At 38.8% G+C, this 64,004-nt stretch overlaps 10 protein-coding genes across 11 annotated transcripts; 5 read left to right on the top strand and 5 right to left on the bottom strand.

Annotated features, from left to right (window-relative positions):
- Positions 1-7,390: 7,390 nt before the first annotated feature.
- Positions 7,391-8,334, bottom strand: LOC108047404 (collagenase-like). Its single transcript, XM_017127559.1, has 3 exons — positions 8,145-8,334; positions 8,043-8,088; positions 7,391-7,989 (listed from the first exon to the last, which is right to left on the bottom strand). Exons 1-3 carry the CDS (start codon positions 8,323-8,325, stop codon positions 7,575-7,577), a joined length of 642 nt encoding a protein of 213 aa, XP_016983048.1. The 5' UTR covers positions 8,326-8,334; the 3' UTR covers positions 7,391-7,574.
- A 419-nt stretch (positions 8,335-8,753) lies between these two features.
- Positions 8,754-9,611, bottom strand: LOC108047410 (chymotrypsin-like). Of its 2 annotated transcripts, XM_017127565.1 has the most exons (4): positions 9,429-9,611; positions 9,324-9,369; positions 9,127-9,262; positions 8,754-9,072 (listed from the first exon to the last, which is right to left on the bottom strand). In XM_017127565.1, exons 1-4 carry the CDS (start codon positions 9,607-9,609, stop codon positions 8,800-8,802), a joined length of 636 nt encoding a protein of 211 aa, XP_016983054.1. In that variant the 5' UTR covers positions 9,610-9,611; the 3' UTR covers positions 8,754-8,799. The 2 variants fall into 2 exon arrangements, with proteins under 2 accessions (XP_016983054.1, XP_016983053.1); XM_017127564.1 differs by having other exon boundaries at positions 8,754-9,262.
- A 356-nt stretch (positions 9,612-9,967) lies between these two features.
- On the bottom strand, positions 9,968-10,955 carry LOC108047392 (phenoloxidase-activating enzyme 1-like). The gene is made up of 3 exons (XM_017127548.2): positions 10,778-10,955; positions 10,672-10,717; positions 9,968-10,616 (listed from the first exon to the last, which is right to left on the bottom strand). The coding sequence occupies exons 1-3, from the start codon at positions 10,953-10,955 to the stop codon at positions 10,091-10,093; spliced, it is 750 nt and encodes a 249-aa protein (XP_016983037.1). The 3' UTR covers positions 9,968-10,090.
- Positions 10,956-13,715: 2,760 nt separating this feature from the next.
- LOC108047391 (serine protease 42) lies at positions 13,716-14,628 on the bottom strand. Its single transcript, XM_017127546.2, has 3 exons — positions 14,439-14,628; positions 14,334-14,379; positions 13,716-14,277 (listed from the first exon to the last, which is right to left on the bottom strand). The coding sequence occupies exons 1-3, from the start codon at positions 14,626-14,628 to the stop codon at positions 13,776-13,778; spliced, it is 738 nt and encodes a 245-aa protein (XP_016983035.2). The 3' UTR covers positions 13,716-13,775.
- Positions 14,629-36,659: 22,031 nt separating this feature from the next.
- On the top strand, positions 36,660-37,496 carry LOC108047390 (kallikrein 1-related peptidase b5-like). The gene is made up of 3 exons (XM_017127545.1): positions 36,660-36,831; positions 36,891-36,936; positions 36,992-37,496. Exons 1-3 carry the CDS (start codon positions 36,660-36,662, stop codon positions 37,494-37,496), a joined length of 723 nt encoding a protein of 240 aa, XP_016983034.1.
- Positions 37,497-38,287: 791 nt separating this feature from the next.
- On the top strand, positions 38,288-39,261 carry LOC108047408 (CLIP domain-containing serine protease B9-like). Its single transcript, XM_017127562.2, has 3 exons — positions 38,288-38,474; positions 38,529-38,574; positions 38,635-39,261. The coding sequence occupies exons 1-3, from the start codon at positions 38,297-38,299 to the stop codon at positions 39,200-39,202; spliced, it is 792 nt and encodes a 263-aa protein (XP_016983051.2). The 5' UTR covers positions 38,288-38,296; the 3' UTR covers positions 39,203-39,261.
- An 8,235-nt stretch (positions 39,262-47,496) lies between these two features.
- On the top strand, positions 47,497-48,830 carry LOC108047399 (DBF4-type zinc finger-containing protein 2 homolog). The gene has a single exon (XM_017127554.2). It carries the CDS (start codon positions 47,621-47,623, stop codon positions 48,632-48,634), a length of 1,014 nt encoding a protein of 337 aa, XP_016983043.1. The 5' UTR covers positions 47,497-47,620; the 3' UTR covers positions 48,635-48,830.
- A 172-nt stretch (positions 48,831-49,002) lies between these two features.
- On the top strand, positions 49,003-50,033 carry LOC108047403 (DBF4-type zinc finger-containing protein 2 homolog). The gene has a single exon (XM_017127557.1). It carries the CDS (start codon positions 49,115-49,117, stop codon positions 49,889-49,891), a length of 777 nt encoding a protein of 258 aa, XP_016983046.1. The 5' UTR covers positions 49,003-49,114; the 3' UTR covers positions 49,892-50,033.
- Positions 50,034-52,024: 1,991 nt separating this feature from the next.
- On the top strand, positions 52,025-52,698 carry LOC108047409 (cytochrome b-c1 complex subunit 7). Its single transcript, XM_017127563.2, has 2 exons — positions 52,025-52,512; positions 52,577-52,698. The coding sequence occupies exon 1, from the start codon at positions 52,138-52,140 to the stop codon at positions 52,471-52,473; it is 336 nt and encodes a 111-aa protein (XP_016983052.1). The 5' UTR covers positions 52,025-52,137; the 3' UTR covers positions 52,474-52,512; positions 52,577-52,698.
- Positions 52,699-62,619: 9,921 nt separating this feature from the next.
- LOC108047405 lies at positions 62,620-63,780 on the bottom strand. Its single transcript, XM_017127560.2, has one exon. It carries the CDS (start codon positions 63,714-63,716, stop codon positions 62,814-62,816), a length of 903 nt encoding a protein of 300 aa, XP_016983049.1. The 5' UTR covers positions 63,717-63,780; the 3' UTR covers positions 62,620-62,813.
- Positions 63,781-64,004: the final 224 nt, after the last annotated feature.

Here is a 64,004-nt window from a genome sequence, read left to right as displayed (position 1 = left end):
TATATTTTCCGCAGTGTACCTTTGTTGTCATTGTTGTGGCTTTACTTTTGCTGTTTTCCATTTGGTAGCTGGAACAAGGACCCTAAAAGTACTCAGACAGGTGGATGGGGATATTACTGTGAAGGGCTTTATTTGGTTTTGCGGCACTTGCCTTTAATTTCTTCGCAGAAGTTTGTTTGATTGTATTAATTGTTTTGTTATTCTTGGCAGCCAGTTAACCGAAAATTGTAAATTAATTGCTTGGAAACCAAAGCCGCACACACAAAAGACAAAATTGATGTGTGCGAGTGTGGGATGTAATTATTATCTTTTCATTTGCATAAAACTGATTACAAGTTTGGCCAATTTAAAAATTTGTTCGAGTTTACTAACTGCCCGATGGATAATTGTCATTATCCGATTTCGCTTTATGGCCCAGTTATCGAACGGATAAAATTTATGACTGTAATTTACATAGTTTTTATTTAATTTGCAGTTTTCTATAAGCCAATTTCAAAGGACGATAACGAACAGTCGATTAAAGTCAACTTTTGTTATAAACAACAAGAAAATAATGTTATTTACATATATGCCAGCAACTAAAGGACATCAAAAATGCAGGCCACAAATTGCTCGGATAATTATATCAATAAATTTGATCAAACATAACGCATGTCAAGGCATTTAGGCCTTTGTTGGATTTCAATTTTCATTCGCATTTTCATTCGGCATTTACCAAATGCATACAGCTAACTGCACTTAAAATAACATTCATTTAATTTTCATTATATTTAAATAGCAAAGTTCTTTGTAATAGAATAAGGATAATTGAACACAATGGCGATAACTTATTGTGTATATAAATTTGAATTGTATTTAAAAATCTTTCTTCTGTGTCATTATTAATTGACTGTTAATAGCAAATTAGGCAAAATATTGAATGCTTTTTACTTTTTAATCTAATACATTTGTGAAAACGCACTTAAACCTTTTCAAAAATCTTTCAAGGATCAATTTGTACAAACCATAAAATAAACCTATAAAAGAATGAAAGATACTTCTAGTACCAATCAAAAATTGAATCGCATTTTTGGCTTACAAGCGCAACTCAAACTCGTAAAATATAGAAATATAATGCTGAATGATGCCAGCTGACGCTACTGTTTTTGTATGTGTGTGTTGTACTTTATTACACTAGCAGGAAAACGCCACTAATAACACCAATGCAGCAGCACAGACAAAAACAATAAATAAATAAAAAGATGGCATGGCTTTGTCATTGCCGTTGCCACTGTTTCGGCTTTTTCTCCTTCTATTTCTGATGCTGATGCTTGCAAAACCGCAAGAGCCCCTCTAAAATACACACACATACACACACTCACACACACAAGTGGCGCACAGCACACGTTGGAGTTATAAAACACACACACAAACTTAAAAAAAGAGGGTACAGTTTCCATCCTTTATTTGTTTTCACAACATTTGTACGTGTGTGAGTGAGAAAACGAGTGTTATATTTTCATTTTTCGTTGCTTTGAATTCGTCGCCCCAGCGAAAATTCCCAGAAATTTGTCTTCACACGCCTGTCAAACCGTTGCACCGCCGTCATCTATTCGCTAGGCTTAACCCTGGTCCGAAACTAACTCAGAGAAAGAAAACAATAGTATAATTTAACAATTTATCATAATGATTTAAAAACCCACTAAACATTATAAGAACGAAAAACAATTGAATATGGCAGAGATAATAATAATATTAATATAATATATTTTTATTACAATTTGTTTAAGTCAAAAGGAGTTAAATGAAAATAATATCACACCTTTTACTAAGTCTCCGATGTTATGCAAACTCGAATTGTATAGGAAGTTCCCGAATAATGTTCACTAGATTTATTGCTCTGTGCAAAAACGAATGAATTATTTTTTAGCTGTTTTTTTTCAGTGCACCGATCTGGAGTCCACTTAGTTGGCATGCGCGACCACAGACCAAAAAGCTCGTGTACGTGGACATAACAAATTTCTGGTTCTGAATTTTTACAAAGTTTGCACTTTTTTCGGACCGCAGAAAGGGTTAAGGCGGGCGGTGGAGGGTTAAGGGTGCCTAAGTGGCGGGTGTGGGTCATGTTTGTTCTGCCCGCTGGACATTTGGGCTGCCGTCCAGTGGAGCTTTTGTTTGCCGCTACCGCTGCACGATTAAAATGTGCTCGACAAAGGAATTATTTAATACACGTTTCACCTTTTTGCCCAAGATTTTTATTTGCACTGTGTCGCATCTGGGATCCGCATATACATATATCTGTTGTTTGTATCTGCGAGTTGGCCTCAAGCAAATAGCGTGTTGGTTACACATTTGGGTGCCCGTTTTTGGCTCTGCACAAATATTTGAGAGAACAGCGAGTCGCGTTTTGCAGCAGCTGAAAATATAACGTATACGCCACATTAGCATGCATACCTGTCTATTTGTGTAGATGGTGTCGGTGTGTGTGTGCATGTGCGTGTGTGTGTGAGTGTGTGTGGAACGCTTAATGCTTGACAGCGTGCATGACTTTGATATAGGCAAACTTTTGGCCCATTACAATAAATGCAAATGCTAAGCAAACAGGCAACTCTTACTGCAAGAGTTGCTAGCCAACCGACCATCCGACCAACCGACTGGCAAGCCATAAAAATACACACAGGCGCAGGCATAAAATTTATTTATTCAGCTTGCCAAAAACTCCACAGATAATAATTTCATTTACGCATTCCCACGAACCCAAGCCGAAACCGAGATGCCATAAAAATCAACAGAGTTGGCAAGAGCGATAAGTCTGCCATTATTCCATTGCCAGGTGAACAGGCGAACAAATCTCGGATGGCAAGATGAGTCGAGGTGCCATTAAATTAGGTACAGCAAGCCGAAATAAAATCACAACAGGCACACACACGCATCAATTCAACTTTACCTACATAAAAAGTAATGCCATAGCAATAGCTGTGCTTGCACATAGAAAAATAAATCATATATAAATTTTTGAAATTTAACTTTTAATTATATTATTTGAAATAGGTTTTTTTAGTTGGGTAAATATTAAACCATAATTTTTAAATAATAGAGAATTTAAAAATCTATTGTCATCTCTGAGATTTCTAATCCACACACTAACTTGCCAAAATAATCTTAAAGAATATGTATTTTTATTTTTTAAAGTACGGCTATTGAAAATAATCCAAACATAAATATATTCTAATCCTAATGTATATATTTAACGACGTTATTAAAATTATTCTCTCTGTGGCCGTAGCCTCCTATCTTTATAGACCTTTTTATCACTGCAGCTTCAGCCATTTTCAGATTTTCCACTTACAATTATGCATAATACAGCGCTTATCGACCACCCAATTGCCCGGAGAAGATGCGGAGCACTGTGGAGTGGGCTCTGTTCTACATATCCATATACAGTATCATAATCATCTATGGAGAGTGGGCTCTGTTCCATATACCCATGCACAGTATCATAATCATCTATTAGCAAGGCAAATCAGAGGATGGCCAACTCGATTCGCTCCACTCATGGAGCCACGCGGCAGGCAGGACATAAGTGCAGCATCATTTCCGTTACATATAAATACACTTTTCTGGTTCAATTGCGGCTGTTGGCCATGACTTGGCCGGCAACGGAATCGAGAATCGAGAATCGGTTGTGTGGATATGGCTATGACCATGGCTATATGGCATCGATATCGGCATCTTCCGCACGGCAGTCAACAGTCAACGAGCGCAATTTAAACTTGTTACGTGCCTTCAGCGTCGTCATGTTCGGCGTAATGAAATGTGGAGCACACAGATATATGTACATATACACACCGAATCTCCTTCAGATATCGGCAGCTAGTCAGACACGGCAGCATTTTTCTGCCTGATTTGAGGATGCCGTCGTCTCTGGGCATCGAAGCGTGCCCTTTTATTACTATCCCACATCCGAGGATATAGCCGAGTCATGCCTAGTCGCCCCATCGGAATCCTCATGTGTTTATCGCATGCTTGAAATTATGAATCCCCCTCTCATTGCCATGAAATTGGTTTGTATTTCGCTGTCATCGGAGATGATTAGCGTTGTTTTCAGTTACGACTTTTGCATTCCCCCTTGGAACTTTAAGATAAGAGATTTTATTCCTATGTAATGTTTAACGTGGGCAAACAAACAGAGCTTTTTACATTTAACGACTGAAACCTTTTGTGCAGATGCAGACATTGTTTCCACATTCCAATATGAATGCCAATAAATAACCAATTGAAAGCAAATAGTGCTGCAAAAACAGCAAACCATATAATGGAATTTTTAAACTCGATTCCAGTACAATGGGGAGCCCGCTCATGAGCATTCATTCATCAGGCCAATCAATCTGCCGGCGAATAGCTGGCAGAAGCAACCAATTTGAAATAAACTATGCACAGACACCTTGCTGCCACGTTGGAGGCCACGGCACTGGCTTGCCGTCCATAAGTTAGTCCAATAAATTCCATTCGCCTTTCGCTAGGCACCCTTTTGATGATAAATTAAACCGTGCGTCTGCCGCTCGAATTTATTATGCGCCAAAACGCCAAATGGCTGTCAGGAATCTCTCTCTTTCGCGGCCGCGAAACCTTTTAAACTTTAAATCCGCATCAATGCATCATCGGTGAAAGCCGTGCCAAAGTAACAAACTTTGCTTTGCACTGCTCTGCTCTGCCGCGATTCTTTACACTTTTTCCACCCCGCTGCCATAAATTGCGAAAGTGGCTTTCGCCAGGGGAACTAGGATCTCGGGCCTTTCTTCGCCTGCAATCCTTAGCGGCTTGTTTATGCGCTTCACACGCCTGTCTTTACCTGGCGAATCCTGCCTCCTGGCTTCTGTCCTCTGTCTTCTGCCTCCTGGCATATTGGTTATTAATGTTTATGGCCGCACTCCGTCGCCGTTTGATCTGTGCCAGTTACTTGGCCACTGCAATTTATAATTTTATTTGATGGCTATTACAATAACTCATAATGGGAGACAGGCAGGCCTAAAGTACAAAAAAAGTTAAATAGAACTAGCCCTTGGAAATCGTTCTCTAATGATTTTATATAAACGATATTTCATGAATTCTAGAAAAAATTAGTTTAGATTTTGGGAAGCTATTATTTCAATATCTTAAACTTTTTCGTTTAAGTTTTGTCTTAAATACATTTTTTATGTGCAATAATATGCTGCTGCTGCATTAATAAATCTACAACCATTTTAAAGAAGTGTGTTTTATATTTATATATAAATATAAATATATATATACAAACGCTTAACAAATAAATATTTATTATCATTTTATGTGTGAATGGAAGGTAAGTGTTTATATATATTAAGAAACGCATAACAAATAAATACTCATTATCTACTATTAAAAAAAGCGTTTTAATTGTACTTTAAACCTTACTTATGGTTGACAACTAAAACATTTTATTTAATATATTTTTTAAAATTTTAGTAAAATGTTGGTTAGTAGCTTAAGGATTTAATCGCTACAAAACTGCCATCTTATAATTGTCCAATACATTTTCCCCAGTGCATAGGTAACACTTTATTGGGACTCCAACAGCTTACTTTCGATTTGGGTAGATTTGATATTGCTCTATTTGCATGACGTGCTTTATTGCTTTTATATTGGCTCATATTTCGTGTTTTGTGGAATGGGATGGGCTACTGGAGAAGGGATACCGAGATGAGTCGGGAAGGACACAGGTTGTAAATTGCGACAAGTTGCCAACGGGGCCTTAAATTTCAATATGCCTGCGACGGGCTTTATGTCATCGAATAACCGACACGACCACGCCCCCACCCTCAAACCGCCCCCATGTGCGGGTGTGTAGAGCCGAAAATTTATGGCGTAATTGAAACCGGAAACTGCAACGTTTTGTGGTGAATTTTAATAAAGTTTCGCCTTTGTCCATAGTTATTTATTGACAAATAGCAGATAATTTGATTTTGTGCCAATATTTAAAAACAATGCGACACACACGAGGTCGCAAAGGTCCTCAAATGGGGTTACAGATTTGGTGCCAAAGGCAATTTATGTTCAGGTTTTAGCCCCCAATCACACATTTTTATACCCGTTACTCGTAGAGTAAAAGGGTATATTGTATTCGTGCAAAAGTATGTAACAGCTAGAAGGAAGCGTTTCCGACCCTATAAAGTATATATATTCTTGATCAGGGTCACTAGCCGAGTCGATATAGCCATGTCCGTCTGTCCGTCTGTCCGTCTGTCTGTCCGTCTGTCTGTCCGTCCGTATGAACGCTGAGATCTCGGAAACTATAAAAGCTAGAAGATTGGCATTTTGAATGTAGATTTTAGGAGTTCCTACGCAGCGCAAGTTTGTATCAAACTGGTGCCACGCCCCCTTTAACGCCCACAATCGCTTATATACGATTTTAAAAATTTAAATATTTCGGAAAAGTAAAAATGCAGTTTTATTGTGTTTATCAATACCTATCGAAATGTAGAAGAAATTTTTCAAATCGGACCATTCGTTAAAAAGTTATGCGTGATCAAAGTTTCTATCTCCATCTCCCTCGCACTACCTTTACCTGAGTAACGGGTATCTGATAGTCGGGGCACCCGACTATAGCGTTCTCTCTTGTTTTCTTTTTAAATTCAACGGGCGTTTTGCACAGGTATAATAGAACAATTATTTTTAGGGATGAAAATAGAGAAATGTTTAATCAAATTTAGATGCATTTTCAGCGGCACACTTTTCACACTTTCCACAATCATCTGCGGTTAACGATAAAGTGGAAATTTAATCAACGATGATTAAAATCTATCGATTTGTAATCCATATTATTAATAGTTACGTATTAAAAGTAATTTTAGGCAATTGACTGTAGGAAATTTAATAAGTTTCTGTTTTAATATAAATAAATATTCATTTATGTGGTACTCTGATGAATAACTTTAAAAAACAAATTAAATTAAGGGAAGCTCATACCTTTTTATTTTTACACATTATTCAACATTTATTGAACATTAATGTTACCCTAAGTAAAGCAACTTTATTTTAATAGACAAAAACTAATCAAAGTCAAAGGCAACAGAAAAGGGGCTCTTCTGGTAAGATATAAGCTTTAGTAACAATCTAAGTCCAAGCAACCATTCCCAGAGGAATGCAAAACTGTGAGGATTCAGTGATGAGTATGGTAGTGTTTTTACAGCCCGAAATTGTCAAGTGCAACACACAAACCACGTTCAAGCCAAAGTTCGATTACAGGTTTGACCAATAAAAGAAAAAGGCCTCGAGCAGATGTGATGCGTAGTGTGTCTTGTCTGGTCGCCTGATTAGCCTTCCTCTCACCATTAAAGCCCATTAAATAGCAGCTAGAAGCTGGAACATTCCAAGCCCAATAAATACTCAAACCTTACACGGAAATATCGAACCATTCTTTATTTTTTGAACTTGTTCATACTATACTATTTCAAAGTATTCAAACCATATTTGAAATAAAAGATTATTATATTTAGCAGGTTTTTCATGAATTCAATTCATGACATACATCAGTATGGAAACTATAACTCTTGGTGTGATATATATTGCTTTGATGGTCATGACAGGGGGTACTGTATGACATCAACTTCCAGCGCTGTTGGTAATATCCAGTCCTCGGCATATTCCCGAACCGCTGTAATGACATTATCACGGCTCAAAATTCCAGTTTGAAAATAAACTGTGTCGTTCACAATTTGCACTTTGGGGTAACCAACGCTTGTTTTCGGAAGCCATTCCCAATCCGAACGTTTGTGTCTACTAGATTTGTCAGTGTTGAGCTCAATGCATATAGGTTGTATATGATCCATATATACAACATCCTTTGGCAATCTGAGCAGACCAATATTATTCTGATCGCTGCCTGGTGAATATAACTTGTGCTTAATGGCCCTTAATACAAGCATCTCCACATATTTGTATTTGGCATATTTTGTATTATTATTTTCCACGATTTCTCCCAACCGAACTTTCCTGATAAAGAATTTTTATAATATTTGTTTGTTTTTGAAAATAATGTAACCTACAGTGAGCTTTGGTTGTGTATGCAACTGGCTGCTGTCAGGACAAATCCTAAAAAAAAACACATTTACAAAAATAAAAAAATTATCACTATATTGACAACAAACGTTCGTTAATAAGGGTGCCAACGCAGATGACTTCAGGTTTTTCACCAGCTCGAATAGAGACCAGCCAAGGAGTGTTAAGTATGATATTTTTAAAGCGTCCACAATTCTTTTCTAAGAGTACAGATGATCCATATTGAAACATCAGCAAAACACATAAAGCTATGCACGGTGCGGTACTCATTATTCCAAAGTGAAAGATACTACTGAACTTAAATGCTAAGCTGCGCTCCGATTTCATTCTGTTATAAAAAGCAGCTTATCAGCGGTTCTGAGAGTTCAAGAACTGTAGCTGGGTTTTTTTTTATTTTCCGTCATGAGTCATTGTTTAAGCTGAACATCAATTAAGATTAGTTCTGAGAGTACGAGATTATAGCTTATCAGCTCGTCTTCAAAATTTTTGAAATTGTGCAGATAAGACTATAAGCTACATATTTTGACAGATTGGGAATGTTTTAAGCTGACAGGCTATTTTACTGACCAAAAAATTTGCGTATAAGTAAGCATTACGATAAAACCCTCTGATTTTAAATGATTGGTATCAATCTTATTAGAAAATGTTACCCTTTTGTTTTAATGAGAGGCATAAGCATGATAAAAGAGGTTTTCTAATGGGTTTGTTCAATTGTGCGATATATTTTTCAGTATTATTTAAACTTTAAGCAGGCAAACTTACAATTATATCAATGTCGAGGGCCTTTTCTACTAGCCACTCGATGAATTCGAAAACATTTGTATAAACGTAAGCATTGGTCTTAGAGTCCTGAAAACTCAGGATTCCGTGTTGCACGGACCGATTAGATGCATCTGGTATGCTCAAGGGTTTCCCAATAGCCTTGCATGGTGGCTCAGAACAAATGGAGCTCTTATGTTTTGGCTTATATCGTATGCCGGACCATAAGCTGCCATTCATGTGTGAGTTAGACCATTTCTGTTGGGGGTCTATACGAATGCAGATAGGTTTTATATATGCATTGTACTCGACATTTGGTTGCAAGTTGATTAAGCCAATATCATTCTGATGGTTGGATGACGAATAAGACTCGTGAGGAATGCGATAGCGTGCGTTTTTGTAAAGAACATCATCTGAAAAGCTGTCGCACTTTCCCAGGCAAACGGTACTGTTCAAAGAAATATAGTTTATAATATTTATTATTTGTAAGATTTTTAAGGATGACTTACATTGCGGGACGATTCTGTAAGCAAGTCGCAGTCGTCAGGACGTAACCTAAGAAGAATTGTAAAATCTTTGAGATCTTATGAATAAACTTCATCTTGAATACTTACGTCTGTTTATTAGCGTTCCAGAGCAAATAAATTTATGTTCCACTTCTGTTAGAATATTAGCTAGCCAAGGAGTGCGACTTTTCGATGAATCAATGAGCCCACAGTTCTGGTCCAGAAATATTGATAAACCATTTTGAAACAACAACAGAGTGCAAAAAGCTATACAGCGTGGGGACGTCATACTTTCAAACGAAAAGACACTGTGCAACTAATTTAAATATAGGTCCCATTTTATTTTTATATAAAAATAAGCTTATCTGTGTTTCTAAAAGCACTTTGCGTATACATCACAGAATATATGTGCGTTTATTTGTTGAAAATCATACAGACCAACAAAAATTTGGCACAAATAATTTTGTCAGATGACAAAGATGACAGATTGATAATTTTTTGGGTGTGAGTTGTGTTTTTAAAGAAAAGTAAAGTCCTAATATTATCATTAAGTATTTATTTGTTAAACCTTATAAGCTTATAAATCATATACAAACTCAAATAAAGTAGTTAATTAATAATTTTATTAATTCCAAAAGCCAACAATATTTTAATGCAGAAAATATTTTATTAATAAAGACATAAATAGATGTAATTCAATATTAAAAACACATTTAAAAGATATATTGATGGTCGCAATACCATTATTTAAAATATTTCTATAGATTTATTCAATTCACTCCTCGGGAATTCGTCATTATTATATCGATTTCTAACACGTTCAGTATTATCCAGTCCGTATAGCCGATAACATTGGTATAAACATATGTTTCGGGATTACTGAAGCTCAGAATTCCATGTTGCACGTTGCGACTTACACCCCAATAGAAGATTGGTTTACTAAAGGGACTGCCAATGAGATCAGAGGATACGTATTCTTGCTTTTTAATGTCAGCACAAGAACTTCCAAATACCGATTTTATACTCTCCCAAAAGCCAATTTTAGCATTCTTTTTTAAAATTTTAAAAGTGAGCGACTTGTTTATATTATTAACGTTTTCTGTGATGCATAGCGGTTTTATATGTTGCTTATATTTGACTGCAGTTGGCAGCTTAAGCAAACCTATGTTATGTTCATGTGTGTCTGCCGAATAAGACTTGTGTACGTAGGCTTCTGAGACAGGGTATTCCTCGTAGGTGTTGTCGGAATAGCTATTGTCTGATAACGATCCGTTGAAATTTCCCAAGCGCACGACGCTGTTAAAAATAAGTTTATTTTTATTGTAATTAATTTTTGTTTGGCATAACTTACAGTTGAGTTTGGGATTCTATGCAGCTTGCAGCTGTCAAGACGTACCCTAAAAAAAAAGTACATATTGTCAAAGTCCCAAGAAATAAATTGTTTATTAAATACAAACGTTTATTAATAAGTGAACCAGCACAGATTAATTTAGATTTTGTTTGAATCTCAGCTAGCCAAGGAGTGCGAATAGACCCCTTATACTCAACAGTTGCACATTTGCTATCTAGGAATTGAGCAGTTCCCTTATAAATCAGCAAAAGTGTGCACAAAATAATCCATCGAACGGCACTCATCTTTCCCAGCGAATATTCAATAAAGAACTGATCTAAGTTCGGGAGCTGAGAGTGAATTTCATCTTTTTTTATAGAACCTAGCTTATCAGGGATCTTTCCGATCCTCTTTCCTTTAATCCAGGTGAACCACCGGCCAGATAGCATTGGCCATTATTTTAAAGTCAGTGACGGAACATAGACAACGGTTCAATACGAGCCACAAGAGATGAATCCATGGGAACCATTTACGATTGCCATCCTGTTGAAGATATTGAGTTCAACACAAAAGGAACTTACGGTCAACGCCAATTGTTAAATTCTATGTTTAATTTATAATTTCCAAAACAGCAAATGGCTTGTTAAAAAATGTTATAAATAGTACATAGAGTAAATGTAAATGACTTTATTATTTTGTCAATTGGAGTTTTTAGGAATTTTGTTTTTACTTTTTGAAATAATCTTTTTACTTGACAGAGGTTATCATAATAAGCGTAGATTGCTGATAATGACATATAAACATTTTTATACCCTTGCAGAGGGTATTATAATTTCAGTCAAAAGTTTGCAACGCAGTGAAGGAGACATTTCCGACCCTATAAAGTATATATATTCTTGATCAGCATCACCAGGAGAGTCGATCTAGCCATGTCCGTCTGTCCGTCTGTCCGTCCGTCTGTCCGTCTGTCAGTCTGTCCGTCTGTCCGTCCGTTTCTACGCAAACTAGTCCCTCAGTTTTAAAGCTATCTGCTCGAAACTTTCCCAAAAGTTGTCTTTCTATTGCAGGTAGTATATAAGTCGGAACGAGCCGGATCGGGCGACTATATCATATAGCTGCCATATAACTGAACGATCGGAAAAGCCATAACTTTGGTGTTTTTAAAGATAAGAAGTTGGGACTTTCTTTGGGTTTTATTTTTGGCCAATCAATCCGACATACCGAATTTCTTAAGGATCGGCCGACTATATCTTATAGCTGCCATATAACTGATTGATCGGAAGTGCCATAACTTTGGTGTTTTTAAAGTTAGGAAGTTGGGATTTTTTATGAGTATTAAAAATGCATCATATGAATAATTTTGGAGAATATAATTTACAGAGTATTCTGCAAGGGTATATCAACTTCGGCTCCGCCCGAAGTTAGCTTTCCTTTCTTGTTTTTTCTGCAAATGGGTGCTATTGAATGCGTACATAAAAAACTCTACAAAATATAAAATATAAGAATGCCAATAACCAATGCTTGAAACTGCAATTGACTCAAGCAAGAATTAATATAACATATATTATTATTTGAAAATTTAAACGTCTGAAGAAAAAAATATGACTGCTTCCTAAAATAAAATAAGGAGCTTACTTTTACATTTATCCATAATACTTTCTTAATAAATAGGACCTTCCTTAAAATAAATATTAAAATTAATTAGTTATTAGAAAATATGCCATAAATAATTTTATCAGATAACAACCATCTCCTTCAAATAACAAAAATGATTGCCAATAAACTTTGTTATTTATTTAAGGTGTGAGTAATTTTTTAAAAAAAAAAGTAAAATATTTCTATGAAAAAATGGGTTATTGATAAAGACATTAATAGGCAATATTAAAAACATATTTATTGGTATGAAAAATAAAACTTCTTACAAAAATATATATTGATGGTCGCAAACTAATAATATTGCATAGATTTCTCGGAATTATTCAAATCACCCATTGAAAATTCGGAATTTTTGAATCGATTTCTAAAGTGATTGATATTATCCAGCCCGTATAGGCAAAAACATTGGTATAAACGTCAGTATATGTTTTGGGATCACGGTAGCTCAGAATTCCATGTTGTACGTAGCGCTTTAAAAGTCCTTCACAGGATGATATGTTCAGGGGACTGCCAACGAGATTAGAGGCAACGTATTTTTGCTTTTTTTTGTCAGCACAAGAACTTCCAAGGAATGATCTTATACTGCACCAAAAGCCCATTTTAGGATTCTCGTTTGATATTTCAAAGGTGAGCGACTGGTTTTTAAATTTGGAATTTTCTGTGATGCATAGCGGTGTTATATGGCTCTTATACACGACCGCCGTTGGCAGCTTGAGCAAACCTATGTTATGTTCATGTGTGGCTGCCGAATATGACTTGTGCATGTAGGCTTTTGAGACATGGTATTCCTCCTTCTTTCCCAGGCGCACGACGCTGTTAAAAATAATTTTCTTCTTTTTGGAAACGTAATTTTTGTATGACATGACTTACAGTTGTGTTTGGGATTCTATGCAGCTCGCAGCTGTCAGGACATAATCTACAAAAAAAAATGCATATTGGCAAGATCCCAAGAATTAACTACTTTATTAAAGACAAACGTTCGTTGATAAGCGAGCCAGCGCAGATTAATTTAGATGTTGTTCGAATTTCAGCTAGCCAAGGAGTGCGACTAGACCCCTTAATCTCAATAAAGGGATTAACAGTTGCACAATTGTCATCCAGAAATTTAGCAGATCCATGATGAATCAGAAAAAGTGTGCACAAAAATATCCACCGAACAGCACTCATCTTTCTGAACGAATATTCACTAAAGAACTGATCTAAAGTCGGGAGCTGAGTGTGAATTCCATCTTTTTTATAGAACCAAGCTTATCAGGGATCTTTTCGGTCCAATTAAGTGACAAGATTTCTAAGTTGTTTCTTTTTTTTCACCCATCAAAAATTAAGAAAATGTTTGATTGATAAAGAGTCAATAGACAATATTGAAAACATATTTGTTGGTACAAAAAATAAAACTCTTAACAAAATGATATATTGATGGTCGCAGTACCATTATTAAATCTATATTGCTATAGATTTATTTCAATTATTCAATTCATTTCTTCTAACGCGATTGGTATTATCCAGTCCGTATAGGCAAAAACATTGGTATAAACGTCAGCATATGTTTCGGGATTGCGATAGCTCAGAATTCCATGTTGCACGTAGCGCTTTAAAACCACTTCAAAGATTGATATGTTCAAGGGACTGCCAACGAGATTAGAGGCCACGTATTCTTGCTTTTTTTTGTCAGCACAAGAATTTCCAAACAATGATCCTATACTGCACCAAAAGCCAATTTTAGGATCCTTGTTTGATATTTCAAAGGTGAGCGACTTGTTTCTACTGGCATTTTCTGTGATGCATAGCGGTGTTATATGGCTCTTATACACGACCGCCGTTGGCAGCTTAAGCAAACCTATGTTATGTTCATGTGTGGCTGACGCAAATGACCTGTGTACGTAGGCTTTTGAGACAGGGTATTCCTCATAGGTGTTGTCGGAATAGCTATTGTCTGAAACCGATCCGTCGAAATTTCCCAAGCGCACGACCCTGTTAAAAATAAGTTTCTTTTTATTGTAACGTAATTTTTGTTTGGCATGACTTACAGTTGGGTTTGGGAGTCTATGCAGCTCGCAGCCGTCAGGACATACTCTAAAAAATAGTCAATATTGTCAAAGTCCCAAGCAATACATTCTTTATTAAATACAAACGTTTATTAATAAGCGAGCCAGCGCAGATTAGTTTAGATTTTGATCGAATTTCAGCTAGCCAAGGAGTGCGACTAGACCCCTTAATCTCAATAAAGGGATTAACACTTGCACAATTGTCATCTAGAAATTGAGAAGATCCATGATGAATCAGCACAAGTGTGCACAAAAATATCCACCGAACAGCACTCATCTTTCTGAACGAATATTCACTAAAGAACTGATCTAAAGTCGGGAGCTGAGTGTCAATTCCATATTTTTTATAGAATCAAGCTTATCAGGGATCTTTCCGGTCCACTTAAGTGTAAAGATCGTGACTTTGTGGATTCTGATTCCTAAGAATTCCCAAGATTGATGGATTGTCATTTTTTTCACTGTTTAACATGGCAATTCTAGTATCAGAAACTGGACGAGTGGCAGCTTTAAGGCGAAGTCAACGCCCAGATTTCGGACCCGCAATGAATTATGACTTTAATTTCAATTTCAGTCTGGGGCCAGCATATGTGACGTCTCTTTCTCTCACTCTCTCCCTGTCTTTCTCCCTCTCAATCTCTTTCTCTTTCTCAGCCTGTCTCTGTTTCTTCGGCGAACCACCTGCCAGATATCAATGGCCATAATTTTAAAGTCAGTGACGGATCATAAATTCGAAACTTTTCTGAAAAACGGCAGCGGCCAAAACAATAACAACAGTTCAATAAGAGCCACAAGAGATGAATCCATGGAAACCATTGACGGTCAATGACGAAAGCATCAAATACAAAAACCGATTGCCATCATGTTGAAGATATTGAGTTCAACACCAAAGGAAGTTACGGTCAGCACCAATTGCTAAATGCTCTGTTTAAATTTATCATTTGGAAAACAGCAAATGGCTCGTTAAAAATGTAATCTAAAGTACTTAAAGTCAATGTAAATGATTTTTATTACTTTTTCAATAGCAGTTTTTTTCTTTATAATTCTTGAAATAATCTTTTTACTGGTCAGAGGTTATCATAATAAGCTTAAGCGTAAATTGCTGATAATAACATATAAACATTTGTTATTCGGCAACGAAATACAAAATATATGAATGCCAATAAAAAAAGCTGAAAATTTAAATGACTCACCAAGAATGAATATTTGAAATATTATTTCGAATTGTTGTGCATTACCAAATTTCAGAATTTGATACCAAGGTATGCTAAACTGTCTGAAGACAAATAGGACTGAATCGCAAAATAAAACAACAAGCTAAATTTCATATTTATCCAAGATGCTTTTTTAAGAGGTAGGACCTTCAATTCAAAAGGGTATGCCAGAAGAGCGTTTGTCAGCAAAAGAATAACAACGACAGGCAAAGCAACTGCAAATTACACTTGAACGGAACACAGGGCAGTTGGGAAAATGGAAAAATGGGGGGCGGAAAACGACAAGAGCAAAAGGTAAACGACAAGAATACGATTGGAAAACGATTTTCATTTCTGCAGCTAATATGAGCGACAAATCTAAGTGGAGTGGGGCGAAGTGGGCGTGGCTATTACACAAATACACTCACACCCACACACACACACTCACACTCACCGACACACCATGCAAAAGGGACAATTTCGAAATCAATATTTATGACTGCCCCAGCAGATTTATTGCAACTGGCGGAGAGGGTTCGAATTTCGCCTCGTTCTAGTTGAATTCTTTCTCTACTTTCCTGTTTTTTATACCCTTGCAGAGGGTATTATAATTTTGGTCAAAAGTGTGCAACGCAGTGAAGGAGACATCTCCGACCCTATAAAGTATATATATTCTTGATCAGGATCACCTCCTGAGTTGATATAGCCATGTCCGTCTGTCCGTCTGTCCGTCTGTCTGTCCGTCTGTCTGTCCGTCTGTCTGTCCGTCTGTCTGTCCGTCTGTCTGTTTCAACGCGAACTAGTCTCTCAGTTTTAAAGATATCAAATTGAAACTTTGCACACACCCTTCTTTCCTTTGCACGCAGTATATAAGTCGGAACGGCCGGGATCGGCCGACTATATCCTATAGCTGCCATATAACTGATTGATCGGAAATGCCATAACTCTGCTGTTTGTTAAGTTAGGAAGTTGGGATTTTCTATGGGTTTTATATTTGGCCAATCAATCCGACCTACCAAATTTCATAAGGATCGGTCGACTATATCTTATAGCTGCCATATAACTGATTGATCGGAAATGCCATAACTTAAGTGTTTGTTAAGTTAGGAAGTTGGAATTTTCTATGGGTTTTATTTTTTGCCCAATCAATCCGACATATCAAATTTCATAAGGATCGGCCGACTATATTCTATAGCTGCCATATACATAACTGAACGATTGGAAATGCCATAACTTTGGTGTTTTTAAAGTTAGGAAGTTGGGATTTTTTATGAGTATAAAGAATGCATCATATGAATAATTTTGGAGAATATAATTTGCAGAATATTCTGCAAGGGTATTTCAACTTCGGCTCCGCCCGAAGTTAGCTTTCCTTTCTTGTTCCTCAATGCTTCTGTTGCTTTCTGCCGAGCTCACAAAATAATAATATCCCGTGTTTGATTTTCGTATGCAAGCGCATGTATATATATTTATTGTCTCTGTGTATTTGTGCATTGCTTGGTTTATGACACTGCACCATTTGATGATTTATGCATTTTAAACAAAATGTCAGCAAATGGACGTATATAAAGGAGCTGGTATTTTTTTTGAAATCGTTCCTTCTCCGGCAAAATGATCAAAGAAATTCCAGTTGCCGATGCATTTGGATGCTATACAACTGCAATTGCAACTGCATTCAATTAACACACATACACGCAGTCCGCCTTTGGCGACCACGCCCCCATCTGTGGCAGCATCAGTGCACAGAAAGAATATATTTGCTTATATTTTTTTATTTATTTAGTATCTATTGTTATTCTTTCTGATTCAAACTATTACAAATGTTGTAGGAATCGAAGAACAAACCAAGAGGAAAGTTAAAAGTTGGCGTATTTAATTAAAACTATATTACGTATATTATTACTGTTTAGAGTGGAACATATTCAATCGACTTTTGCCATTAAAGTATCTTATATTTTAACCAGGGGATCAATTTTGTAATATTTTAGTAATACTACTTTAATAAGTAATAAAAGCTGTAAAATCGAAATCAAATTATCCAAATTGTTTTCGGTGTGGTTGTGTAACTCCATTTGTTGGTCTCGGGTTTTGTTGTTGCTGCCAGCAAAGCACAATTTCAATTGAATTATGAATTTCAAATTTCAATTCTACTTCTTTGGCTGCAACGGCAACAATAACAAATGCATAAGCAAACAGTAATTGCTACCTAGCCAAAGTGAGGGAAAGGCCTCAAAGCGTTTTTGTTTGTACTCCGCATCGTCCGTTCGGTTGGGTTTCTGGTTTGGTTTTGGTCCTACAGACGTTGAAATGTAAAACTACCCACCTCTCCCTCCCTGGGAGCCTAATGTCCATCAAGGTTTTAAGCTGTTTGTCAGCCACAAACACACTGACGGGCAGACAAACACACGGACACAGGGATTTTGGCTCATAAAAAGGCCTAAACATTGCATCAATTCATCAAAAGGGAAGAAAGGAAAGAAGCAGACTTCACTCCGACATCTGTCATCGGCAGAAGTCGGAGGAGTGAGGACGGGAAAGGATGGGAAAGGACCCCATGATCAACATAGTCGATTTCAATTAGGACCTGCATTCGGTTTTGGCCTGTCTTCGAATGGTTTCTGTCTGCTATTCAGGGTGGACCTCTCTAAGAAAATAACAAAACATATTCTATTAATAATTTAAAGGGAAAACCCATATTTTGTTCTTTTAAAATCAGACTTTATTTTAAATTGAAGTTAGCTATTTAATGTTTCAAACTTTTTTAATGGTTTCATACACGCATGGTTCACCCCATTGCTTTCGTGTGTGTCAGAGATTCTGATTACGCTTCTGTTTTTGTTTAATTTCGAGTATAATATTTGATATGATTGCTACTTTTCGATTTCGATATATCCTGTACAAACACAAAGGCATCGAAAACCATATTAATTTGCTGGCTCTACATGCATGAATGTAAATGGAACCAAGTTGCCATGGATGAGTAGGGAGTTCACCCTCTTGACGCTGCAGCAGTGCGCCTGTGAGTTCTGACCCGGCCTAATGAGCCGCATTTAATGAGCCGCAAACACGATAAACATGCAACAGAAACAGCGGCAGCAGCGGCAGTTTGATGTACAGCATCCTGGCCGCATCCTTTGGCCCCCACCTCGTCCAAGGTAAAAACATCCACCAACATCCGAATTTGTCTCGCGGCGCTTTTATTAAGTTTCGCGAACAAGCCGCACAAACACACACTCGCACACACACACGCGAAACGGTTGACGGAAGGAGGGATGCGAGGACCTCGCTCAGGATTCGACATTTCATTAACAGGACACAGGCTGGAACAGAAAACGCCAGAGGCCTTTCCTGGTAGTTAGCGCTAACAATGTGGCTTGATGTGGCCAACTTTGAATGTTAGTCGACGTTGGAGGTGCATGAAACGAGCACTAAGTGCCCAAAATTGAAGTTTAAAGTGGAGTGGAAAGGCATTTATGATAATTCGTGAATGTAAGTTATTTAGTTTCCGACACAAGTAAAGGGAAATACGGCAAAGCCAATTCCTCCTTAAGGGTGTGTTGTGCAAATGGTTCAAAAGGGTTTTCAAAAGCCTTATAGTTTTATTAGAATATTACTTCAGTATACAACTTTAATATTTATTTTAATTTAATTTAAACTCGTATGCCATAAACAAAATAATAGACAATATCTTGAAAAGATAAACATTTAACCATGTTAAAATGCATTTTTATCAAACATTTGATTTACTATGATTAACATTGAAATGAAAAATATCGAACATCATAAAATAATAACATCCATCTAATAACAGACCACTAACCTAAATAAAGTTTAGATTCCACTTCCACACTTTTCCTATTTGAGACCCTTTCAAGGGAAACTTTTTAATATTTCGCCGCAATCAGCTTATGCATTTAACTGTGCTCAATTAGGGAACCTAATCAGGACTCCAGAACCCTGTGGTGAAGGTCAAAGGCAACTTTCAGTCCGGTTCTGCGAAGCCCCAAAGTGAAGAGTCAAAAGCGCAGCTCTCAATGAAGAAGTATGGCACGAATAATTGTTTTATTGCCCACACAGCCAAATATTTATGCCTAATTGGGTGCCAATTAGGCACTGCCGGCCACCACTTTGTGTAGATCCCCTTCATCCCACCACCTCTACGTTTCCACGAGAGTTTTGTTTAAACTTTTTATTTTGCGGAAAAGTTTGGCGTCGGCCAAAGCGAAGACAAACGAGGGACGCAAAGCGAAAACTTAATTAAACTGTCAATTGGTTTCTAATGAATGAATGCAAAGATGAATGAGTAATGAAGCTAATTATGCCCGGCAAATACGTCAAAGTAGCCATAACCCACACACACACGTACATAAAATTATTCAAGGGATCGGAGGGGTGAAAGTTGTGTATTTTATGTGCTGGAATTTTAATCAATTCAGGGCCAGATTGTCGGCACATGGCAGGTTCTTAATAGACAGGCAGGGTCTCCCATCAAACTCTTTCTGCAGATCAAAGCACTGGTTAGACTAATTGAACGCACGCGTCGTCAATATCTGAGGTTTTTGGTGTCAGCAAATCTAATGCAAAATTAAAATGCATAATAAAAGATTATAATCTATGCTAAATGAATATAATATAAAATGTTCATGGAATTAAATGCGATTTCAACAAGGCTCTTGAGTGAATCTTTTTAGGCTTGATGAAATATTATAGTTGATGATAAATCTCCGGGGCTTTCAAATCATTTATAGAGGTGTCTAAAAAAAGGAAGTGGAAAAAAGAAGGTTGTCTTTCGCAATGAGTTTATCGGACTTCCATAGTACAAATATTTTATTGCATTCTTTCAGACATTCGCAAGCCCCTGGTGATTTCTGTATCCTAGAGAACTTCTAAATTATTAAAAAAGCGAAATAAATATAAAAAAAAATACTTAACAGGAAAATGCAATCTCTTAGTTTCCCTTGCTTTGGTAACAATTGTCATTTGACATTTTAATCGCAGCATGTGTAAAATTAAAAAACTTTTTTCATTTCGAGAGGCAATTCCGTTTGACGTGACTTCGGCGCCGGAATGCAAATGTGCAGCAGGCGAAGCGGCAACCTCGATGCCGGCTGGAAATTAAATGAAAATCCAGCGAAATGGGGAGAGGGGGTTGTTCAAGGAAAAGCAGGTGGCAGCAGCAGGTAAATCAGCTTGCGCAGCATGCAAATTGATTAGCCTAGGCTCGAGCACGAACTGCAATCTGGACACCTGGCAACGGCAACGGCACAACAGCCAAAAACAATGTCCGAAGAATCGGTAGCTAGTAGAGCTAAAGGTTGCAGAGGATGCAGGAGCAAGAGCTCAATGTCCAGTCGCCAGCTTGTTGTTATCCCAATGCAATTTGCAAACAAGTGCAAGGCATTAGGCCTAAGTACAACGGCAGCCGCATCGAGAGCAGAAGGATGGCAAGGAGCAGAAGGACGAGCGCATTTGACAGGACTCAGAGCAACTTAGGCCCAGTTTGAGGCTTTTCTCTCGGGAAACGCATATCAATGACTCGACCTGCTTGACTACAAGTTAAATCTCAGCTCGCAGGTTACACCAGAAAAAAAATTAAGAAGTTGAAGTTATATCTCAAGCCTCTAAAGCTCGAATACAAGTTCCTTAGAAGAAGATATTGAACTGAATTTAATTTTGGCTCGGAATCTGATTAAAAGCAGTGGCAAGATCTGATAGACTTAAATTAATAAAACACATTTCTATTAAAGCAGAATTGTATAACAAAGCTATATTGAATACAGCTGTAGCATTTTTGAGTTTTAAATTTAGTTTTAAAATTTAAACCTCTATCATCACTAACTATTAACTGATGAGGATTCCCGAATGTCTTCTAGAGATGTTTATAATCCCTAGTAAAATTATTTGTATTGCAATAATAAAGAAAGTCAAATGTTAACCTTCTGTAAAATGTATATTTATGTTTAAAAGATAGAAATATCACCGACACCGCTGGGCTTAATAACAACTTTGAAAAAGATAAACAAATTTTACCACGGCCGATGCTATTATTTAGTGTGTAGGTATTTCGACAGTGCGAGTGCTTAATTACTTACAAGCCCATAGCCACGCCCATTTCGCACACAAACACACCGAAAAAGGCACACACACACAACCGCCACTTGGCCAAGATTAAAATGCCAGCTTAGTGAAGACTTTTGCATGTGAAATTAGTAGCTTAAACTGAGCATCAGGCCTTGTGTTGCTTGCGTGGCCTCTGTTTCTGCTGCAGCTTGTTGTGGCAAGCACTTTACATGCTCACACACCACCCCCCTCCTTCCGCCACCCCGTTGTTGTTGCTGCTGCATGCGTATGATAAAATAATTCACTCGACTGCAACTCATAAATTCTCTAAGGTAGCGCATAAATTCTCAACAAATCTCGACAAAATGCCGCAAAGCAGCCCCAAACCTCAGACTGGGCTATATGGGATTGCGCCTAAAGTTGGACTCTCGCCGTCGTTGGTGCCACATACTTAGCTGTTTTGGCTGCAAGACTAGCTGCTTGCAAACATGGCCACATATTAGTTTCAGCCAATTAGATGAATGGCGCCTATGGCCTTGTCTTTCGGACCAAATTTTAATCGAAAATGTTGCCATGTTTACATTGGCAAAAACCAAATAAAGGGGAAACATGCAAATAGCCATATTTTACAAATTAATGCATCTAAAAGTAAACATCAAATAAAATAAATTCAGTTTCGTTTTTACTTCTCACTAAGCATAATATACAATTTGAACTTTAAATAAACTATGTGTTTTTGCATAACATGTAATGGTCAGATTTGGAAATTGTAAGAGAAATGTTACACACATTTAAGTCACTTTAATTGTACGTCAACATTTTAAAAATAGCTAAGCTAGCATTACTTTAAAATGTCAACTTTCTTTAAGCTTTCCACTGTGCACAATAGATACGCTTTCAAATATCGAGTAATATTTTAAGCAACTTTAGCAAATAAAAAGTAAAATTAAGCTGGAAATGTTAAAAAATCCAAAACCTAAATATGCACGGTTTTCGACACCTGCACCATTATTTGAAAATCTCAACAAAAAACATAGGCAAACCCGCATTTACAGCGAAAAAATGTCCGCATAACTAACTTTGTTTAACATGATGCAGCACAATGATTTTATGCCCGCGCATAAATTGCACACAAAACTAATGTAAATCGCCGGAGATATCAAAAAACGCCACCCATTTAAATGCCCGCCCTCTGATGCACTTACCATATTTTATTGCCCCATGCGGCGGCCATGTCAACATTTTTGATTTTTTCACTTGATAAAATCAATGCATTTTTATGCGGACAATGGCAAAACAACAAGAACATCAGCTACAATAACGAATAATGGAAAAGCGCTTTCCATGTAATGTGCTCTATGCGGTAACAACAAGAGAAAAGCTGGAAAATGGGGCAAAAAAGGGAAAAAGGGGAAAAAGAAAGGGTGGCAGGCGAAAAAATTACCATTTAAAAAATGCCGAAAAATTGTTGCTGTTGCATTTTGTACGCATCATTGGGGCTCAATGGAGTGTGCACACACTGATACAAAATGTCGGCGTGTCGTTCGCTCAATGTGTGTGTGAATGTGAGTGTGCTCGCATGGCCATAAAACAAAAAGTTTGCAAAAGCTCAATTCGCATCGTCTTCGATTTGTATTTTGTTTGCGAATTGCCAATTGTTCGTTTCTTTGGAGGAAACGTGCCGCGGCCTCTAAGTAAATCAAAAGGTTTTCTTTCCTACACACACACACAGATAGCAACAAAGACTTACATACACAAGGACATGCACACACACTCTCACGGTCTAATAAACGGAAACGGAAATGCGCGCATGCAACTTTTGCTGGCTGCCAAAAGTGCGAAAGAAAAACTAGCTGCAACTTTTCTGCGCCGCCAAACAAGTCACATAAATTGCAAGCATTCGCAAGCTGGGCATTTAAAACTCAGACTATTGCAAATAAACACGGAGAAAAAATGTAATTACAATTTGTACAGTGTATTACAATTAGTATATTGATTATAAATATTTGCATTGATATATTTAATAAGAGAAAAATATCAATAATTAGTAAATGTTCTAAATATAATCTGTTCTAATCTGCACTTCTAAGCCCATAACTTTTCTTACAGACATCCGATTTCAAAGTGGAATATCTCTAAATGATTGTGGTTTAATTCTCTAAAAATCTGTATATTTAACTTGGTTTGTATTTTGGGCTCGATTTTTGGTCATTTTAATGATGTTACCCCTTTCCAAATTTTCGAAAAATGGCTTTGCGAAAAATGACCTAAAACCTGCAGTTCTCAGCCCATAACTTTTCTTACAGACATCCGATTTCAAAGTGGTACACCTCGAAATGATTGTGGTTTAATCCTCTAAAAAACTGTGTTCTCAGCTTGGTTTGTATTTTTGGGTCGATTTTTGGTCATTTTAATGATGTTACCCCTTTCCAAATTTTCGAAAAATGGCTTTGCAGAAAAGTGACCTAAATCGAGCCCTTTGAGGCCCATAACTTTTCTTACAGACATCCGATTTAAAAGTGGCATACCTCTAAATGATTGTGGTTTAATTCTCTAAAAATCTGTATATTTAACTTGGTTTGTATTTTGGGCTCGATTTTTGGTCATTTTAATGATGTTACCCCATTCCAAATTTTCAAAAAATGGCTTTGCAGAAAAATGACCTAAAACCTACAATTCTCAGCCCATAACTTTTCTTACAGACATCCGATTTCAAAGTGGTACACCTCCAAATGATTGTGGTTTAACCCTCTAAAAAACTGTGTTCTCAACTTGGTTTGTAGTTTGGGGTCGATTTTTTGTCATTTTTATAGTGTTAGGTGACAAATATCTGCATTTCTAACCCCATAACTTTTCTTACAGACATCCGATTTTAAAGTGGCATACTTCAAAATTATTGTGGTTGAATTCTTTTAAAATCTGTATTCAAATCTTTGCATTTATTTTTGGGTCGATTTATTGACCACTTTCAGTGGGTACTATAATATCAGTCAACGGTATATATATTCTTGATCAGTATCACCAGACGATACAGGCGTCTCTCAGACCGTCTGTCCGACTTTATTATTTTTGAAATAAGAAGGAAAAGAAGAATTACAATTTTTTGTAGCTCTTTACAAAGATATAAAAGTGCGGTTTTAAGGTCAATTTTATCTCAGTGAACGCACTTGGCTTGGAAATATTTTGGGAGGACGAAGGCTGAAGGGACGGCAGTATTGATTAAGTCGGCAGCGATGGCAATCCCTTAAGATTCTAATTTATATCAGCGGCAAAACTTATTTCCGATTTCCGGGCGCGCGCCTCTGAAAATGTCGTACGTGATTCAATTATAAAATGCGGTCTCTCAAATCGTTGCAAAATTTATGTATTTCATTTTATTTTCCCACATCGGACATCCTGAGGCCTCCTTGCTGACTGTCTATGTGCTAGTGAGAATGTTAGAGTGTGTGTGTGTGTGGCGGCACATGTGGTCCCATTTTAATGGACCTGCCTCGTAAAATGCCACAAAAAGTGTCACAAATTTATGCGCGCCCATTCATAAATGGTCGCAAAATGTTCAACAAAAATTCCTCAAGCAATAAGACCCTAAGCGAATGAAAGAGACAGAAATATGACCAGAGAAAGAGACAGACATGTGCTTAAGGTGCACTTTTACAGAGAGAGAAATAATACACCCGAGTAGATTTAGAAGCCCGATTCGGAATTATACATATTTGCCTAAAATTAAAGATTTGAATAAAGAAATGTTGCTATTTTATTAGTTTTGATTAAATATATTTAATAAGTCTATTGTCAATTAAGCGATTCTACTGGAAATTGTAATCATGATAAGATCCTGAAAATTTTTTTAATATATATTTTGTCAACTACAAACTCTGTAAAATTCTTTAAAAATAAGTAGTTAAAACTAATACCTTTTTCCCTGTGCACTATTGCTCTTACTTCGGCTCAGTTGGAGTGCAGCTGCCTTCAAATTGGCAAATTAATTATGCAGCATTCGATTGGATCTCGGAGGAAAGCCGCTTGTGGCATTGGCATTGTTTTGGGCCAACTGCATTGGCGGCTAATTGAGCAATTGGCGCTGCGGTGCCGCAGCTAAGATGCCTATCAATTTGCGCACTAAATTGCTGATTAACCTCAGGATCCCGATGGTAATGCCTTGCGGTTGATGGGAATATCCTTGGGATACACGACTATTATGACGAATTTATGAAAATGTTTGCTTGGCAAAAGAAGTGACAGGCGGTTTGCATTTTCCTGACATTTGTTTGTCCTGCCATCACTCACGCTGGCACAAAAGTCATAAATCGCGATGCGTGGATTATGCAATTTTCATGTTTGCATTCGCCGGGAGAAAAAGTACCGAGTCCAAAAGGATGTGGCACGCGCTGCCGCTGACAACAATGCGTTACAGTTAGAAGGAGTGGCACCAGCAGCAGCAATAAAAGTACACCAAAAAAAAGTGGGGAATGCTAAATGTGTTCCTGGGGAGTGGAAATAAGGATGCGTATGTGCTTGCGACAGCAAGAGGAGCTGCCACAATGGGAAGGAATATGGCATCAGGAAGCGCTTCAGCCAAAAAGGAAGCTTAAGTAGAAGGATATTCAGCAGCAGCAGCAGCGGAAGCCATCAAACAATGACGCGAAAATGCAATTCCATGTGCAAATATGCCACAAGATGTCAGGCGAAACAGACACAAAGCATTATGGTTAATAGTAAAAAATACACAAGCTGAGCGGCACGCCAAAAAACCATCTCTCTTAGTATTTCAAATAAATATAAAATATTATGAGTAAGCGAGCTGCTGGAAAGTTGATCAAAAAATTTCACAAGTCATCATAAATATAAATCTTAGGTTTAAATAAATATACTGTTAAATATTTTTAATGACCTTTATTAATCTGAAGAGAAAACTTGGTATTCTTAAACGACGTATTTGCTTTAAAATTACTTACACTCTAATTAATATGCATTTGTAATTTTCTTTATACATTATTCTTATTTTCCTTCAACAAAAAAATTACTTCCATTTTAAAAGCAACCAAGATTGATATTTAAAATACTGCAGCTTAAAAGCTAAATCAAATCGAGTATATAAATTAATTTACAACTATTTGTTAAAACATATTATAATATTTACTACTTCCAAAAACATATTTAAAGTAGCAGTTACATAACTGAAAAAGGGCATGAGAGGTGCTAAACTAATTTTAAATTTAAATTGAATAACAAAGTTGATTTTGTAAGCTTTGTAAACACATGTAGCGCAACGAAAAAGTTTTTAGAATATCACTTGAGCTTTCGGTTTCTGCGCTCATCCAGCCAAAATTAATAAGTAACCAAGGTGCACCTGACAAAATCCACAAAAGCCACTCGCTAACTCGCTGACTTCGCCTCCCACTCCTACTCCTGTTCCTGCCCCCGCCCCAGCTCCATGTGCCCCCGAATGCAGCGTTAAGCCAACAAAAATTCTTATTAAAAACCCCAGGCATCCCCCGGAGCAAACATCAACCCGCACATACATACTTGTTCCGAACTCATCCGTGGAAATTGCTAATCATAATGAACGCACCGTCAAAAGCTTTTGGCCGTGTGATCCCCCCGACAGAGTTGCGTATATATATATTTTCGAGAGGGAGGGGGTAGAGGGGCTGGGAAAAACCAGCAGCGCATTTTCAACGCAAATCAAGCGCTGAAAAGTGCACACCAAAAGTTTCAGATGAAAGGCGAATGGCAGGGAGTTTTCCGGGTGGTTTTCCTGAAGGGGTGGAAAATCAAATTTCAGTGCAAGAGCAGAAAGACTGCTTCGCAGGCGACGACCGGCCAACCAACTGCCATGTGTGAAAATTTTTAATACATCAACTCAAAGGCGACTGGCAACGCAACCCGACAGACAACACCGCTCAAAAACCATACCCGTTCCAGGAGTTGCCTCCCAGCGAGCAGACCCAAATGAAATGCATAAATAAAGCTCACGCGGAGTCTGGTCAGGACACGGATAGTGCCTCGGTAGTACACTCCGGAAAAAGTGGACAAAAATTATGCGAAGTTTCATTTTAGGGAACCCTTAAACATCGATAACGGACTGTCCCTCGAAATGTCCTTTTAAGAACATTTTTCTTGCACGAATATCAAAATATCCTTTTCTTCAATTCAAATATTTAATTAAAATCTTTAATATTTAAATTTTTTATTGTAGTAGTGTTTAAAGTGTGTAAAGGCAAAGAAAAAACCAATTTTCTTGTAACTTTCTTTTAAATACTTAACACCATTGTCATCATGATTGCGTAAGTGGTAAATATCTTACAAATGTATTTATTTATTCTAGAAAGCGAATATGACTTTTGTTCGACATTTAATGATTATATATTTATTAAAATAGAATTTTAGTCCAGTTGGAGTTCCACTATATTATACAGTTATTTTTATTTTCCTTAGTGCAGTGCTCATACCACTTTTTCGTCAGAGTCAAAGGCTGCCGCTGCCACATAATCATGGCCATGAAAGCCGAGGATTCACTGTGGGAGTCGGATTCGGGTGGGGGTCGGAATTCAGGGGTTCCATGGCTACGGGTTAAATGTGTGTGAGTGCACTCGGCAAATAGACATGCGAAACTCAAAGGCAACAACGAGTGCAGCAACCAAAACAATTTAAATATAAATAATTCGGTTACTCGTGTTCATGCTCATTGTGCGGCCTCTTCCTGTTGCTGCTGTCATTATTGTTGTTGCTGCTGTTGCTGCTGCTGTTGCTGTTGCAGCTGTTGTTGTTGCTGCTGATTCTGGTGCAGACTCATGCATTATAAAGTGTCTGGGGCAATCATTTGATGCCCGGCCATGTCAGTGAGTTTTTGGCCAGCTGCCGACTGGGCAGCCAGTTCCATCGTGGTCGCACTCGCGTTTCGGACTACTTGCTTCTGCTTTCCGGCCACACAACTAAATAATTTAGTTGCACAAAGGCCAGAGATTGGGGCCAAAAACCAGATGCTCCTGACCATCTGCGGCTGACCATTCAACCGAACGCCCACCCGCCGACAATTCAGTGCAGGTCCATGTAAATGTTAAATACAAAACGTTAATAAGCGCACAGAGACCAAAAACCCGACCGAATTCTCAGTAAACGAAACCCAATGAACAAACTAATAAACGAAGCTTTTCTGTTTGTACGACAAATAAGGGTATTACCCCGAAAAAATTCTCTGCTTCGGCTAACAAGAAATTCTATTGGTTTGCACAAAACTCCACTAAACTGGTATTTCATTTACTTAATGTTTTAACTGAGTTTTTTATGATGACGATTTCTCAACTTTGTTTATCGATAAGATTTAAAAGGATTCATAGAGTAAGGTTATTAAAAATGTAGTACAAAATTAACTAGATTTGATATTCCCTTTGAAAAAGTATTAAAAACCTATTATACCTAACCTGTACTAGCAAATACTTAATGAACACTTTGAACCGTCACAAAACACTTTGTATAGGCAATCCATTTCGATACAAAAATATTTATGAATAGTCTTCATTATTCAATTTCACATCAGAAATTGGGTTTGAATGGGTTTACAATGAAATTCTAATTTCGATTCTAAAAAATAGCCACAGGCAATTCCTTTATGTCCAAGGATCTTTTAGAATGCTTGCAATTGCCCTTTCAATAACAACCGCAAAACGTCTGCGAAAAGCGTCAAAAGGTTCTTCGATTGTCTAATTTGCTGCTCCTTCCAACCCCATCTTCATCTAAACATTGCCTTGTGACAGCTAATAGAAATTTAATTTGATCTCATCGGTGAGAGTAAATGTCAAGCCATTTTTGTTTATTATTAATTTGCATTTTGATTGGAATTCTGACGTTGTCAATGGACTGACAGCCTCACTCGACATGTGAAATAAACAAAATTACATTCGCCTTCTCCTTGAGATGCCAAAAACCGACACTGACGGACGCTTCCGGCGATTTGTTCAACATTAACATTACGCAAGCCCTTTTTAAAAAATATTTTGCCAAGAGCTGATGGCTGTTTTTCGGTTGTTGTTGTTGTTGTCATTATTATCATTGTTGCTTTCAGCCGAAAGCAGAGCAGTAAATTGTTTGCAATAATTGATTAATGAAGGCGTGGGCGCTGGACCCATTCCCCGATTTTCCTTATCATTGGCAGTCGTCTCGTTTGCCACTGACAGGGGGTAAAACTTTTGCCATTTAGTTTGGTTGGCAGCAGCCTTGGCGCATATAATTAACATGGCAGCCAAGTGGAAACTGCGAGCGGGAAAACTGGAAAACTTGGTGGCCCCAAAGCCGCGGGCACATTGCGTTTTGTGTTGTGCCGCGCTGAGCTAATTTAAATTAATTGAATATGCTTTGATAGCATTTCAATTAACTTTTGTGCCGGCACTCGGCCTTGTGCCACATATTTTTTCCCCCATTTCCCCATTTTTGCTTTTTTTTTTCGCATGAATTTCAATGCATTTCAAGTGAGCCGGGCTGTATCTATCCGATGGTCTACGACTGCCTCACAGGCATTTCAGCCATGCAATATAAATGAGACGCGCTCCATCATGACATGTCCAAACCATTTGGGCCCCCTTTTCGGCCCCTGGTCATCATCCGTCGGTCCATGTGCGGCATTTTGCATAATAAGTAGGCACACTTCGAGAAAATGTATAGTTTAAATTGGAACTTATATCTAGAACATTCAAATTTTTTTTATACAAAAAATGTGATGTTTTGCCTGCACAGATTTTTCATTATCTCCTTTTGCTTACAATGACGAACAACTTCAAAAAACTTTCATCCAAATGGATCTAGACGTTTTCAAATGATTTATTATTACAAATTATTACAAATATGTATAGATTTGACTATTTTGACAAAATTCTGAAAATAGGTATTATTAAGAAACCAACAGTTTTTATTTTCTCTGTACATGAAACTGCCGCCGTAGACGTTCGCTACTCGGCTCATTCCATTTGTCGAGCCAACTAAATCACCAGAAATCAGTTATAAATTCGTTGGCCGTTGGATCCCGGTTCTGGGCACTAGGTTTTCGGCTCTGGCGTTCAGTTCTCGTCCTGTTTCTGCTGCGGTGTGCTGCAGGACATTAGATTTGGAAATACATATGCATAATTCCCTTTTCCGTAAAGCCTTGGCGCTGATAACATTGCGATTGCCGACAACCAAACAGACAGTCCTCGATCTGAGAGTGTGTGCGCCTTTTAATTATTCAAATAAAACAACATTCTGGGTCTGGCCAAATTCCAGGCAGGCGAAGGACTACATACACGTTGGATTTCAAAGAGTTTCTAAAGAAAAAAGACGAGCAATTACGTATATTTTTAAAATCAGCTTTATTTTGATATTTTAAAAAGTAAAGAAAAAAAATCAGGGTGGAAAAACTGTCGATAATATAAACTTTCCAATGCACATGAGATCTTAAATAGATTTACGTCTGACTAAAGTAATTCAGAGAATATCTTTAATTAATATAAAGTTGTCTGCAAGAGAGGATTCAATTTTCCATGCGTGCAATGGAAACTATATTACATTTGCAGTCTGTTTATTAACACATTTCAGAAATGCAATATCAGATTTATAGGTATTAATAGCAAAATTCTCACATCCAAACACGTTATATAAGAGCCACTATAGCATATATGTAAAGTAAGCCAATGTTAAATCAATGTGTTCCATCTTACAACGTTTCATCTTTAACAATCTAATTAAATGTGCACATTAAACACCAATTAAGCGGCATTACAAATAATAACATATCCGAAATAAATCAACGCTCTAGTCATCTTCCACACGTGCTGATGGATGTAGAAAAAGCCAATTTGATTGATAACGCCAGAAAAGCAAGACCAGCCAGCAGCTTTACCTAGTGGTTGATGGTTTTTCTGGTGGTGCTGGCGGTGCTGGTGGTGATGTCGACCACTCTGTCAAGTGCCAATTAAACTAAAGCAAGGCAACAAGCGACAGCAACAGGGAGGACGCAGGACGCAGGACACCGAGCGTATGGGGGAGCGATAAAAATGCCAGATATTTTTTTCACGACTTGCGGGCGAACAAGTTTTTTGCCGCCACTTTTTCCGAACTAATGACACACGGCCCGGCCGTGACCACGTTGACGTTGATAGGCCACAACAATTTTCATTGGACAGCCATTTACAATAAACGTCAGCAAAGGCCTAGCTAGGCGAAAAAAATAACGAAAGCTTATAAAGCATCCAGGACCGAAGCTTAGAATACACTTGCTTAAGAACTATTTATCAGAATCTTGTGGGCTATAAGATTCATAAAGCCTTAAGCTCAAAAATAATGAATAATAAGTATTATTATTATAAGTAAAATGGGATTTATAATATAAATAGTAAACTATGGCTCTCAAGACATTGCATTCAAATGTGTTTAATACGAAGAGTTGGTCATTTAAAAGTTAGTTTCTAGATTGGGAGGAAACTATAAGACCTCTACTTTCCTGACTGGCAAACTGCTGGGCAAAATATCACTACACCCTGGAAGAGTATAAAAAGTCGCCGTAGTTTAGGGCGAAAATCAAACAGCCATTGAGTGGCGGGACAGATCTGTCTGTGCCGTTTGATAAGCGCTAATGAATGGTTTTCTTATACGCTCCATTGGGCCATAGCCATCGCAGTCGCCGTGGCACCGTGGCCGTGGTAAAGAAAATCCTGGAAGGGTGGCCAAACCCACTATAAAGTGGGTGGTTTTGGAGGGGGAGAGGGGGGAGAAGGGGGCGAATGGAAACACTGGACACGGCCACTTGTCGCGGTTTTGGGCAATTTAAGCGGCGGTTGCCGTTGTCATTGTCACGACGTCGAATGCGGTTGCCACTGACGCAAATGTTTGGCTTTGAGGCAATTAACGAGGCCAGAAAACGACGAGGGAGGGTTGAAAAAAAAAAACGCAGCAGAGAAGAAAAGTGAGGCGGTTCGATGCATTTTCCTTTCCTATATTTTTTTCAGCTCTATTTTCCCGCTTGTAATAAAATGGCAAACGTATGCCCGGGCAATCAATAAGCACCCGCCCCGAAAAGCATGCTACGGGTTTTTTAAGAGCTCACCGAAAAAACCACAACACTGCAAGGACATGCTGCAAAGGAGGGACCAACAAGCGACTTAATACTGGCCAACTTGATGAAGATACAAGACAGATGGATAACGGCAGGTGAGCCAGGCATACAAATAAGAACATTTTCCCCTTCTGTCTGTGAGAAATTGGGGGCAACTCCAGCCGGAAGAACTGCAAAAGGACAAAACTTTTAAACAAGATTCGGCACTCGATACAGACACACACACAATGGCCAAACAGACTCGGACTCAGCCTCTTTTATGCTTGGCCATAGTCCAATACAAATCGTTACCAATTTTCAGCCGGCTCGAGGGTGGGCGGGGAATGGGGGTGGGCGTGGTCGGTGGCAGGCCATAAGCAATGGTCAACTATATATGGACAAACAGGAGGCGCACACCTTTCATTTATTGCTCGTGTCCGCTCTCTTTTCTCTCTTTGTTCCTTTCTGGTACTGGTGGCGTATATGTAACGCAGGGCATGCTCATATGGAAGCGTATGCACAGGGAGAAATATATTTCAAAATTGGTACCTTTTACCTGTGCTTTTAGCTTTCAGAGGAAAAAGGATAACATTTTTTTTTTTAATGCCTAAGTGAAATAGTAATAATAAATGTTTTTATTATAATGCAAGCAAAAATCAAAGTGTCAAATGTTGAAATTAAAAATCCAAATATATATTAATAAAATAAATATAAATATAATAGCCTGAACCACAATAAACGCGAAAGCCATGAGGATCATTTCGAAAACCCACTTCTGTCCGTGTACGATTCCAAATTGCAGGTGGCTGTGGTGGTGGTGCTGGTGGGGTGGTGCAGTTGGTGGTGCATCGGCTTTATGTTGTGTATATGTCTGGTCGGAGTCTTTACGTTGGCTTGATTGGATTTGCCGATGCAAATGAAGAATCCAATTTTTAAAGTTTGTTTTTCGTTATCGTTACGTCTCTTGTTAGTGGTGGAAACCTCCGACTGGTGTCTCCGCTCTTCCTCTTCCCGTTTTCCCATTTTTCTCATGCAGCTCACGATGCAGGGTCTTGGACACTATCCGACTCTCTTCAGCGGAAGATTTTTTTAAGCCCGTCCACCACGTTTGTTTTATACGTTTCGAAAGACTTTTTTTTGTCTTTACCTTTTTATACTCCTCCTCGTCTCGTTTTGTTGGCCACATCAGCACACAGCACTCGGCCTGACACAAAGCGTCGGGAGGAACAGCCAACAATAACCAGGGAAAATTCAAACAAACCGACATGGGAGGCACCAAAAATTTGTTTGCTGTACATAACAAAACAACAACCAACAAAAAAAAGTGGAGGATAGGGAACAAAAAATTTGAAAAAGAAAAGTTTTTGCTTTTTGGTTTGGCACGCCATTTGTTTGTGTCCCGATGCCTTTTGCCTTACCACAAAATCGAATTTTCACTTTTAAACAATTGACGTTACCGCATACGGATACACCTGCATGTGTGCCACTGGACGGGTATTTTGTTTTTTTTTTTACTTTTTATTGTGATCAACTTTTTGTGTTCGCTTTTTTTTTCTTTTTCTCATTTCATGCCTTTCAATTTGTTGTTTACTCTTTGTTTTTGCTTCGGTCAGCTTAATTCTGGTCTGCCAAGTGCCTCTCATCGTTGCCATTGGCTTTTGTGTGCAGTTTATTTGGCAAATAAATTTACCAACTATTTTTCTAAACTGGCGAGGGTAGGCGATGGTTTTTTTGATTGGTTTGTGTTTAGGAAATCATCGAACGAGGGGGTACAAAAAAAAATTCGGGCTTTCAGCAAATCGAAAGCGAAAAGTGGTATTTTAATCATCGTTGGACAAATTGTGTTTGCATTAAAAACACAACACGATACGTGTCAAATCGAGTTGTGCGCCGTGTTATAAGCACATCCGATCATCTGTAATAATCAATTAGGCCGCAGGGGCAACCAAATCGGCGAATTTAACGAAAACATGGCATATGCAATTTGTTAATTTTCCATTATTAGAATTAACAATGCATCGATGATTGATGCAAAATTAGCGCCGTGCTAACATTAACGACGCACAGTCATGGCAACGCGATATCCGAGTACGCTAAATAGCAATTAGTGGGAATGAAATTTGATAGCTCAATAGTTGGCAGTCGGGCTTATTAAATAATTGAGCACCGATTGAAGGCAATTTATCACAAATGATTTGTAGTGGAGCTCCCTCCACAAAAAACCACGCTATCCCGCTGAACGCTTATATAAATCTCCGGGAATACGATCCCCTGACAGCCAGCTACAATTACACCCGACAATCGCCCGAGTATCGATAAATTAATCAACATCTTCTCGGGGCAAAACGTTGCCAGCTGCCATTGAATCGACCGATGCTATTTTAAGAAGCATTCAAAGTTTCCCGACTACATTCTGCTATTAAGGTTTTACTGGCCAATGGCATGGTCAGCGGCACTGAAAATTAGCCCAAAACGCATATGCCATAAATCCTGACCCGAGCTGAGTGCCAGACAACCGCTCAAACTATGAAACGAAACTTTATTGACCCACAAATAACGTGCAGATAATTACAAAAACAAAGGCAACTGCCCCCAGGAAAACAAATGTGTCCGTTGTGGGGGATGGAAAAAAATCCTGAGCAAATGGCAGGAAGTAAGGACTAATGGACTCGACTAGAAAGTAGCCAGTAGCCAATGCTTGGAGGAAAGTAATTATTTGTTGTTTAAAACATATGGCTTGGAGAATAAAATGAATACTCTCAATTTTATAATATTATAAATGATGTTTCAGTTCATTAAATACTCAATTAAATACAATACAATATACCCTAGGACAGGGTATCGAAAAAAGAGCAAAGAAAATACCATGGCAAAGTGGAAAAACTACTTACAAGTATGTTAACATGCGCAATTGTTGCCGTTGTCCAGCGCCAGGACCTCCGGGCAAACTCAAGCCAAGGAGCAGCAGCAACAATGCCACGGAAATCTTTTCTTTTCCGGCCAGAGTTTTCCCCCACCTCTGCGCCACTGTGGGTTTTTCCCAAAGATGCTCAAGTTTATTTGTTGTGGTCATGGCAGAAAGTAATCCAAAAGATAAAATACAATAAAATAAAAGGCCAAGGCGGTGAGTTATGTCCGAAGTTGTTGTTGCCACTGCTGCTTCTGCATTGGTGGGCTGGTCTCGCACAGACAATACCTTAAAGCAACCCATGTGTTGTCGTCTGTCGAGCGAGTGTGCATAATTTATATGGCGAGCTTCACATGTTTTTGGCTAAATTATTTCCCTGGCCCGGAGCACGTGCTGCTACGGGCCACGCGGCCTTCAGGTCAACCGTTTGGGCCATAAATTTAGACGCCTGCCCTGCGACACGCTCTATGACATTATTGAACTTGAAAGGGATACGACGGGGCAGCAAAACAATAAGCAGAATCGGAAGAAGAGGGGCCGGATCAGGGACCAAAAACACACAAAAGCCACCGAACTGACCTTGTAAACTCCGGTGATTGTTTTAAATTTGGTCTTTATAATGCTAAGCCGTTCGACAAAACGAAATATAGGTGAAATGTTCGGGAATGCCAGCACGTTTCATTATCATGCTGTTTAAAGTTCACTGACAAAATAACATTTTCAATTTGCACTTATGTAAGATACAAGTATTCTGAATTCCTATTCCACAAATAATCATAAAATATATTTTCAATCTGAGCTATAGACTGAGAGCAATGAAACTGAATAATAACATTTGCAGTGCTAAGTAATGAGAATATTAAGCCAATTAAATTTGCTGATAAGGCAGATGATTTCTTCGAATTTATTCGCTGCAAGGAAAGATTATATGTTGGGTTTTGCCGAGACCGTAATAAAATTCAAAACAATACCAAATATTTTTAAGTTTTATAATAATGTTCTCAGTGCATTCAGACTATCAGTCTTTGTGATATGAGAACGACAGCTCGCCACTGCTCCAGTTGTTGAGAATTGCTTTGTTTGCAATGATGATTGCCGCTGAATGGTTTTTTATACTCGCTTTGCTGATTCGCTACGTGTCGTCTCAGCTTCTGGATCCGCAATGCTCTCATTACTCTCCCAATGAAAACCAAGACGCCCCTTGGATAGCACAAATTATATCGACCACAAAAAACTGCACTGGCGTGCTTATAAACAAACGTTGGCATTGGTGATAATAATAAAAAAAACACATATAATAACGATATATTTAATTTTAGATTTTGTATTGACCGCAGCAAGTTGCGTGGCTGAGGGAAAATCCAGGTGAGTCAGTTTTGTTAGCTAAATTTTTGTTTATTAAGCAGTTACCTTTGTACAGTTTCTTTTGCCTGAGTTCCGATTGTCCCAATTGGATCCCCGTCAAAACAGTCCACATTCCCAAGCCATATAACGCAAATGGGAAGGATATAGCTCTGCTCGAACTTAAAACGCCTGTGGACTATAAACGCATACGGCCAATATGCATTTTGTTGACGGAATTCAATTTAGAAGACGGCATGATTCTTAAAGGCTGGACCGGAAGATCAAGAACGACCAAAATTACTAAACTGAATAATATAGACTGCCGTAATTCCTTCGGTAACTTTCCCAATAGTCTTCAGATCTGTGCTGGCTCCAAAACCAACAAAGTGTGCGAAGAATATGGAAGTCCTCTGGGCATTGATGCATTTAGTTCGAGTTTAGCTGGTTACGTACTTATCGGAATTCAGATGTACGGCGCTTCAGGAATTTGTGTTTATTCCGATATATCAGCGTATATCGATTGGATAGTATCAGTCGTCCTAAAGGTCGAAATCTTAATTAACGTTTTAAGTTATACTTAATAAAAAGTATTCGAAACCTGCAAAAGGAAAATCTCTATTCAGCAATGTTTTGTATACAAATTTTCATTTCGGGTTTCTTTTTAATTAGTTTTATTCATCATTATACGTAAATAAATAAATTTTACGTATAAATGGACAATAATTTAAAGTTAATTTTGTCATTCTATTATTTGTTCTCTAACTCCTGGCAAATATAATACATAATATTTTAAAACCCTGAGATAAAGTATTTAAAAATACGATCAGATATTGGCATGGACTGCAAATAAAAATTGTTCATCTGTTTTTTTTAATCAAAAATAAATCACTTAGAATCGACACACAAGAAACAAAACAAAATATTAATCTTTGGTCACTTATAAGTTGAACTATAATAAACTTAAAAAATAATACAACTTTTTTAAGCAAAAAAAAAATACACACAAAAAAAAATATTTTTATAAAAAAAATTATAAAAAAAAATAAATTATCATATAAAATTGGTGCTCCTCTGTGCTTTATGAAAAAAAATTTAATACTTAATCAAAAACATAATTTGGAGTAAACTAAACATTTATTAACATCAAGTTTTTTGGCATACAACTATTGACAGTAAAAAATATATATGCAAATTCATTGAGTTAAAACTCGACAACATATTAGGAATTTTTGCTCTTCTATATAGCGCCAACATGCTCAAACCTACAGTGTACAAATAAATAAATAAATAAATCTTTATCAGTACTGATTAGCTCGTTGCTCGATTTCACATGGAACAGACGCTCGTCGTCCAGTTGTTGGGAAGCTTTCGGGGAGGAACGATGACTTCCGTAGTTTTTGGTGTTTTAATCTCATGTTTACTGATTCATCTGGGATCGGCGTACTTTCTGGATCCAAACTGTCCGATTGATCCTGATCACAACTCTGTCAGTCCCTTTCCATGGATGGCCTTGGTTATGTTACCTGATAAAAATTGCAGTGGCACGCTGATTTACAAAAGTTTGTATGAATTTCTTAGTCAGACATTTGAAATTATAAAGAATTTTCTTTTAGATTTTGTCATAACATCAGCAAATTGTGTATTTAATCAAAGCCAAATGTAAGTCAACTGAACTTTTTCAGCCTGTTCATCGTTTAATTAATTGTTTTCTTCCAACAGCAAAGTTCTCTTGGGAGAGTTCAACAGAAAACTGAAAAAGAATACCTTTGAGTTTCCCAATAAAGAAATCCTTGTCCGAAGCGTCTACACTCCCAGCCACTACAACGAAAACAATTATAAGAATGATATAGCTCTGCTCCAACTAACTGAAAATGTGCTTTATGAAGCTCACATACGGCCAATATGCATTTGGTTAATAGGTTTTTATATCGATACCGGAAAACAAAACTTTACCACCCCACTTTGGTACTTAACTAAGAAATGGACGTTTCCATTTCCTAAACGCACACTATTTTCCAAACTTGAACTAGATCTGTGTGAGCATTCCTTGGGAATTAATCCAGATAAATCGCAGATCTGTGCTGGCCACGAAGTCAAATTATGCGTGGAGGCTGGAAGTCCTTTGGTCCAAAAGATTACATTTAATAATCGAAGTCGACATGCACTTGTGGGAATTCAGAGTTATGGCGTTTCGAATACTTGTTTATATACCAATATCGAAAGTTACCTGGAGTGGATAGTTGGAATCGTGTTGAAGGTTGAAATCATAGTAAATAATATATTTTAAAAATGATCAAAATATTACCTGTATATAATTAAAAAGAAATTACCACCACCTAAATTTAACACTGTTCAGTGAGTTTTAAAATTCAGATTCCTTGGTTCTTTTTATAAGCAAGCAAGCACACACTTTCGGGCCACCAGCAAATTTGATTGGCCTGGCCTTAAAGCCGAAAGCTGCTGCCTTGCCATTCTATTTATGTTGTTGTGGCTGCAATTGCTCTGGGACCATTTAGCATTTTTCAAGTAACCACATGGGGCTAAGACCGACAGCAGATAGGGCCCGAAATTTAATAGCTGCAAAGCGGGGGCGTTGAAGTATTACAAAACTCTAAACAGGCGCAAAAAGTTTCGCCAAAGAAAATGTTCTTAATTTGATTTCTTCAACGCCCCTGGAGTGCAGTATTTGCGGCCAGGGAGGCGTCTAAATGTGCGTGTATTTTATAAATATATATCCCTACATAGAGAAAGGTATATAAACCAGGGCTCGACTGAAGGGCAGACAAGGTCTAATAAAAAGGCTTGGGCACAAAAGTTTTTAATAAAGTTTTTATACCGCAGCCACGAGCATAAAATCAGGCCACGGGAAAGGGAAAATGGAAATAATTGGGGCAATTTGTTACGAAAGAAATAAAGGTAAGGGGGTTTGGAACAACTCATTTTTTCTTACCTCCTTTGTAAAAACCTTGAAATAGGCAAATAATCGCTTTGATCCTGCCCACAGGAATGTCAACATTCTAGTTGGAGTTTCTTAAACCAGAAAGAAAGGGAAGGCGCTTCAAGTGTCGAGGTCGAAGAGTGCGCGCACAGAGCAATATGCACCGTTTCCCCATGCAGTTTGAATTTCATTTCAAAACAATTTGTAACAGTCTCTCCAATATAGACACACACTCACACGCAGGCTCGCGGCAATCGAAGTTTGGTTTGGCAGCTAAGCAAATTTGCTGCAAGTCTGCCGCTGCCACTGCCGAGTCAGCAGTGCAAGGATGCGCCGCCTGCCTCCTTCATCCTGCATCCTGCATCCTCCATCCTACTTCCCATTCGATCAGATCCGCTTACGATGCACTCTGGATAAAATTTCATAACTTACCAACAAATATGGCAATTTACCTTCACCTAAATAATATATTTAGAATTATTGATTTAAATGTTGGCCAACTTGTTAATTTCTTTTTTCTAGTTAAACCGAATAAAGATAAGTATTATATATTATCATTATTATAATAAATGTTTTTGAAATATATATTTAAAATTACCATTAAATAAAAAAGCCATTAAGTCAACTCAGAGCGATCATTTTGGAAGCGTCTTTTAAATATGAAATAAGTCAAAGTTTATTGATCAATCACATATAATACATCTAGTGGGCAAAACCATTTTTTAAAGCTTGTTTTTAATAAGCATGTAAATATATTTTCAAGTTGTAGTTTATTTAGTTAAAAAAGTATATAAAAACATTCTAAACTTTTTTAAATTAGGTTGTCTAGATTTTCTTCGAGTGTTCGATGCGTGTGCATGTCAATAGTTTTGCGCGTTCGCTGACGCTCTTCGCTGCCTTTTTCTTTTTGATGAATTGACAGGCAATGCTATTTGTCAGCAGTCAATGTGTTTGTTACATTTTATTGCCAGCTGGTTGCTGCTGCTGATGTTGCTGCTTCTAATGTTGCTGCTGTTGCTGTTGCTGCTGTTGCTGTTGCTGCTGCTGTTGCTGTTGCCATTGCTGCTGCATTGTTAATGTCAGGCGTTAGGGCATACGCTAAACATGGAGAGCAAGTTATTTGTCTGCATTTTATATGCAATTTCTCTATGCATCTCGCTGTTCGACAGACGGCCTGACAGGACAAAAGGACGAAAAGGAGGAAAGAAGGGAAAGGGAGGAGGAGGAGGGACAGTGGCAGGCAACACCAGCAAATTGTGTTGTATTGTGCTCGCATGCATCCGACAGTCGACAGCTGAGATGGCTATAGCTTCTTCGATTTGCATGGTCGCTGTTTGAAATAGATTACGCATCCGGCGTGCCAATTGCCCCTTGAACTTTGATCAGCGGACGGAGCGGAGGTCACTGCTGTCAATCAAAGAAATTGTTCTGCCTTTCTATTGAATGCAATCAACTTTTTGTTCAATAACAGTGCAATTTTAATAATAAATCTCAGTTTCCGAAGCAGGTGAAGTTGTCGCCCCTGGTAACGCTTTTAATGAAATTCATTCGAATGGCAAAAAATATATATCCTGTAAATCAATTAGGTGAGCTACCTGCAGAGACTTTTTCCCTGATCCAAGCCTATCTTAATTTAATCTAAAGAATTCAGCCAGGTGCTGATTTCTTCCTTTCATCACATTTCGCAGAGCTGCCTCAGTTTGCATGGGAATTTATATTTTTCTGTAAACGAGAAACCATTTTGCACGACTCCACATACACGAATCCTTTTATACTTTCAATGCAATGGAATCAGGTTTTGTTCCTTCCCTTTTTTACGTGAAAAGTTTGCAAATCTTTAAATCAACTTTTGATAGGAGGAAAATATTTTTCTTTGCAAGGCTCATCAAATTTTACACTGATGTCGTCAGAATACTCGGATCCAAAAATAGCTTAAAAATCAGCGACATTCTGGTTTCCTATGTTGTTTCCGGTTAAAACATTTCTTCGCAATTCGGTTTTACGTTATGGTTGCGTTTTATAAATAAGTGCATGTCAACATAAATTAAAATACTCCCGGTTGATTAATAATGCACAACGAAAATGTCACAAAGAAATATGATTGTACGACTGTTCCCTCACTTAATTCCCTCCACTTCTTTAGCAGCTCACTGAAAAGTAACCTGAACGAATCAGCAACAAGGCAAATGGAACAAGGGATATTGCCGAAAAGAGAAATCCACATTTGAAATGCCCTTAAAATGTGTATATGATTTTTGGTAATAATATCACTCGGTGTTTTTTTAAATGACAAAACTCTAAAAACGGTGTTAAGTATGCTGCTCTTAAATATATAAAGTTTATCCACAGTGTAAATTCATACAAAATACATTTATAAGAATATAAAAATATGCAATACAATATTTACATTTAAATTTTTATAATTTTTTTAGTTTAAATTTTTAAAATACATTATGTTGATTTTTTCTTGCCTTTTAAATATTTTTAAAAATGTGTGAGCAAATGGCAATTGTATTTTGTTTTAAACAAATTTTATGTTTCTTCCAAGCAAACTCATAGTACAAAGCCCCAAATAAAATCACTGTACTCAACCCTATTGTAAGTGTGGAAAAACATTTTATGCCAGCACAAAAATAAAGTCATTAAAATTGTAAATATGTATACAAGTGGAAGCCCGGAAAGGAGGAGCTTACTGGGACGAGGAAAGAGGAGGACGAGATGACGCAGCCATCCTGTGTGCGTGCAAGAAATGGAAATGCGGTTAATTTCCGTAAAGTATGCAATAATTTCTGGCACTGAGCATAAGCAAGTGCACCCAGTGTGTGTATATGCGATTGCATGTGGATACACGAGTATTTGTGCCTGTGCGAGTGCAGCACAACAAAAGGCAAAGAGTTAAATAACTGCCACGCCTCCCCGCCCCTTACAAGTAAATCTCTTTGGCAGCCTGCAAAGACGGAACTAACGAACAAACGGACATTCATCAATATAAATCAACCGACGGCCACAAGCCAGGCCCAGTTGCAAGGATTTGGGGTATGGGGCGATAGCCCACATCCAGGGATGACAACAGTACCGATTGCACAGTGTTATTCCAGGAGGAAAATACGATCATTTTGTAACTTGTTTTTAAGAAGATTTTTGCATCTCTATTTTTTAACTTTAAATAATATTATTAATAAAGAAATTATATAAATATAACATTTATAAGTTATTTATTCGAATTGTTAATGTTCTATCAATATATATTTTTAAATATTTTATTAAATATTAGAAAATAAATAGCTAAGCACATCTTTTTCATTTAGTAATCGAGATTTAATAATCGAGATTACTTACACAATATATAATTGTATTGAGATACATATAATTTGTTTTTGATTATGAAAACTTTATTATTTTAACTGTCTGTCTAAGAAAGTTATACGTACTTTAAATTGTATTCATATTATACATATACATATATTTAAATATTAGATTATTCCATTTTTATAAATTGTTTTAATCATTTCCAACTTTGGAATATTTTTACTTAAAATATATATTTTAGACGATATATATTGTATTGAAATTTTCCAGTCGATAAGCATCCCTACCGAAAGAGAAACCGTTGCAGGAGGAAGAGGCCGCCCCAGCGGAATAAATAAAAACATTTTTTTGTATAAAAATTGCTGCGAATTGGTTGGCAAGCGGGGCAGTGTGGAAATGGAAGGAGTGGAAGGGGCCAGGCGGCTGTAAAAATGTTGGCCAAAGAAATATTTTCACAATTTTATTTATTTTTTCTTATTCGGCAAATGGCAAGCGGACGGCTTCGGTCGGTCCCTGGGTTTCGGCTCTCGGTCCTAGGTCCTGAATGTCCTTGCAGCTGCTGCTGTTGCTGTTGCCACAGTAGCATTTTCGTTTCATTATGTTCCGCGTGCCTAAAGGATTGCAATATATATTTGAATTTTTTTTCTGTCCCTGACTGAATCGTTTGCATGTTGCAAGGGAAAAGGCTTTCCCTCTTGCACTTGCACATCGGCATGCTTTACAACACACAGAAACGTTGAGGCCACGCATTTTGACTTCGGTATTTGCGGCTTTTTATGTAATTCATGGTCATTCCCCATATGCATGTGCCTGCAAATTTACTGCCTGGCGAAAAAAACAAAATATATGCACGGATTTGGGCAGAAACAAGCCTTCCCGAAAATCATGTAATTTATGCGTTTTTTCGTGCAGTTGCAGCCGAGATGATACAATCAAAGTAAAAATCATGGGAGGAAAAAGTCAAAAGTCTTGTTAATCCATTTAAAATTGGAAGATATGTTTGAATAAAAATGTACAAATAATATAGTAGTAAAGACAGAAAGATATAAATGAAATTCGAATAGGAAAGTCTACCGACTATTTTTAGTATAAAAGTTTATAACTACTCTTTATTATACTTTTATACTGAATGGAAAAAATGGAAAATTCTTACCATTTTAATGTGTTACCTTTTTGAACAAATAACAGTCTCTTTTCCTCGGTGTATTTGAATGGCGGTGCATTTTATTTGTCATTTCCGGTTTGTGCCGGAAGTTGAAATTATTGAAATCAAACGGAAATGCATCGAAGCAAATGCATAAAAAACCGGGAGCCGAAAACTCTGCTTAACCCATTTCATATCACGGGGTTAACTCATGTTGTTGCTCAGACATTAAGCATGCTACCTGGTATTTTCAAATATAAATGAAAATTTAATAGGTGAAGCCAAACATTTATATACTTAAAACTACCTAGTCGATAAACATAATTTAAAGAAAGTAAAAACTACTCCCAACTGTTTGGAAAATACCTTTGGCAGCGCGGCACAAAATGGGTTAAAGTACGACTTCGATTTAACAACGATCCATCTGTCTAGCTGTGTGTGTTTGCCTTCGCGCACACCATAAATAAATATATAAATTTAAATAAATGCTGCCACAATGCCCGCACACTCACAGTTTGTTTGTCAATAAATCAGAATACTTATCAACGTCAAACGACCGCAAAGAATGCAGGCAAACAACATAAGCGACCGAGGACCAAATGTGGGTGCGTACGATATTCTGCACCGGTTTATTACGCGCCATTAAATTTATTAAAGAAAGGAAAACAAGGCAAGCTAATAGAAAATAGTGCCTTTGCTCGATGCGGTTAACCTGGAAGTATAATAAATCAATATACACATTCCCAAAGAGTTATTAAATTTGTTTGGTAAAATGTTAAATAGTTATATGACACTACAAATAAAACAAAATATTTGTATTCTTATAATTTATGTATTTATTTTGTGCAGTGCAGCTACACTTGCTCTATCTATGCTTTATCCAACATTTTGGCCGTCAATTTATGGCCAGTCTGTACTTATTTTCCCCTCCACAAAACCCAACCGTCCTCCATTTAGCCACACTGTTTGGGGCCTAGTCCCGAACTAAGTCCGCTAATTGCGCCGCCTTAGCCCGGCCAACTCGACAGGGATCCGGCCATCTCCCCCCTCCATAATTATGTGAAATGTGCGCCATTTCTTCGGCCTGTTGCCTGTTATTGTTTGCATTATTAGCTGACAATTTCAGTGGCACTGTGATGCCAAGTGGCGGGTCTGTGATTAGACAGGCTCTTGGGGCCCTGGAAATTGTGGGATTAGCAGGCGCATTGTCTGTGGCTGGGAACTTGGACGGAGGAACAGCAGCCTGTCGCTCGATAAGCGCCCCGGGGCAAGTCGGTTCCAAGAAGTTGGTGTTTTTCTTGCATAATTACGGCCATAAGCCAAAGGCTTGTTATTACAGGCCAAGGAACTGGGAGAATTCCTAGAACGCCGCCCGAAACCAAATCGATTAAATCAATGTTGGTCTTAAAAGTGGCTAATTTAAGACATTTATTGTACTAACTATTCTCGGAGATGGCGTTTTTATTTTTTATTAAAAAATGAAATATTTAAATATTATCAAAATGTTATTCATTGAAATCAATAATATATTAGGGCTTTAACTTAAAAGACTTTAACGTTTAAAAACTAACATTTTGTTTTAATTTTTATTATAAATTTTTTTATCTGAAACATTACCAATTTTGAACACGCAGCGAACAGTTTCCATTTACATCCTTTTTGTATTTAAAGTGGGGTAAATATTTTAGAATTTACCTGAATCGCTTGCAAAAGCCTTTGTCAACATCGATGGACCGCTGTGACCAGGCCCTTTGTTTTAGTTTTTGTGAATGCGCAATTGTTCAATGTCGCCATGGTTGTGGCATGCACAAAGCGCTGATTGCACAGCCCACCCACGCACTAAAGCTTTCAGGACCCACGTTTTTTTCGGCGCTGACATGTCCAGGCGATGGTCAAAAAAAGCAAACCCATATATGTATATTCAATAGGCCCACGCTTGCCAGAGTGTTTTCCGACGTTTTTCTGTAATTCGTTGTAGTTTTTTCCAAGTTGGCTTTCAGCTAGGGCCCAAAAAAAGCGGCCTGCCTACATAAAGGCGCTAGCATATTAAAGGCTTAAACCCACTCAACGGCAGATGCCATATTGTTGAAATGTATGCAGATACGTCGCGCATACGTCATGTGGAGATGGAATCCGGTTCGCAAAATGCATTCCATTCAAGAAGCGTACAGCGATTTTTCATTGCGAGCGTTTAAGCAATCGAATGTAGCCAGATAAAGCAAATTTTGCAATTAAAATTCTGCAGGACATTTACATAGGGCTTAAGGACTGTCAAATGTATCGTGTTTTTTTTTTGGTTTTGTTGTAAGGCAAATTAAAAACATCTTGGTTACCGGACAGTGCACTAGTCGTACATTTAAAAAAGAACAAATGAAATTTATATACCTATAACTTTAGGTGTAAGACATAGCTAAATTAAACAAGAAAAGAAGCAAACTTCGGCAAGCCGAAGTTTATATACCCTTGCAGTTATTACAAATCGACTACATTTCGATTTCTATGCCTATATTACTAAAAGGTGGCCCATAACTGGACTTCTGAAGTCCATATCTTTACCAAATTTTATCCGATTTCAAAGTGGCATACCTCTAAAGACTCCTAATTCGATTCTCAAAAAATCTGCATCAAAATTTTTCATTTTAGTATTGGTCTAATTTTTGAACCATTTTCATGTCATTTATTTCCAAGTTTCCGATGTGTTGTTAAAAGGTGGCCCATAACTGGACTTTCAAAGTCCACAACTGTACCAAATTTTGTTCGATTTCAAAGTAGCATAGGATATAGTCGGCCGATATCGGCCGTTCCGACTTATATACTGCGTGCAAGAGAAAGAAGGGTATGTGCAAAGTTTCAATTCAATATCTTTAAAATTGAGAAACTAGTTCGCGTAGAAACAGACAGACGGACAGACGGACAGACAGACATGCTTATATCAACTCAGGAGGTGATCCTGATCAAGAATATATATACTTTATAGGGTCGGAGATGTCTCCTTCACTGCGTTGCACACTTTTGACCAAAATTATAATACCCTCTGCAAGGGTATAAAAAGCCTTTAAAACTAGTATTTTTTAAGTTAGTTTCATATTGCTACGTGATCTTGCAATCGAATCAAAGAACTCGGTTTTCCATGTATCGATCGAAGCCGGCCTGGAACCTTTCGCAATGCTGTCGTCGTGCCGTTAGATCTCATTCAGTATATATTTTCGCTCCGAACAACTTCCAAATTGTACAGCAAAAATTTGAAAAAAAAAATAAAAAAATTTACTATTTTTCTATATAAATTGTATTTTTGGCAAATTTGAGTCAACAAAATGTGTTCGCCGTGCGGTCCATGCAGTCCCTGTGATCCCTGCTGCGGTCCCTTCGAGTGCTCGCCCAAGTGCTACAATGCGGCCCAGTTGGAGGCACTCCCGCAATGTGCTCCCCGCATCCCGCCTCCCTTTCCCAAATGCATCACCGTCCAGCAGCCGCCACGGATGATCTGCAAGAAGCGGGTGGTCTTCACCGAAAAGATTGTGCCGGAGCCGATGGTCGTCAACAGATGCAGGCAGATCACCATTCCGAAGGTGGTGGATGCCACGAGGGTCATCAAGGTGCCAAAGCTGATCTGGGTGTCGCAGATGGTGCGAGAGCCTAGGGTCATCTACTACCCATCGATGATCCCCGATCCTTACGTGGTGTGCTATCCCAAGCGGGTGTGCGAGCCTAGGGAGGTGTGCCAGTCGATTCTGTGCCAACCCAAGCCCCAAACCATCGACATCCCGCCCCCGCGGGAGTACTGCTGCTACCCCAATGGACCCATCAACTACAAGCCGAGTGCCGCCTGCCCACCCTGCCCCATTGGACCATGTGCCCCCGGAGGACCCTGCTGCCCACTGCCTTGCTTCTCCACCAACCAGTATCCCGTCGCCGAGGGCAGGTGTGGACCCTGCGGACCTTGTGGTCCGGGCTGCGGACCCTGCGGACCGCGATGTGGCCCCTGCGGACCTGGTGGCTGTGGACCCTGCGGTCCTTGTGGTCCGAGATGCGGTCCTTGCGGCCCGTGCGCCGTGCCGAACTGCGGGCCCTGCGGCCTCACGATGCCGTCGGGTCCGTTTGTGCCGTCTCCGTTGGGTCCCTGCGCCCCCTGCAATACTTGCGGGCCGTTCGGCAACAGTCCCGCCGGACCTTGCGGCCCCTGCGGACCCTGCTCGCCCCCGTGCCCGTACGAATCGCCGGAGTGCGGGCCCTGCTATCCCTGCGCCCCGACTCCCTGGAACACGCACTGCGGCCCAGTCGGTCCCTGCGGTCCTCAAGTTCCCTGCGGTCCTGGCGGACCCTGCTAGGAACGCCGTCCTGCCGGCGTCCGGATCGCCCTTTGTCAGAAACCAGTGCCCTGTGGACCAACTTGTATATCGAATGCAGATCATCATAACGTTATCGCTGTCTTGCCACAATCCACTACAAAAGTCTATAGTTCACTTTGCCTTGTCAACGCATTGACGACTCATTGGCTGTAAATAAAAATCGGAATTAAGCGCATGTCACTATTCTACTTTTTTGACAGATAAAGCGGGGTCTACTCTTCAAGGGATAAATCCCTGTGGTAATTTTATTTTAAAATTTAAAACCCTAAATTTCTAGTAGGCTTTGCCTTCGCTTGTCAGCCTAGTCATGATGTTTGGTAAGTTAAAGCTGCCATTTCGAAACCAGTTTCGCTTCGACACACTTCCAAATTTCTCTGATCAAATTTTGTACAAAAAAAAATAATTAAATAAATATTTTTATTCAGATCCAACCTTGGTTAATTTTTATAGAATCAAACCATGTGCTCTCCGTGCGGTCCTTGCAGTCCCTGCGATCCCTGCTGCGGTCCCTTCGAGTGCTCGCCCAAGTGCTACAATGCCGCCCAGTTGGAGGCACTGCCGCAATGTGCTCCCCGCATCCCGCCTCCCTTTCCCAAATGCATCACCGTCCAGCAGCCACCGCGCATGATCTGCAAGAAGCGGGTGGTCTTCACGGAGAAGATTGTGCCGGAGCCGATGGTGGTCAACAGATGCAGGCAGATCACCATTCCGAAAGTGGTGGATGCCACGAGGGTCATCAAGGTGCCAAAGCTGATCTGGGTGTCGCAGATGGTGCGAGAGCCTAGGGTCATCTACTACCCATCGATGATCCCCGATCCTTACGTGGTGTGCTATCCCAAGCGGGTGTGCGAGCCCAGGGAGGTGTGCCAGTCGATCCTGTGTCAGCCCAAGCCCCAAACCATCGACATCCCACCCCCGAGGGAGTACTGCTGCTACCCCAATGGACCCATCAACTACAAGCCGAGTGCCGCCTGTCCACCCTGCCCCATTGGACCATGTGCCCCCGGAGGACCCTGCTGCCCACTGCCCTGCTTCTCCACCTGCCAATACCCCGTCGCCGAGGGCAGGTGCGGACCTTGTGGACCGTGTGGACCAGGATGCGGACCTTGTGGACCGTGTGGACCAGGATGCGGCCCCTGCGGACCGGGTTGCGGACCATGCGGACCCTGCGGACCCTACGGCTGCGGTCCATGCGGACCAGGATCTTGCGGCTTCGGTCCTTGTGGACCTTGCTAAGGCGGGCAGCAAAAATGTACATAACGTATGCCAAAACCATCCTGTGACGCCCCTACGTTTTGGAAGTCTGCAACCAAATATATGCCAGTCCAAAATAGAATCTGCAAGTTTCGTATAATAAAGAAGTGCGTTTGATACAATATTTTGACAGCCTTTATTTTTGGGGAAATCAACAGTGAGTTCTTTAAATAGGGCTCTGATATGCGAAATATATGGAATTTTTAATAAAATACTAGTACCTTTGTCGAATATAAGAAAATATGTATTCTTCTTTCAACAGGTTTTTATGGGAAAATGTTTTAAGCATGCTACTTTTTTATAGAATGAAAATAATGCAATCCAGTTTAAAGAGTATTGATGTCGGAAGAACAGGTAAGCATTTCTTGTCATTAAAAACAAGAAAGGAAAGCTAACTTCGGGCGGAGCCGAAGTTGATATACCCTTGCAGAATACTCTGTAAATTATATTCTCCAAAATTATTCATATGATGCATTCTTAATACTCATAAAAAATCCGAACTTCCTAGCTTTAACAACAACAAAGTTATGGCATTTCCAATCGTTCAGTTATATGGTAGCTATAGGATATAGTCCGCCGATTCTTATGAAATTTGGTAGGTCGGATTGATTGGCCAAATATAACACCCACAGAAAATCCCAAATTCCTAACTTTACAAACACCAAAGTTATGGCATTTCCGATCAATCAGTTATATGGCAGCTATAGGATATAGTCGGCCGATCCTTATGAAATTTGGTAGGTCGGATTGATTGGCCAAAAATAAAATCCATAGAAAATCCCAACTTCCTAACTTAACAAACACCAAAGTTATGGCATTTCCGATCAATCAGTTATATGGCAGCTATAGGATATAGTCGGCCGATCCTTATGAAATTTGGTGGGTCGGATTGATTGGCCAAATATAAAACCCATAGAAAATCCCAACTTTCTAACTTTACAAACACCAAAGTTATGGCATTTCCGATCAATCAGTTATATGGCAGCTATAGGATATAGTCGGCCGATCCTTATGAAATTTGGTAGGTCGGATTGATTGGCCAAATATAAAACCCATAGAAAATTCCTAACTTTACAAACACCAAAGTTATGGCATTTCCGATCAATCAGTTATATGGCAGCTATAGGATATAGTCGGCCGATCCTTATGAAATTTGGTAGGTCGGATTGATTGGCCAAAAATAAAATCCATAGAAAATCCCAACTTCCTAACTTAACAAACACCAAAGTTATGGCATTTCCGATCAATCAGTTATATGGCAGCTATAGGATATAGTCGGCCGATCCTTATGAAATTTGCTAGGTCGGATTGATTGGCCAAAAATAAAATCCATAGAAAATCCCAACTTCCTAACTTAACAAACACCAAAGTTATGGCATTTCCGATCAATCAGTTATATGGCAGCTATAGGATATAGTCGGCCGATCCTTATGAAATTTGGTGGGTCGGATTGATTGGCCAAATATAAAACCCATAGAAAATCCCAACTTTCTAACTTTACAAACACCAAAGTTATGGCATTTCCGATCAATCAGTTATATGGCAGCTATAGGATATAGTCGGCCGATCCTTATGAAATTTGGTAGGTCGGATTGATTGGCCAAATATAAAACCCATAGAAAATCCCAACTTCCTAACTTTACAAACACGAAAGTTATGGCATTTCCGATCAATCAGTTATATGGCAGCTATAGGATATAGTCGGCCGATCCCGGCCGTTCCGACTTATATACTGCGTGCAAAGGAAAGAAGGGTGTGTGCAAAGTTTCAATCCGATAGCTTTAAAACTGAGAGACTAGTTTGCGTAGAAACAGACAGACGGACAGACGGACAGACGGACAGACGGACAGACGGACATGGCTATATCAACTCAGGAGGTGATCCTGATCAAGAATATATATACTTTATAGGGTCGGAGATGTCTCCTTCACTGCGTTGCACACTTTTGACCAAAATTATAATACCCTCTGCAAGGGTATAAAAATCGATATCCTAAAGAAACTCTCATGTTAAATTGGTTTACATTTTAGGGGGACAACTCTATGATAGGACAACCGGCTTTAAAAAATTTGATATTTTTATAACAACCCATATATGGTCACTACAAAAAGAGAATATTAAACAAATTGTTCAAATTTGTCACTGAGTAAATTGTCAGCTCTATTTCAACCAGGCATAGCTAACATAAAAACCAGCAACTTTCTAAATTTGTTCTTTTATCGTAAATCATGTCGAAGTATATGGCCAGAGTGGGTCCTGCGGTTTTCTCCAAGCTGGGCAAATGGGCCTACGAAATGTCCGGATTCAATCAATACGGTCTGCATCGCGACGATTGTCTTTATGAGAACGAGGATGTGGCAGAGGCAGTGCGTCGCCTGCCCCGCAAAATGTACGATGAGCGAAACTATCGCATTCTACGGGCACTCCACTTGTCCATGACCAAAACGATCCTGCCCAAGGAGCAGTGGACCAAGTACGAGGAGGACATCAAGTACTTGGAGCCCTACCTAAATGAAGTGGTAAAGGAGCGGGAGGAACGCGAGGAGTGGAACAAAACTCATTGAAAATCAGTGTACTTATAAAACATAGTACTTCAAAATGAGGTATTACAAATTTAAATCATTAATTTCTTTATATAAACATTAATCAATATTTTAACAACTACAGGTGCACCGTGGTCTGTAAACAGTTGCAAGTAATAAACCAAACTAATAATCAAAAAACTAAGACCATTAAGACTATGTTCAAATGCATTCACTTTTAAAATAAAATATTGCTTTAATATCATATTTAAAAAATTAGCTTACTCTCAGTTTAATTTTAGCCCGTCTCTCAAAATCAACATCCGATTTAAAATCCTTTTCGATCCCCTGGAATGTCAATGCAAATAATTTTCGCATTCATTGCATTGGCATAAATGCAATATATGAAATTCATTAACAGCGAAAACAATACAAATTAGTGCGAGGGGGCGTGACCCAGCCGATGAACACGTGTACGCCGCCCTCCGAATTTAAAATGGTAGGGGGCGTGGCAGCGTCGGAGGCAAACAAAATGCGTATGCATGGCCCGCACATCCTGTCAATCCTCGTATACTTATGCGCATCCTGTTTAAAATGCAGCAAACAGCAACAATGCAGCTGCAGTGGCAGATGCAGATGCATACTCGCGGCCCAACATTTATATCTGCATCTCTGCCGCTGTCTGATTGTTCTGGCGCTGCCGTTCGACCGGAAGAAATTATTGTTATTCGAATTGATCTGCCATAGTTTCGATGTTGTCCAGTGCGATAGGCAATGCCGCTGCCACCGAAGCGATATCGCTGCGTCTGCGGCCAGTAAATGCCGGAGTTCTGATAACGTCAACGCAGGAGAGTGCAGCGAGCGATATTGGTACCCTATAGTTGTTGCGAGTTTGGGTATATATGGTATTCATGAAAAATACATTTTTAAAAAAATGGTAAACCATTCGAAGTGCTACGAAGGACTTGTAAATGTGTCTAAAAGTATTCAGTGAAAGAGCAAGTGGTCTATCGTGATAATTTCATGAAACTTTGGTTTTCAAAATATAATATATGAATGGACACTTTTAGACACCTTTATTAGTATTTTAAAAGCTAAAGCAATATCTACACCACCTCCATATTTTAAAAGATTTAATTGTTATACAAAACAAGAATAGAAATTTATGACAAGTCAGTTAAGGAACTATAAGAAAAATTAATAAGATCAAGTTATTATTTAGAATTAGAGAAAAATTAAAAAAAAAAAACCAAACAAAATTTTAAAACTTGGGCAATGTTAGTAACAGGATATTTCTTGGAATGATCCGGCGTTTATGGCCCTTTTTCTTGTTTTTTTTCCATACCGCCATCGTTCGCGTTATTTATTTGCGCTCACATATGCATAAATAACGGGGGGCGGGCGGCAATCCCACCCACCCAACACACAAATGCCCAACTGCCGCTTGTACAATAAATTGCAAAAATATTATTTTATCAACAATAATTAATTAAATGCACTTAATTGCGTGCCGCAGTCGCAGTTGCTGTTGCAGTGTTGTTGCTCGGTTTTAATTTTTTTATTTATTTTTGTTGCCTTATTTTTGTGTATATTTTCAGCTTGTCCCCTGTTCGACCTTGTTTTTATGCAGCTGCTACTGATGTGGGCGGGTTGGCGCTGGATGGGTGGTATCTGAAACATGGTCATCTGCATGCATATGCTTGAGCAGCGTTGTAAGTAGCCATGTAAGTGGACAAGTGGCCAACCGTCCTCGCTCACCATTTTTCCCTTTCGACCGAAACTCTTTCTGCGATTTATGCGTATTTTTAAGCGGCATTAAGTGCGCGTTAACATCTTATGAAGCCGGCAACGGCAACAATAAATTATTGCAGCAACAGCAGCAACATCTGGATGGCCATTAACCGCCCCGAAACAAATGCTAATTGACGAGTGCCAGAAAATGTGCTTTAAAAAAAAGCGGTAAGTCGCCCTGAAAGCTTAATGAGTTGTGCAGCTAATTGGGGAACTGCAACTGCAACAGCAACAGCAGCAGAAGTTGCAGCTGCAACCTGCAACATCTCGAGCTGTTTCATTTGCATTGTTATTGCGGCAAGTTGGAGGGCTTGGTTTCGGTTTGTTAATGAAGTTTGTCGGCCGACATGCGGCAGGGAGAAATATTATGCATACGCCATGTTGGCCAAAAGTTTTACAAATCCTGTCCTGTCCTGTGCTATCCCTTCCTTTCCTTTTCCCGGCCATGGACACTGCACGTTCTTTGGACACATTTAGTCTGAGGATATGTGTGTGTGTGTGTTTGAGTGTGTATGGTAATTTACAATCCCCTGCGCATGCAATGTACACATGCCTGCACGTGTATGAGTAAATTGTTAAATTTATACACAAAAGCAACGCTGCGCTGCAACTGCCAAAGTAATTTGCGATAAGTGCGTCAGATTCTTTGGGGAATTTTCGACCAGCAACCACAGAAGCAGCATCACCATCGCCGAAAACAGCAACTACGACAACAACTACGACAATAATAATGCAACCGCAACAACAAGTGAAGTAAAAAGTGAATATTTATTCGGTTTTGTGAGGGGTCCGCCAGCATAAACGAAACTGTAATGCCCTGCGATCAGGCGTTAAGATTAAAGCCTTCTCGCTTTGGGGAAAATTAAGTTTAGCTGCACTTTGATTAAAGAACTTCTTTCGGGGTGTTTTTGAGTTCACTGTTCTGCAATTACCTTTGAAGAGGGGAAAGGAAATAAGGAGTTATTCGATTACATTATCCACAGTGCGTTTCAAAAATAGTATTCAAATGTAATAAATGTTCAAAAATATGTTGGAATAATAATAAAACTAATAGAGCAAAGTTAAATTTGTCATAAGCCTATAGAAGAAATATTTTAAGGAAGCATCACATTAGAGATACTGAATTTCTTTTAATTAAGAAACACACTGCCTATAAATGTAGTTTCAAATGTATTTTTATGGAACCCAGTTAAATAACTCATAAGAATTAATAATATACAGATCTGAAACGTACTGTCCATAAAAATATTTATAGAGATGTCCAAGAGACATTGGCCATCAGGCAACTTCTGGCCAAGCCAAGATGGAAGTCGGCTCAAAAATCCAACGCACATTTCATTTGCGGCTTGTCCTGCCCACCACAACTCCACATGTGTGTGTGTGTTGGCCAGAGTATCTGTGTGCGGCTCCCTTCTGTAAATAAGTCCTTAAATATATGTGTGTGTAAAAAAAGGCAATTTGTATTTCAGCGTGTGCTTTTTTTCAGCGCTGCCCCGCAATGCTGTAATAATAAATTGCATAAAAGTATGCAATGAAAATAAAAATGCCAGTGCGTAATTAATGAGTCAAGGTGGTGTCATATGGTGCTTACCCACACACACACACACACACATACCAACACACACACACACTCTGAAGGGAGATGGAGACATGCGACTTTGCTGTACATTGCGTGTTAAGTCGCGTATTTCATGGCGTTTATTTATTATGCACAAAGTGCCACCAGAAACGGGGCAGGAGGATAACTCCCCTTCCAGTCAACGGCTCAGCAAAATTATTGACTCAATTTGTAAGCTTGCACAGCAACAAACGCAGATAGCGGGGCAATAACACACACATACACCTGGGGCCAAGACAATAGATATGCCGAAATCTTCCTTAAGGTAATCTCTTGGCGTAAAAGCTTTACAGTCTCTTCTATTTTAGTTTTATATTGTAACAGTTGTGACTTGTTGAAACTGGATTTTTGTGAGATATAGTTCTGCTGCTTGAATTATAAGCAAAGAGGTATGTTGCTTTATTTTGTTTTTTGGATTAAGGATTAGAAAATTTATGGAAATGGTCAATCACACATAGAAGCGTAGAGTTAAGTAAGTCTAGAGTTTAAGTAGGATAGTCTTAGTGCTATTTTTTCGACCGCCACTGTGCTCACACTCGCACACTCGAGAGGCGTACGTGTGTAAGCCCCGCAGGCGCGTTAATTGCTTATGGGGCGCACATTATTCAGCTGTCATTCGGCAAATGGCAAGCGCAATTCCCTATCCCTGCGATTCTCCTGGTCGAGAAGAAGAAATGGCCAAAGTTGCGGCTTTGGCAAACAATTAGGCAGCTAATTTGCAGCGGCTAAAAGGGCTGGGCGCGACCTAATCCTGTCTTTTCGGGCAGGAGACATGAAAGTGGAGAAGCAGAGTCAGGGACGCTGTCAGTCAGTCAGGCGGTCGCTGGCGAGAGAGGGACTCGGAATTTGGTATGAAATTTGGGCCAGCAGCTAAATCACTGCCAAATCCTTTTGACAAATACGCACACAAGGACGCCCAGACACAACTAAGCTGGGCGCTACTGACTGCTGCTGCCTGCTGAGCTGAAAGGAAACGGAAACACGCTAATATGGCAAGTTATTCAAAAGGCATTCCTGATCGAGATAAATGCACTTGCCGAAGCTCAGCTGATGTTGCACGGGAAAAAAGAAAATGCCTTCGAAAATGCATCTTAAATATCTTAACATATCGATGTAAGTCGATCAGTGCAAAAGTTATCATTGGATTTTAAGTACAATCAAGAAGGTAAATCGAACCTCGAGCTTGTATTTCTCCAAATTTTAACATATATGATTGAATCCACTTTGAATAACTAAATCCATTTTATATCATGTAAAAATAGTATCCCAAAAACTTGTAGAATATTTTACCTACATTACTTTAATCCAAATTAATATTTTGCTCAGTGTGAAAATGTGACTCGAAGAGCTGCCAGCGATGCGTTGTCAACTGAGTGCTCGCCTGTCAACACACCGAAAACTAAAAAGGTGACAAGGACAAAGCGCTCCCTACGCGGCTGTGGTTAACTGCAAGGATGTGTGGATGTCAGGACACTGGGATAGTGGGATAGTGGGATACTAGGATGCCAGCACATGGCAGCTGTCATGCGTGCAATGGAATGGCTCCGATTTCTGGAGCCGGGGATCCGCGGCTTACGGCTAAGTGGCAAAAGTTGCAGTGCTGCATACACAGAAAACTATTTTAAGGCCCGGAAAAAGCATATCTTATAATATATGTTTTAGTCATAATATAGGTAATAATATAACTTTATGCTCTTATTAAGAATAAAACACCTAAACTTGCATTAAATCCTGTTGGTGCTATTAATTGATTGCAATACTTGAGTGCAGTTTTTATGTAATCAAAACTAATGAGATTTTTTTTGAGTGACCTAGGGCATCCATCAGGCAAAGGCAGCCTCATCCTGGTCTGCATCCGCATCCGTATCCGCATCAGAGGAAGCCGTCTCTTGTCAGCCGTAATTTACGCGCATTCACGGTCGCTCCGCTCGCAAATGGCAAACAAAAGACTTAGACACATGGCGGGGTGACAGGAGCCTCAAATCGTTTTGATTTTGCACACACGTCACTGATTCAAAGAAGGACTCTCCGTGGAAGGCGGATGACGCCACATGACAGAGGCTCCACTGACTCCAAGATGCGCTGAAGTTGCGCGAAAATAGTAAATGAAGCCTGCCGACGACGGTTGAATGCGAATAATGAAAAGTTGAATTTGCAAATGATTTGAGTCATTGATGTTGAAGAACAAAGGGAGAAATCAGCCTGAAATAGAGGATGCAATGACTTTCACGAAAGTTATTTAAGTTTTACCAAATTCACAGATGCAAATGGAATTATGGTAAAATAATATTAATTGCAGAGATTTCCTTGAATCGAAATTAATGTGAAAATTATTCATTACAACTAAAAAGCAACAAATAAAGGTTTACAAAACCACAAGGAACTACGGTATAATTAAATCAAAAATAATATGAAAATGATTCATTACAACCAAAACAATTACAATTAATTGAGTTGAAATCATGTAATTAAAAAATACTCAAATTCTTGACCTATGCCGAAATTCAACCAATTACAGATTTTGATTTAGTTACGTTAATAGCTGATACATTTCCAGGCCCTGTAAAATTCATATCATTTAACTCAATTAAAAATACAAATCTGAATGCATTCTAAATAAACAGTAATTAGAATTATTCTTAAAATTAATTATGTGTAAAGGCAAACCAAAATGGTCATTAACTTGTGATTTCTGACTTCATTTAGTTTAAGTTTTCTTGAATAAATAGATTAGATAATTTTTCCAAATAATCTCAATGTTTAACCAAATTAAGCTAATTACATTGTTTGAACAATCATTTTACTCGAGCCCCAAAACATTGTAGCAGCCAAAATACAAATCTCATTTGGTCTGCCATTTGTAATGATAACAATTTAATCCAATAGAAAATAGTTTTGTGAGCTTGCGAATACCCATGGAACATGACGTGCCTGGATAGCAAAATCAATTCTTCCCCACACACACACAAGTAAATTGTGAGGGTGTGCCAAACAGGTGATCATTAGATTTGGCAAGTCGCAAACGATTCGCAACGTATTTACTACATTGAATCGACATTATTACGGAATGGCTGGCTGAATTGAATTGAATTATTATAACAGTTTCTGTTGTCATCGCTGCCAAGCGGTGTTGGTATTGGTGTGTGTGTGTGTGTGTATCTCTGTGTTCGCGCGTCAATAATGTGCCTTTATGTATCTCTGTATCTGTGGCTGGCAAGTACGTGACAGACGCGGTTTGGCGCGATTAAATTACGTTTATGATTATATTTTGTTACAAACACAATGCCATCACACACACACACACACGCAAACACACTGTCATAAACAAATGACACACACACTAGCACACAAACTCAATCAAGAGGGCCATGTCACATTGTATTGAAGTGAAAATGGTTAACAATTGCGGCGGGAACAACAACAATGCTCCATTGATGCATGTTCGTGATGGATTTTCCTATTAAACGTTCACCGCGTCCAACTAAACAAAAGCCTTAATTGAATTTTAATTTAATCAAGAGGGGGTTTGCACTGCGGGAAACGCACCAGTTAAAATCTAAAGCAACAAAAAAAATTTAAGTTAATTAAAAGTGTTAAATTCCATGGACTCTATATTTATATATGATTTTTAGGGATTGGTGCCATTTACAAATAGGCTTTGGCTAAAGTAACAGTGACATTGGTCTTTCAAAATCACAATGAATGTTGATCACAAATGTTTAGTAAAATGTTAATAATTCAGCAACATATTTTCTCAGAATATTTATTAAGCATTAATAAATGGCTAATGAACTTAAGCATTCTATAACAAAATCAGATTTAAAATATATTTTTGAAGTACATATATAACTATAAATATATCTTTCTATCAAAGTTTATATCCAGTTACTCCTTGTTTCTGCTGACTTTGTAACCGTTTTCTTCTCTTAGCTTTTTCTCTCTGCAATCTTAATTTTACCCATCCACTTTGACAACCACGAGATTAACCGCACTTTATGCAAATGGGCTGCTCAAACACTTCTGGCAATCTCAACACTTTCGTGCTCCAAGGAGCCACTTGAACTGCACCTCGAAGTCAACCTCTCGATGCTTTCGTCTCATCTTCGCATCGGCCTCCTGGCATTAAATATCATTCCGGCTGACGCTTACTGCTTATTGCAAACGGGGAAAACAGGGCAACAAAGGATATCGCAGTGGTGCTTAAACATAATATGAAATTAATAACAATCATACGCCACGTTGCCCGCCTGCCAGCCCGTCTGCCTTTTCCGCTTTGCCATTTGCCACTGACAGGCGCATTTGGGTTCATAAGTTCTGTTCGCGAAGATTTCTAAAACTGTCAGAAATTGCAGTAAAATTACGGAGGACATCGGAGGGGAAGGGCGAATCGGTGGAGCGCAGCTGCCAGAACGCTTATTAAAATATAAATATGCTAAAACAAAAAGCGCGTGCGGACGCCAAATGGACGAAGGGCTTTTTCGCCCAGCGAGAAAAGAAAACAAAACAACAGAACGCAACGCAACACGGAGAGCACCGGGCAAAGTTAAAAAACTAAAGTTTTATACTATAAAATAATTTCAACTACTTGAAATAAGCACGCGCGCCGAGTGCGAAGGGGGAAATCTCGAACTGAAAAAAATAAAGAAACAAAAAGCGAAAACAAAAATTTACTACACAACACAACTAAAGTGGAAATTTCATGCGCGCTGTGGAAACTTTAGCACTTTCGCCCACCGCCACCGCCCGGAAAACTCCATCTCCATCTCCATCCCCCGGAGAACTCTGACAACCAACAACTACTACCAACCATGCCAAGTAGCCAAGGCAGAAAGCAAAGTTGTTCCTTGCAAACAATGCGCAGTTATTCTTTTGGCGAATTTCGGACCAAGGTTATTTCGATATGTATTATGCAGAACGCTGCCCGAGCTAAGGAATCTGCGTTACGGAAAATATTTAAAAACAAACTGTAGCAGCAGCAACAGCAGCAGCATTCCATGGACTTGGCTAATACATTTTTGATGGACTGCAGGGCGGTCCTGTGGGCTCTCGGCTATCATTCGATTTTCATTAGTGAATGCACACAAAGAATAACAACTTTGGAACGAGCGAATGCATTTGAAGCGCAATTAGGTAAACATTCTGGAACGGCCTGCTCGGAGGAGAGGCTTTGCAACCACTCCAACAATCAATCAATTAGCCAATTAGTCGGCAAACCCATCACGCTCATCAATTCCCATGCAAAACTAACTAATTTGCGCACACAGCTAATCAAATTTAATTAAGACATCCAGTAAACATCGTGGCAAGCCGAGAACCAAAGGCTTTACGCATACGCCTCCTTTTACCTGGGCAACAATTTGGGCTAAATAAGTAGTGGCAAGGTACTATGAAATTAAAAGTTTTTAAATCAGATTCAAATTAATTGATAAAAAATGTACATCATGGCGTATACTTAATATTGTGACATATTATACAGCGTATACTTAATATCAAATATAATATTTCTCAATATTCACCGCATTCATAAAAGAAGAGTCCAATTTGCATGTTGGCTTTATTTATTATATTATACTTAAATCAACCTAAACATAAAACTAGGTTTTTATATTTTCATATAATATTTCTAAATACTCATAGAACAATTATACAATAATGTTTAAGCTGCTTAAACTTTATGAGGCAGCAGTGCCTACTTACACTACATTAACCGCAACTGTACCGAAAGCAATCTATGGGGCTTGAAGCCCATTGTCTGTTTGATTTACCGGTGAAATATGGTCTTTGTACACGAAAGCAGGCCAAACTAAACTCGTTTCAAGTCCAAACATTTTCGGTTATCAATGCAAATGCGTTGCGTGGTTGCTCGGCCCCAAAAAGTGGGCTCCACCGCAAAAAGGCTTACCTGCAGACAATGCGTGCCACGCCCCCGCGGCATTCATCGGTCGTATATATAGGATACTCCCTGGCCATGGTCGTTGTGCTTTTGTTCGAAACTTTGAGCCCCGGTGTTACCTGCCACCGCCTGCAGTTGCGTTTGGGTGAAAAAATGGGTTTGGGGCTGGCGTTGCCGTTGCCGTTGGCACATTCTGCCGAATCGGTCGGACCTCGGGCAATTTTAGAGTTCTTTTATTACCAACTTGTTAGCTGTTTATTTGGCGCATTATTGACTCAACCGCTACCCGCCGAAAACCCCAAGCAATTCCAGGAATACGCCTAGTGCGGACCCGGATCCGGATACGAAACCGTGCGTTTAGATAATCAACTAAGCACTTCATTATTCCGTCCGGGAAACGGGGGGTGCAAAGTGCCCTCCCCCTTCGAGTGAATAGGAATATGTGCGAAAATCCTCTGGTTTATTTCGCGCATTTTCCATGCACGCGTTTTCGTTTGCTTTCCTCCCTTTTTTTTAATTGAATGATAAAACATCGCTGCACAGCCTATTCCGATTCGCAGTAAGAGGCATTAATTTAGATTAGCGAAACGAAAAGTGCGAGTTGAATGTTCTCAACAGGCTTTCTGTGTGTAAATAGTTGTTGAAAGCCCCAGCCCTTTGCATCAGATTGCATGCATTAGATAGTGGGCAAAAGTCCTATAAATGTGCTAAGTGAAAGGTTGCCTAATAGTCAAGGATGCCATTACATTTTGAATTACATTAAATAGGTTGAGATATGAGTGTAATGTAGGTATGGAGAATACATGTAAAACGGAAGAATATAAAGGATTATGATATCGAAATGCCGGCATATTATTTTAATATTTAAATAATATACTGTTTCAAATATAGTAGCAATTGTTTTTAAGCATTGTTTAATAGAAATATAATGGTTGGAAATTAAAACACTAAGTTGTATGAAAATGTAAGTAAAGACATTTTAACATTTAGTTAAGACAAAGTGCTTAAATACTTAAGGGACAAACTATAATCTCACTTCACTGCCATTATTATGGATATTTCCTTTATTCAGTTCACACTTCAGTTACCAAATATAATCCCCACCGGAAAGATGATAATCTTCCGCTCGCCTTTTATGACCAGCGTTTCGTAGTGATAACCACGTTTCATACAGGCACTGTATTTGCGCAACTCGAATGACTTTTTGATGGGCTCCATGTCCACACTAAAACAGTTGACCTTGAAGGTATCGATGCCACTCATCAAGCCCACCACTTCAAAGACGCTCGACACCCGCTCGTTCCAAATGCTAACCGATGCAATGGGCAGGGGATATTCCTTTCGATAGATCTGAGTGGCCTCAAAGGGGGTTCGAAAAATGTGTAATGTTATAATGCCGGTGGGTCCCTCGCCCAGAAATTTGTGTGGAATATCCCGAACCAACATGGGCGTGGCATCGGGCATTACAATATCAGGTGGTCCAACTACAGTTTTTGGTTTCAGTTCGGCAATCTTGAGCAGAGTGCGTTTATAGCAGGGGTGATCGGCAACCCTGGAGTCCAATGGTTTCATCAGAGTGACCACTCGACATTCGAGTTCTTCTATCAGGCTTTCCTGCACCAGAAGTACGGCCACCGCATCCAAGGCAAAGGGATCCTGTAGAGATTCGACGAGGTGATGAAGGGCACAATTGAGATCGCCATCCGGGAAAATAACCATCATGCAGGGTGCATTCCAGGCGTACTTGGGTTCTGCTTTTTCAGACAGCTCTGGTTCCTCATCCTCTTCAGTTTCAGCTACCGATTCAGTCTGCTCCTCATCACCTTCCTCCTCATACTCTATGTTTCCATAACTTTCGGTCTCTTGCTTCAAGTTTTCCTCCACGATATCAGGCAATGTTATCCTGTTGACCACAACACTAGGTAAGATTTGTACCATTTCCCGCGTTATTACCGGATTGACTAATACATAATTGTCAGCCATAATTTAAACACACATTTGATAATTTCGAATGTTGCAAGAATATAATTTATAATTCCGTTGTGCTCTTAAATTAAAAGAATACTATGATGTGAATTTCTCCAGGAGCTCTGTCATATTTTTCTTTTACTGCAACGACACTCAATAAACTAACCAAATTCAATTCAAACTCTAAACAGTTTATTTTATGTGCTGAATAAGTTTATAATCGTTCCATTAAAACCAGTTTGTGCCTTTGATAAATATAAAACTCGATTAGCCAGAGCTTTTCCACTCTAACTTTGTTGTTTT

This window comes from Drosophila rhopaloa, unplaced genomic scaffold (genome assembly GCF_018152115.1).
Source record: "Drosophila rhopaloa isolate 14029-0021.01 unplaced genomic scaffold, ASM1815211v1 contig_167, whole genome shotgun sequence".
Lineage (NCBI taxonomy): Eukaryota > Metazoa > Arthropoda > Insecta > Diptera > Drosophilidae > Drosophila > Drosophila rhopaloa.
The sequence above is the reverse complement of the archived record's forward strand: the minus strand, read 5'-3'. Positions and strand labels throughout refer to the sequence as shown.

Excerpts from the sequence above, each read along its gene's own strand:
- LOC108047404 (XM_017127559.1), bottom strand. The coding sequence starts at position 8,325 with ATGAGTACCGCACCGTGCATAGCTTTATGTGTTTTGCTGATGTTTCAA. Across the intron at positions 8,089-8,144 it reads TGGCACCCTTATTAACGAAC|GATTTGTCCTGACAGCAGCC; the intron begins GTTTGTTGTCAA and ends GTTTTTTTTTAG. Across the intron at positions 7,990-8,042 it reads ATACACAACCAAAGCTCACT|GAAAGTTCGGTTGGGAGAAA; the intron begins GTAGGTTACATT and ends ATTCTTTATCAG.
- LOC108047410 (XM_017127564.1), bottom strand. The coding sequence starts at position 9,609 with ATGACGTCCCCACGCTGTATAGCTTTTTGCACTCTGTTGTTGTTTCAA. Across the intron at positions 9,370-9,428 it reads TGGAACGCTAATAAACAGAC|GTTACGTCCTGACGACTGCG; the intron begins GTAAGTATTCAA and ends AATTCTTCTTAG. Across the intron at positions 9,263-9,323 it reads TTACAGAATCGTCCCGCAAT|TACCGTTTGCCTGGGAAAGT; the intron begins GTAAGTCATCCT and ends TTCTTTGAACAG.
- LOC108047392 (XM_017127548.2), bottom strand. The coding sequence starts at position 10,955 with ATGAGTGCCGTTCGATGGATTATTTTGTGCACACTTTTGCTGATTTAT. Across the intron at positions 10,718-10,777 it reads TGGTTCACTTATTAATAAAC|GGTACGTCTTGACAGCTGCA; the intron begins GTTTGTATTTAA and ends CTTTTTTTTTAG. Across the intron at positions 10,617-10,671 it reads ATAGAATCCCAAACTCAACT|CGTCGTGCGCTTGGGAAATT; the intron begins GTAAGTTATGCC and ends TATTTTTAACAG.
- LOC108047391 (XM_017127546.2), bottom strand. The coding sequence starts at position 14,628 with ATGAGTGCTGTTCGGTGGATATTTTTGTGCACACTTGTGCTGATTCAT. Across the intron at positions 14,380-14,438 it reads TGGCTCGCTTATTAATAAAC|AGTATGTCCTGACGGCTGCG; the intron begins GTTTGTATTTAA and ends ACTATTTTTTAG. Across the intron at positions 14,278-14,333 it reads ATAGACTCCCAAACCCAACT|GGTCGTGCGCTTGGGAAATT; the intron begins GTAAGTCATGCC and ends TATTTTTAACAG.
- LOC108047390 (XM_017127545.1), top strand. The coding sequence starts at position 36,660 with ATGATTGCCGCTGAATGGTTTTTTATACTCGCTTTGCTGATTCGCTAC. Across the intron at positions 36,832-36,890 it reads TGGCGTGCTTATAAACAAAC|ATTTTGTATTGACCGCAGCA; the intron begins GTTGGCATTGGT and ends ATTTAATTTTAG. Across the intron at positions 36,937-36,991 it reads GTGGCTGAGGGAAAATCCAG|TTTCTTTTGCCTGAGTTCCG; the intron begins GTGAGTCAGTTT and ends ACCTTTGTACAG.
- LOC108047408 (XM_017127562.2), top strand. The coding sequence starts at position 38,297 with ATGACTTCCGTAGTTTTTGGTGTTTTAATCTCATGTTTACTGATTCAT. Across the intron at positions 38,475-38,528 it reads TGGCACGCTGATTTACAAAA|ATTTTGTCATAACATCAGCA; the intron begins GTTTGTATGAAT and ends ATTTTCTTTTAG. Across the intron at positions 38,575-38,634 it reads GTATTTAATCAAAGCCAAAT|CAAAGTTCTCTTGGGAGAGT; the intron begins GTAAGTCAACTG and ends TTCTTCCAACAG.
- LOC108047399 (XM_017127554.2), top strand. The coding sequence starts at position 47,621 with ATGTGTTCGCCGTGCGGTCCATGCAGTCCCTGTGATCCCTGCTGCGGT.
- LOC108047403 (XM_017127557.1), top strand. The coding sequence starts at position 49,115 with ATGTGCTCTCCGTGCGGTCCTTGCAGTCCCTGCGATCCCTGCTGCGGT.
- LOC108047409 (XM_017127563.2), top strand. The coding sequence starts at position 52,138 with ATGTCGAAGTATATGGCCAGAGTGGGTCCTGCGGTTTTCTCCAAGCTG.
- LOC108047405 (XM_017127560.2), bottom strand. The coding sequence starts at position 63,716 with ATGGCTGACAATTATGTATTAGTCAATCCGGTAATAACGCGGGAAATG.